The 72,089-nt window shown below is 37.1% G+C and overlaps 4 protein-coding genes across 8 annotated transcripts; all 4 read right to left on the bottom strand.

Moving 5' to 3' along the window:
• Positions 15,741–16,789, bottom strand: LOC109726329 (basic proline-rich protein-like). The gene is made up of 2 exons (XM_020255867.1): positions 16,648–16,789; positions 15,741–16,543 (listed from the first exon to the last, which is right to left on the bottom strand). Exons 1-2 carry the CDS (start codon positions 16,787–16,789, stop codon positions 15,741–15,743), a joined length of 945 nt encoding a protein of 314 aa, XP_020111456.1.
• Positions 30,056–33,455, bottom strand: LOC109726643. Its single transcript, XM_020256377.1, has 4 exons — positions 33,437–33,455; positions 32,914–32,960; positions 31,002–31,390; positions 30,056–30,913 (listed from the first exon to the last, which is right to left on the bottom strand). The coding sequence occupies exons 3-4, from the start codon at positions 31,380–31,382 to the stop codon at positions 30,386–30,388; spliced, it is 909 nt and encodes a 302-aa protein (XP_020111966.1). The 5' UTR covers positions 31,383–31,390; positions 32,914–32,960; positions 33,437–33,455; the 3' UTR covers positions 30,056–30,385.
• Positions 33,116–35,856, bottom strand: LOC109726642 (pentatricopeptide repeat-containing protein At3g04130, mitochondrial). Of its 2 annotated transcripts, none has more exons than XM_020256374.1 (2): positions 35,715–35,856; positions 33,116–35,567 (listed from the first exon to the last, which is right to left on the bottom strand). In XM_020256374.1, the coding sequence occupies exon 2, from the start codon at positions 35,129–35,131 to the stop codon at positions 33,512–33,514; it is 1,620 nt and encodes a 539-aa protein (XP_020111963.1). In that variant the 5' UTR covers positions 35,132–35,567; positions 35,715–35,856; the 3' UTR covers positions 33,116–33,511. The 2 variants fall into 2 exon arrangements, with proteins under 2 accessions (XP_020111963.1, XP_020111965.1); XM_020256376.1 differs by having other exon boundaries at positions 33,116–35,026.
• On the bottom strand, positions 51,748–63,339 carry LOC109726489 (glucose-6-phosphate 1-dehydrogenase, cytoplasmic isoform-like). 4 transcript variants are annotated; one of them, XM_020256091.1, is made up of 18 exons: positions 63,166–63,339; positions 62,828–62,959; positions 62,661–62,738; positions 61,404–61,626; positions 61,237–61,322; positions 60,441–60,507; positions 60,180–60,366; positions 59,292–59,449; positions 59,125–59,193; positions 58,654–58,712; positions 58,193–58,229; positions 57,120–57,191; positions 56,827–56,974; positions 56,401–56,496; positions 55,481–55,551; positions 54,488–54,603; positions 53,602–53,647; positions 51,748–52,125 (listed from the first exon to the last, which is right to left on the bottom strand). In XM_020256091.1, exons 4-18 carry the CDS (start codon positions 61,581–61,583, stop codon positions 51,958–51,960), a joined length of 1,560 nt encoding a protein of 519 aa, XP_020111680.1. In that variant the 5' UTR covers positions 61,584–61,626; positions 62,661–62,738; positions 62,828–62,959; positions 63,166–63,339; the 3' UTR covers positions 51,748–51,957. The 4 variants fall into 4 exon arrangements, with proteins under 4 accessions (XP_020111680.1, XP_020111681.1, XP_020111678.1 ...); XM_020256092.1 differs by lacking the exon at positions 62,661–62,738; XM_020256089.1 differs by lacking the exons at positions 62,661–62,738; positions 62,828–62,959 and having other exon boundaries at positions 63,166–63,338.

Here is a 72,089-nt window from a genome sequence, read left to right as displayed (position 1 = left end):
CAACAATATGATATATATACCGAAAGTACCGATTCAGTCGTATCTTGTAATATGGAACCAGCGAACCAACCTACATAAAAAAGCCCTAATTTGCATCATAAAATTGGAATAGGATAATAATAAGAATTGCTTCAGATAGTTGTACATAATTTGGATGAGTCAAAGATATCTACTTACAGACTCACCACTTGCATTCATAAAAGTTATTATATATATTATATAATATTAATTGTATTGAAAATTTATACTTAAATTTTTGATAATATTATTTTATACTTAATTTTATTATATAATATAAATTAATAGAATTGATATATTTTTATTTTATTAAACTCTGATCATTTATACTTTGAATATTTTAATTATATATATATTTTTTATTTGTATAAAATTATACTAATTATTAATTAAAAAATAGGATATTTTAGTATTATCACTTTACTTCATTAATATATTAAACTAATTATAGAAAAATAAACTATACATAAAATAAATTATTATATATATAAAATAAATATATATTATTTTAAATTAATTCCTTACATAACATATTATAATTATACAATTATTTATATGAAACTAATTTATAAATAATTTATATAAAATATACAATATACAATTAATTATTTTATTTTTAAAAAAATAATTTAGCACGTTGTTCTACGGGACTTTTTAATCCAAATACCTAATTAATGAGTAATACTCCTAAAATAATCCTCGAATCACCAAACATCAAATTTACAATTGTTCCTATCGTTTACAGACCGGAATATCCGCCGTTCTCGGAACGCAACAAAAGTTGTTCTCGACAAACATTTAGTTACCTTAACAACAAACGGCAGCTAACGTGTGGCAGACTGAGGATGCTGGTAAAACTTATTTCTACCATCGATAAAATTATAACATGCATGATTTTTTTAAAATTTTAATATGATCAGTTATATTTAATGATTAGTTTTTATAATATTTTCAATTCAATTTGCATTATAATGTTCCTTACGTATCGACGATATAAATTAAATAGAACGAAAAATGTGATAAAATTATTGAAAAATTCAAATAAAACTAAGAGTATCCTAAATGAGATTCATTGAAATTAGAGTGCGAGACTTTTGCTTATGTTATGTCGATGGGAAAAGAATTAAACAGCGAACCTTCCCCAAATAATTTATTTGTGAAGAAAAATTAAATGATGTTAGTAATACGCGCACAATATTTTAAAAAACCATAATCTCTGGCTCGATGGATTAATAATTTTATTCCAGAAAGAAATTTTTATTTGAATCATGCGACACTTCATGCCCAATCTATCTAAATCAACATCATTTTAAATAACACTAATTAAGATCATTAATTTAAATAGGACATCACGAAACGCGGCATTGCTAAATAGATATTGAGAAAAAAAAGACAACTGCGCTGACATAGATCCGGTTCACCCGCTGGGTGATCGTGGTGGACCGGGTTCAGGGGAACCAAACTATTCCCAGCTCATCGCTGGAGTATTCCGCATCATCGACCTGCTCCAGCGACGCCAGACCTCGCATCCCCTGCGGTGCCCGCGCGCGCGGGCGGCCGCGCAGCACACGATGGAGGCTGGGCCGCAACTGCGCTCATGCAGCCCAGCGCCGGCCCGACGCCAACCCAAGTTTCACCTCGTACACTCGCCAGCCGCAGCCCAGACTCTGAAACGTTCATCATCGAAACGCCTGCCTTGCCGTCGCGCAGCCGCACTTCCGACCGCCTCCCAGCCCAGCTCCAACTGCCTCTGCCACCTCCTCAGCCCTGGCACCGCCTCAGCATACTCCGCGTCGACTCGCTTTAACCGTCCTGCTCCCATCTCCTCCTCGAGCAACACATTTTGTGTCTCAGTCACAGTCGGAATTTTAGCAATAGTTCTCATAAACCTCGTCAAATCGAATCCGGCGAATTCCCGTAGTCAAGCAGTTGCCAGCGAAGGACCAGTCCTGGAGACCCCGCCAGCAAAATCATACCCGCGACCCGTCATGTGTTCAAGCCACCACACCCCTACCGCCAGCCCGCTAACGCGGCCGACGGGTCGCGCCTCTGCAGCGACGCAGCCGCCAGACCACGCCGCCCACCGCCCGGAATCGCGTTCCGCCGAAGAATGCCGTCTTCTCCCTCAGCGATGCCGCAATTTTCGCCCGGCCAGAGCCAGGGCGAATCGCTTATCGGACCTGCGGCGGCTTCTCCGCGCTGTTGTTCGGAGGCGCATTAGGAAACTGCCATTCTCCTTATTCGGCCGGAAAAAACAGCGGCGCCGCGTCGAACGACGGTGAAATACTCAGCGAATGAGGCAAAGAACCTTCTCGCCGCCGCAGCACGCCACCCTCTTGGCAGAAAACTGAAACAGAACGATCGGGCCCGTCTGTCGATCTTGTGCGAGATGGCAGACGCCGAAGCAATATCGCCCGCCCTGCATGCGGAAATCGGTGGCTTGACTGCAAGACATGAAACTGATCAAAGGCCTCAGATGTCACGCAAAGAGGCCATGTTCTTATATATATATATATATATATATATATATATATATATATATATATATATTTGATGTTATATTTGAATTTGTATTTTAAAAAATTAGATTTAATAGAATATATTTTGAAATATTGGAAAAAGAAATAATTGTTTCGGGTTCAAATTTTCAGGTTCGGGTTCGGATTCGGGTTTCGGATTTTTAGTCGGGTTCGGGTTTGGATATGGATTTTTAAAATTCGTCGGATTCGGGTTCGGGTTCGGGTCTCGGGTTTAGAGTGGGGTTCGAGTTCGGGTTTTTAAAAGTCTGCCCCGAATCGGACCTGTTGACATCTCTATACATCAGTGTTTTTCAACTTGGCATATGTTCTCATCAACTTCGCCGAGTGTTGCTTGGATAGAATCAGTGTAAGTTCGCAGAGGGTAGAAAATAAAAACAAGAAGAATAAAGAATGAAACAAAAAATGCACTCTCTATTACTTCAGGAGTAAGGATTACATTTTATTAAATGAAAATTTCACTATTTTATACTATATTGCAACATATAAGATATGACTTACATATAAGACAACGTTTTTCTACATAAGATATTAACAACTTTGCAAAATAATCTAAGAAAGAAATGGCATCATCTAAACTTGTTTGCAATTCCGAGCACAAGGTGACAAGGAGGTGAAGGCGACAAAGGGCGTTCTCCCTAAATGCAATCGGTTTAGCGACGGGAGACAAGTAGCAAAATTAAATAATGGCTAAATTACAGAAAACCCCCTTGTAATAACTCGCTTTTTCACTTTCCCTTCCTAACATTTAAAAACCTACACTTTGCCCGCTTGTAAAATAAAAAATGTGCACTTCACCCCCTACCGTTAGGGTTCCGTTAAAAAATATATTTTTATGCCGAAAATACCCCTCCGCCATCTCCCTATTGCTTCGCCTCCCTCCGGCTCGCCGCCTCGCCGCCGCCTCACCGCCTCGCCGCCTAGCCGCCTCGCCGTCCTCCACTGCCTCGCCCTCACCCACATCCCCTTCGCCGTCCTCCGCCGCCTCGCCTTCGCCTTCTTTGCCCTTCTCCTACTTTCACCCACCTCGGTTTTCTCCTACTGTCGCCGAAATCGAGGGCGGCGAGGGTGCAGGAGGAGAAGGGGAGCAGGTGGAGAAGGAAATGAAGAGAAATCGCGACCGATTGAGGTGGGAATCGTGACCGAACGAGAGGGCGGCTGAGGAAGATGGGGAAGAAGACGACAATGGCGAGGGACAAAATGGTCATTTTACACACTGTAACCCTCCTGTGAACATTTTTCATTTTACAGGGGGCCAAAGTGTAGGTTTTTAAATGTCAGGGGGGGAAAGTAAAAAAGCGGGTTATTATAAGGGGGTTTTCTGTAATTTAGCCTTAATTATTCTAATAATAGAAAAGTTTAGACAATGAGCCCATTTGCATGCTTTTATATATATATATATATATATATATATATATATATATATATATATATATATATATAGCAGGGTTGCTGTGCTCTCAGGAGCACGGAGGCCTCTGTGCTCCTGAGTTGTTTTCGATGATGGAGCTTCCAAATCGACGATCGGCTCCGTTAAACTTGATCTAGCGTATTTAAAGTTTCTAGAAAATAATTTTTGCGATTTTCGATATTATTTACCTAGTAATCGAAAGGATTCAAAATCGATAATTTTTAACGGCTGAAAATAAAAATCCTATAAAAAGTGGTGATATAGCACTAAAATTTTCGATCAGAAGTATTGATCTTGTTGTAGATAGTATAAAGAATTTTGTATCAAAATTTCATCTGATTTGAATACTTTTACACCTTTAAACTTGAAAACGGCAGGTATCAACCATTAAAAATTATGGATTTTGAATCCTTTTGGTTACTAGATAAATGATATCGAAAAATCGCAAAAATTATTTTCTAGAAACTTCAAATGCGCTAGATCAAGTCTAACGGAGCCGATCATCGATTCGAAAATTCCATCATAAAAAACGCTCAGGAGCACGGAGACTCCGTGCTCCTCAGAGCATAGCAGCCCTACTCTATATATAATATATAATATATATATATATATATATATAGAATTAGGCTGGCAATACTAAATAGTAAAACGCTCATTTGCTATCATGTTTTTAACCCTTGGATGAAAATTATAGGGTCAAGATGATATTAGTCGGTTAGAGTTGAGTGGTCCCCCTAGGGTTGAGTGGTCCCCACTGGGTTATAGTATTTAATCCAATGGTTAGAAATAATGAAAAGAGTTGATCCAAAGGCTAAGAAACTGGTAGCAACAATGGGATTTTGCTACTAATAGTAGCCCAGTCCAACTCTCTCTCTCTCTCTCTCTCTCTCTCTCTCTCTCTATATATATATATATATATATATATATATATAGTTGAGCTAGAATACTATCGATAGCAAACGGGCTCCGCTGCCACCCACTTGTTTTCAATGATAGAATCTCCAAATCGACGATCGGCACTGCTGAACATGATCTATACCACTTGAAGTGTTTAGAAATCAAATTTCAAATCATTTCGACATCATTTGTCTAATGATCAAAGGGTTTCAAATTTTGTAATTTTAATAGTCGATATGAGGCGTTTTCTCGTTTAACGGTGTAAAGATATTCAAATCAATTAAATTTTTGTTAGAAAATTCTTTAAACTATTTAAAACAAGATTTATACTCTTGATCTTGATTACAAGACTCCTATCATTATTTTTTAAAGAATATTCATTTTCAGCCGTTCATTTATGTGTCCACTCGATGGATAAGAGAACAATATTGAAAATGTATGAAATTTGATTTCTAAACACTTTAAGTGGTATAGATCATGTTCAACGGTGCCTATCGTCAATGGGTGGCAACGGAGCCGTTTGCTATCAATAGTATTCCAGCTCAACTTTATATATATATATATATATATATATATATATATATATATATATAGAGTTAGGCTAGGATACTATTGATAGCAAAAGGTCCTTTTTGCTATCAAGTTTTTAGTCTTTATATCAATTTTTTTCATCATTTTTAACCATTGAATTAAATATTATAACCCAGTGAGAACCGCTCAACCCTAAGGGAGCCATTCAACGCTAAGCCCCCGTTTGGTTCGGGGTTAAGAAAAAGTAGCTATTTCAGGGATAGGGTTAAGTTCAGGGTTAAAATGGTGTTAAAATTTTTTTGTGTTTGGTTGGAGGTTGGAGTTAGTCTAGGATAGTGAAAAAAAGTGTTTGGTTGGAGTAGGTGGGATAAAAAGATAATGATTGATAAAGAAGAAAAAAGTGAGAGCTCGGAATGCGTGCGGGATTAAAGTTGGGAGGGGGAGTGGGGTTAATGATTGATAAAGAAGAAAAAGGTGAGGGCTCGGGATACGTGCGGGGTTAAAGTTGGGAGGGGGAGTGGGGTTAGTAAACCCCACTAACCCGGTTTGGGGTGGGGTTTACTAACCCCACCCCAAGAGTGGGTTTGGGTATAAATTGGGGTTAAGGGGTATTCCACCTCTTAACCCCCAACCAAACGGTGGCTAAGGGACTAATATCATTCAACCCTACAATTTATCATCAAGAGCTAAAAACTGATAGTAAAAGAATCTTTTACTATTAATAGTATTCCAGCCCATGCTCTCTCTCTCTCCCTTCTCTCTCTCTTCTCTCTCTTCTCTCTCTCTCTCTCTCTCTCTCTTATATATATATATATAGAAGAGAGAGAGCTATTATACTCTTATGAGTATAGAGCGCGCGGGACTTATAAATTATTTTTAATAATGCCAGATTTCGAATTGTGATTCATACCATTAAATATGATATAAAACATTTAAAACTATAAAAAATAGCTTTTGTAATTTATCAAAATTATAATAAAACTTATATATATATATCCGATCTCAAGCGAACGCAACGAGCCAATCTCAATTCAGTTCAGCTCGTTAGATTACGAGCTAAAAATTCAGCGTGTGTTCAGCTTATTTATTAATCAGTAATATACTGAATCTCGTTTTGAGCCGAATATGAAGATAACTGCAAGCAACGAGCTGGATTGTCGGCCGGTTCTAATTGTTATCTAAATTTTTTATGCAATATGCCAAACTGCATACTATGTTAATTTATTTTTACCTAATAATAATCCCCTCTGAAACATGCGAATGATATGTTAATGATTACGAAGAAAGTAAAGATAATTATGATATTTAGCACGCGAGTTCACGCGGATGATATTTTAATGGAGTAAAGAAGATGGTTAAATGGATCCAGTGCCATCAGACTATCACAGATAATGATATCTATATAGGCTGGCAAATGAGCCAACATCACATTAGTGATGTCCCGCATAGGCTGCCAAATGAGCCAACATCACATACAATGATTCCGTCAACCTCGACTCGAAATTAAATAAGTCGAATTTAAATAGGAAAAAAAAAAACTAGAATTTTTATTTCAAGCCGAGCTTGAATATTACTGCTTCGCTCGAATTAGACTTGAAAGCTCATATATATAACCTAGGTTAAATACTATTAATAGCATTCTAAGTCATTAGTTATTAAGTTTCAGCCTTGGATGAAGCGTGTACGGTTATGATGATAGTGATCTTCTAGGGTTGAGTGGTGTTGGTTGAATATATGATATGATTTACAGATAAATAATTGTCAAAGAGATTGATATTAACGGCAGAAAACTTTGATAGCACCAAGGTTTTAAAGTGCCATCGATAGCATTATAACCGGACTCTCCATCGTCGTCCTCTCTCTCTCTCTCTCTCTCTCTCTCTCTCTATATATATATATATATATAAAACATTTATAAATATATATAATATATATTTTAATTATGTATAATAATATAGAACTAGGCTGGCTGGAGTACTATCAATAGCACCAAGCTATTGTTGCTATTAATTTTTTAGCCTTTGGATTGAGAAATATGCGGTTAGGATGATGTGGGTCCCTTAGGGTTGAGTGGATAGTTAGTTGAATAGTGTAATTTAACGGATAAAAATAACCAAAAGATTAAATCTAACGGTGAAAAATTCGATAGCACCAAACACTTGGTGCTGTCGATAGTATCCCAGCCTTACTCTAATAATATATATTGTGTACTTAAATTATATGTAAATATTGTTGGGGTTATTAGGCATATTTGCTGGTTCACAAAATTATATCAGTAAGATCCTATTCTAATTACTTTCTCTCCCTCTCTTTCATTTGCTCGTCGTGTGAGTATTAAAAATTTAAAAGCGTCATATGAGACGAGGGGATTAGAATATTAAAAGTTCCATACTCTTTAGGAATCATAAAGATTTTTAATTAATTACGCCTATTTGGATTTAGACAACTTCCGATTAAGCTGGTCAATTATAATAATTAGCAAAATAGAATGTACTTTTTTTTTTTAATATTCTTGTATATCGGTGTACAAAAATTAATACAACTAAAAAAGAAAAAAAAGCGATTGTCGCCGTCGTTGCCGTTGTTGTACAAAAATTAATACTATTCTTGTACATCGGCGTTAAGCGGATCGTCGCCGTCATTATTGTCACCACCTTTCTCCACCGCTCCTTGCTGTCGTTGTCGTCACCGCTGATGGCGAAGCGTCAAGCGGATTGTCGTCGTCGTTGTCGTTGCTTTTACCGCCGATAGCGAAATGTCAAGCGAATCGTCGTCGTTGTCGTCGCCACCTTTACCGCCGATAGTGAAGCATCAAACGGATCGTCGCTGTCGTTGTCGTCGCTGCCTTTTTCCACGGCTCGTCGCCGTCGTTGTTGTCACCGTCTTTCTCCATCGCCAATGGCGAAGCGTCAACCGGATTGTCGTCATTGTTGCCGTCGCCTTTACCGCCGACGGCAAAGCGTCAAGCGGATCGTTGTCGTTGTCGTCGCCACCTTTACCGCTGACGGCAAAGCGTCAAGCGGATCGTCGTCGTCGTTGTCGTCACTGCCTTTCTCCACAGCTCGTTGCCATCTTGTCGTCACCGCTTTCTCCACCGCCGACGATGAAGCGTCAAGCTGTTCATTGTCGTCGTTGTCGTCGCTTTTACCGCCAACGGTGAAGCATCGAGCGGATCGTCATCGTTGTCGTCGCCACCTTTACCGCCTGTTTTTCCGAAAAATGAACAACGGAAAAAACGAAAAGATTTAAATAAATAAAGAAGAGGTGTGGAAGTGGAAATTTGTTAGGGGGTGCAATTTTTTTATCCCCTTTTTTTTTATTTTGTATTTTTTTTGGACTATATATTTTTTAACAGTGAGTAAAAAATATATAGTACAATAGATAACGGTCATCAGAGATAAAAAGATTCATGCTTCCCGAGTACCCTTAGGTACCCGGTTAATTATGCCCTTTTTATTACATACGGGCCATCTCTGATTAAGCTGGTCATAAAGAAAAAATATCTTTCTTAATTTATATAATTACCTTGTTTTCTTTTTTTTTTTTATTAAATAGTGATAATAGATGCCAATTGGACGATCGTCATACACCTTTATTTAATATATATATTTATGCATATATAAATATATTACATGTGAAGGCTATAATAGATGCAGCAAGATTAAAATTTTATAATATTTAAAGTGAAAGATTTTTATTCAAGCCGTATTAAATATGATGCACAATATTTATGAGGGTTTGATAGTGTTTTTTTGATTCGAAAAAAAGATAAACAAATACGCACATAAAACAGTTCCCAATCCTCGATTAATTATGTCCATAAAAAAAAATAAGGCTTCCATGAATGATTTTGAAATCCCCACAAAATCAATTTCTTGTAAAAAAAAAAAGAAAAGAAGAAAGATCAGGAAGTAAACTCAAAATAATTATACTAATAACAATAAAAAAAAATTAACTGCAAATGAGACCCCTTTTTTTTGTTTTTGATTTAAGGGTTAATTTCATAGGTACCCTCTCACCAACCTCTAATTACATGGATACCCTTCAAAAATTATTAATATCAAAATTACCCTCCAAATTTAGTAAAATTATCAAAACTATCCATGTTATTTGAATTTCAGAAAAAATATGGCCAAAATACCAGTTTTACCCCTCTCACTCTTACAACAATTATAATACATATTTTTTTATAAGTATTTTTTAGTTTAATTTAATTTGTTTTTTATTTACAGTTTAATTTGATTATTTTTTCAAAAAAATTATGACTATGAGTTTTTTTTCATATTTGTCTTTTTATAGTTTACTTTGATTATTTTAATTATTTTTTCATTTAAAATAGAAAACTATCAAAAAAAATTTTCAAAGATAAAATAGAAAACTATCAAACTATATATAACATAATATAAAGATTTAAAAAATAATCAAAGTAAACTATAAAAAGACAAATATGAAAAAAAACTCATAGTAATATAAATTAAAGCTACAATAAAGAATTTTCAAACTACATCTAAAACAATATAAAAATCTTAAAATAAATCTAACAAAAAGTATCTAATTATTCCATTTGTAATTAAACAAATAAAATGAATATATACTAGTTAAATGAAATAAAATATAGACATATTAAACTAGTTAAAATGAAGACATATTAAATTAATTAAATTAAACTAGAAAAATACTTATAGTAAAAATATATTATCTTGGTAATAAAATATATATTATAATTGTTGTAAGAGTAAGAGGGGTAAAATGGGTATTTTAGTCATATTTTTTTTTAAATATAGGTAATAAGGATAGTTTAGATAATTTTACTAAATTTGAAAGATATTTTTGATATTAATAATTTTTGAAAGGTATCCATGTAATTAGGAGTTGGGGTGAGGGCACCTATAAAATTAACCCTTGATTCAAAGTACGAGACATAAAAAAAATTATATATATTATATTGAGTACATTATAATGCTAGTACGGCAGCGGCGTTGGGCGGTTGTGTTCCAGTGGGGGTTTGTGTTCCAGCTTCGGCTTGGGCAACGGCAGCAGGTACGGCAGCGGCGTTGGGCGATGTCGACGGCAGGCGGTGATAGCGAGTTGAGCAGCGGCGTTGGGCGACTTGGGCGGTGGGCGCGGCAGCGGACGGCGCCGGAGTTTGGCTCGGGCTTAGCGGCTTGGGTGGCGATGGCGGTGGGACGCGGCTCGGCCTGCGTCGGCGGCGGACGTGGTAGTGGCAGCTCCGATCGGCGACGGCGGGGTGATATTGGTGGCAGCGGCGACGGACAGGGAAGGGAAGAGGATAACAGTTCTTCTTCTTTTTTTTAAAAAAAAAATTTATTTATATATATATATATATATATATATATAGATTAGTGTTCTTTTTTTTTTTTTGAATCTTTTGCTTTTCGATACTTTCTTACTTACTCCTACATTCTCTTCATTCTCTATCTCTCATTGTTTTTTTCTTTTTTTCTTTTTTTGTAAGAAACTGTGGACTGTTGTGATGTAGAAACCCTCTCTTGCAGCCTTTTTCACGGCCGAGCGATCCTCGTCCGTGCAATGCCCGATCTCCTCCGCCCTGTCCTGTGCGATCCCCTTTTCCTCTGGCTACCTTGTATCTACTATTTATAGAGCTCCAAAGAGCCCAAATCTAAATAAATTTGCACAAGCTCTCTTGAGGCGGTGCAAGAATTTTTGGAAATATCGAACTGAATGATGTGGATTTGTGATCCCGGATTTTGCGGTTTGTTTGCAGGGTGCATGGTTTTGTAGAGAGAGAAGCAGGAAAGAGTAGGGTGGAAACGAGCTTCCTCGCTCAATTCGGCTTGAAATTAATTTCGAGCCTAAATTTAAACTCAAGTTTGGATTGAAATTAATTCGAGCCGAGCAGCGAGACCTAATTTCAAGTCGAGCGACTCGACCCCTAAACGAGTCGCTTGAATTCTACATTATACGACAATAGTTTAATTTGTATAGAACGTTATCTTATAATTTGATACAAAAATATGTTAATAGTTCAACAGTACAAAATATATTATATAAAATATAGTATTATAATATGAAAAAATAATTTATGAGTTAAATATCTAATTTTTAGCCTCACATGTCTTTTTTTCGCGCCTTCAATCTCTTATATTATTCATTTTCATTTATGCGCATCAAAAATAATATAAATTATATAGATAAATATTGGATTAAATTATCCAATCATATAATACTAAAATTAACTATTTTAGTAATAATATTTTTATTTTAAAAAATTTTGTATATTTTCTCAAGCATATAATTAATAGCAAGGTAACACACACGGCGGGCATATGATTTACTTGTAACTTAGAGGGCTTCCGGCTTGGCACTTAGGATGAGAGACAGAAAAAGAGAAAAGAGAAACATATTGAAAATTTAGAGCTCTGTGAAAGAAAAGAAAAAGAAAGAAAAAATATATAAATTTCATAAAATTTTGCTATTTATATTTTCTATTAGGTTTGTCTTTATGCGCAATATTGGCCCAATTTTAATTAAACTCAGATTATTCACTCAGCCTATATATAATTAAAATATATTATAATTTATATATTTTTTTAATATTAATATATTATATAATATTAATAAGAAATATATATATATATATATATATATATATATATATATATATATATATATATATATATGAGTAGTTTGGAGTTTTGGTAAAATAAGACATAGTTGGGTTGGGCCTTTTTTGAATTGTGTTATTTTAGGCAGGTCCAACACCGCCGACGGCGAAGCGTAAAGCGGATCATCGCCGTCGTTGTCGTCGTCGCCTTCTCCACCGCTCGTCGTCGCCGTTGTCGTCATCGCCTTTCTCCACCCCAAATGGTGAAGCATCAAGCGGATCGTCGTTGTTGTTGTTGTCAGCGCAATAGCAGCAGACGGATGGTCACCTCCTTAGTCGATGATGACGCCACAACAGCAAAAGGGAACATGCACCACTCCGGGATCAATGATGACGGGGCGACGATAGTTAGCAACGGTGTAGGAATGCCGAAGAGCGGTCGTCTTTTATTGGTTGATGATGGCCCGGCATAGTAGAGGTTGATGACGACATGTGTAGCCCAGTGTGCATAGAAAGCTCGATGTACGGAGTGCCTTGATGTCACGTCCCAGGGTCCCTTTGAAGTTTTAAAATCGATGCGGAAGTGCCCAATTTTATTTTATTTTTTTAAAACCTTGAGCCCAAGGGATGTCAGATCCGCCACAAATACAGAAACCCACTGTTCACACAGACAGAGTCTTCTCTATATTTGCACGGTGTCGCACAAGTACAAGATACAACCACAATGTATAACTAGACACATACAATCACCACATCACATAAACTATTTTATATTCATTCAATTACAAGTTTATCATATTTTCATTATAAATTCACATCTATTAGTTTAAAACGTTTTCCATCCGAAAACTTATTTTGAAATACTAAATCTCATGAAGAATGATAAAATCTTTTGTCACGCCCCGGGGTCTCTTTTCAGTTTAAAACAAAGCGGAAAAGCGTCTAAATTTTTTTTTTTTTTTGAAAACCTGACCCCAGAGTATGCCAGATCCGCCACAAATACAGGAAATCCACTGTTCATACGGACAGAGTCTCCCCTGTATTTGCACGGCGTCGATCAAATACACAGTACAACCAGGATACAACCACAACCAGACGAATATAAAGATAACTATACATTCATACATTCACCATTCACATCACAGTTTTACATTCAAGGTTTAAACAGAAATCCACAAAAATCTTTTGAAAACTGTTTCCTACACAGAAACCTTTATTTTTTTAAAAACGCTACCACGAGGGGTAGAAAATCTTTTATTTTACAAAATTCAGAAATCCACATTTTCAAATGTAAATAAACACTGAACCACATAAACCAACTAAACTATATAACAACAGAAATACAAGGATAATAACTAAATCGAAATAACCTGGGTCGGAAGCTCTATCGACCGCTACACACGTACCTCACGTCTCGTCCCACTACTCATCGCCCGCGATACCTGAAAAATGGTGGGGGAGGTGAGAACATGTAAACATGTCTCCCCTCCCAGTGGGTACCGCAAGCCGAAGAAGGCGAGGAGTACTCACCGGATCAGGAAGAGAGCTATACAACAACACGGAGAACTAGATAGACATAAGTGCTGGTAAGTAAAGATGCTGATAAGTAAGGAGCTGACAAGTATAGATGCAGGTAAATAAAACAGTAGCTACAATAAACAGATAAGGATGTACTGAAAATAAACACTACAGCTACTGTATGCATGCGTCAACTGACGATAAGCTCAAAAGTACCCAATCTCGCTGCCCTATTGGTCCGAAGACCTCAGGCCCATGCCACACTGCTCAACCTGTACCTGACCCTCGCAATGAAGCCCCTGGGTCAGAAGCACAGTACCTGACCCTCGCAATGAAGCCCCTGGGTCAGAAGCATATACCCTCGCAATAAAGCCCCTGGGCTCACGGGTTGGCAATCCAACCACTTTTCCGGAAAAGAACACCCTCTTGCGGTGGATCAGACCGCTGGTGTTCGTGAAATGCGTACCTGCAGTGGCGATCAATGTAGTATGCTCAAAGATCATCCATCGGCAACTAGCCGACAATCCAGCCCCTCAGGGCACACCGACCGTATAGGCCATCAGCAACTAATCGGCTACGTATGTCAAGATAGAACTGTAGCAACTCGACCGAATAGGTCATAGATATCAAAATAGGGGAACCGCCCAACCAAATCACAGATATAGTGAACAGATAAGTCAACTCTACTCCTAAGCATGATATCAACATGGAAATAACTGAGTAGAGGAATGCAGAACAGACCAACTAGGTCAACAGATACGGAATGCACAACAGACCAACTAGGTCAACAGATACGGAATGCACAGCAGACCAACTAGGTCAACAGATACAGAATGCACAGCAGACCAACTAGGTCAACAGATACAGATGCGGATAGAACTACTCTACTCCTACTCAGGATACTAAGCATGCAAACAACGAGTAGAGTATAATCAAACAACGTGGGTGTAATGTAAACAACAGAGGTGCAAAGCTCAATATATAACGTATGCATGGATAATAACAAAGGAGCAAGGGTAAGAAACCATCACCGAACGTGCACCACTGTACCGACGTCGGATCGAAGTACCCACCTGTACAACTGTCGCGCCTGTCTCCTGACTGCAAAAGAACGTCAACAGGACCTAAGGAGGGTCCACTGGGTTAGTGTCTAACCCACAACTAAGAAACACTAAATCATAATCCCTCTAACAAACCCACGGAGATCAGTTTCCCAAAACCGACTACCGTAACTCGCCGGAAGTCCCGAAAATCGCACCGGGACTCCGTCGGGACCACTGAAATGTCCCGGAACGCACCGAATCGTACCACGAGTCACCCGCTGCCCCTAAATACAAAATTTACATGAGACTTGGCAGCAGAGACCTTAACTCATTCCAAAACGATTATCGTCGGATAATCGTTCCGATCCGGGTTCCCGGAAGTGTCTATTTCGACACCGGAACCCACCGTCGCTCACCCGTCATTTCTGAACTCTCGAAATGATGTGAGTGACCAGCCAACAAGGCTTAACGACTCAACAAATGCTCACGAGGCACCGTCGGAAGAATTCCGAACTAAAACCGCGTTCCGTCGACGGATTTTGCCGACAAACGCACCGAAAATGCATTTTCGATCTTCGCAAAGGTCTGGGGCCTTGGACAATCAGTCCAGAGGTCACCCACAGCTCATCCAAGCTGCCCAGAGTAGCCACGACGAACAAAGTTGCATAAAAGGCCTTCCGAATACCCGAAATCACATTATTTTATGTGATTTCGGCGCTTTTATGGTCCGTCCACGCAAACCAGAGGTCAATCAGCCGAGCCAAGATACCCATCGACAGGTTTCGACGTGCCGGAGGCCGTGCTCACCTTTCGGAGCAATTTCGGCCACTGTGGGACGCGCACAAGCAACACGAAGTTCAACGAAACAGTGCACACTGAAACTAAAACACATGTGACTAACTGATCCGGAGCTCTCTGACCCTACGTGAGGTGAGCATTGTGATCAGAACTGACTGACGATCACCGTGCTCACCTCCGGGGGCATCGGAACAGCCCCGGGTCGCCGGAACAGTGATCTAAACAGGAGACTATGCGCAGAAAGGCTGAAATCAAGCTTACCGGCCAGGGGAGAGCTAGGGCTGCCCGGCGGCGGCCGGACGGCGGGAGCACCGGCGGTAGGAGGGTTCAGGCGATGCAGGGAGGCCGAGGGATGCGTCAGCCGGCGTCGGGAGGCGGCGGCGACGGCAGGCACTGATGCCCTAGTCACCCAAACCCGAGGAAGGCACATGCCTAGTTCGGCCGACAGGAAGCTTCGGCGGCGGGGGCGCCGGCGGTGGACGAGTGCGGCCGTCCAGGCAGAGCCGGTGCTCACGCTGGACGGCGGCGGAAGACGGCGGCGGCGATGCTGGACCAAACCGAGCCCGCACGGGTTCACCACGGGCTCCAAAGGTAGCAGCGACCATAGCGGCGGCCGGAGGAAGGTTGGGGCGTCGGCGGCACGTCGCCGGAGGTTGAGGAAGGTCGGCGCACCATGCTTCGGGTGGCGGCGACGCGCGGTGGTCGAGAGGACCAGGTCTCGGCCCGTTCAAGGTTTGGGCGGCCGCAGGGAGGGAGAGCGGCGGCCGGCGGCGTCGGGAGCGGCGGCGATGGCGCGCGGGGGCACGCCGGAGGTCACCGGAGGGCGGCGCGACCGATGGAGAACGGCGGTGGCGCGCGGAGGCAGGGATCACCCAGGCTCGACCTGGGTGACTGCTGCTGGCCACAGGGAGTTCGGGCAGCTCCGGCGTAGCACGGGGCCGGCGGAGGCCGGCGGGGACTGCGCCGGGAAAGGGGTCTCGGCCGAGGGAAAGGCTTCCTAGGGTGTCTTGGACCTTCTCTGATGTCGAAGGCCGAGGGGGTGGTGGCAAGGTGGAGAAAAGAGGTTGACCAAGCAATTCCGCGGCCGGGGAAGCTCGCCGACGGCCGGGGTGCGCACACTGCCAGAGCATGGACCTGCAGATGGCGGCTAGGGCACAGATGGGGCGCTGGGTCGAGTAGATCTGGGGTTTCGTGCATAGAAACCCTAGATGCACATTGTATACAAAGTGCAATTTTGCACAAAAGTCCACCGAAGCTTGGTATTTCTTACCCAGTCCATCATAGTGGGTAACAATCGCGTATTCGCACCTCCATATTTGATCTCGTGCGATTCGGTACATAAAATATCGGGACTTTTGCGAGATTTCCAATTAGTCACATTAGACCCCTTTTCGAACATCATGCGATATCCGGCAATCCGTTCATCAGAATTCCCAACGGATTGCGCCATCGCGTTCAGCACGACGGGGACCATAAATGTACGATTTTGGTTCACATCAATCGGTCACGGATTCGCGACAAAACTCGTCCGCTCTCCAATTTCCAAAAACCACACACATATACCAATGTGTAAACCCGCTAAATCCTAGATTCAAATTCAAATTTGAATCTCCTACCACTAGTAGGTACATGTAACATCCCTCACCTTACTCTAGGTCGCATACACAGAGCACGAGGAGTCTCATTATGCAAGAACAGCAAAGAGCGAAAACCCTCTTTTCGATAAAATCCCTTTTTCTCGAAAATCGTTCATCGAATCTAAAATCCGTCAGTGCCATTGGTTCCAGAATAGCTGATCCGATCGAAACGAGCTATTGGACCGTTATGAACGGAGTCCGATACGCGCCGAAAGCCAACTCTACTCCGTGGCTTCTCCGGAAAATCGGAGTTACTATTCACTTAAGTAAAAACTAATAATCGCGTAACTTCTCCGTTCTAACTCATTTTCTCCTGAAACTTGACGAATGCTTATGTAATTAAATTACACATATAAACATCATCAACAGAGAGTCTAATTGCACTATCAAAATCTCAGTCCTTACATCTTTTTAAAACCGTTTCCCACACGAAAATCTTTTTCTTAAAAATAAGCTACCACGAGGGGTAGAAAATCATTTCCAATATTTTACATGAAAACCATGAGTACTTTATTTAAATTCACAAACCATATGTATCCAAATAAAATAGAACCAACTGAATCATAAATATCTAAGTTACTTTACTCGTGGAAAACAGATTAGAAATTAACCGTAAGTCACTGGGCCGGAACACTCTACGACCACTAACCACGTGCCTCACGTACCGTCCCTATTCGGACCAGCAACGTCACCTGAAAGGGGGTGGGGGGTGAGAACATGTACACATGTCTCCCTTTCCAGTAGGTACCGCAAGCCGACGAGGGCGAGGGGTACTCACCAGTTAAGGAGGATAACTAAGAGTATAAACAACGGTAATACTGTAGAAATAATAAATAAGGAAACATGATATACATAAACCACTACCACTACTGTATGCATGCATCAACCGGACGATAAGTCCAAAGATACCCAATCAGAAACATGTCATGTTGATCCGCAGACCTCAAGTCTGTGTCACTGCCACTCTACCTGCATATAACCTAGATTAGGCTGCTGGGCTCACGGGCTGGTACATCTAACCACGTTTTCGGAAAAGAACACTCCCTAGCGGTGGATCAGACCGCTGGTGTTCGTGAAATGCGTACGAGTTTTGGGCGATCAATGCTGATATACTCAATAGCCAACCGTCGGCCACTAGTCGAGAATCCTACACTGAGGGGTATGTCGACCATATAGGTCATTAAGTAACTGAACAGACCGAATAGGTCATCAAGTAACCGAATAGACCGAATAGGTCATGATACCAGGATCACTGAACTGACTAAATAGGTCTTAGATCTCAAGTACAACCGAAAACCTGCTCTACCTCTAAATCATAATACTGAATATGCAAACTAACCAAGTAGAGCAATAGTGAGAAATAGTAAGGGTGCTAGGCTCATCACAAGATATGCAAAGTAGTAGAACTAGAGGGTAGAGAGAATGTCACCGAGCGTGCACCACTGTACCGACTTCGGATCGAAGTATCCATCTGTACCAGTGTAGCGCCTGTCTTCCGACTATGAGAGAACGTCAACCGGACCTATGGGAGGTCTATCGGGTTAGCATCCAACCCACAAATATGCAATACTGAACTCACAATCCCACAATTAATCCCACGGGAATTGGTTTCTTAAAACCGATTATCGCAATATCTGCCACCATGAATGATGCACCTCGCACGGTCGATGGGTTTTGCCGTGGGGTAATATTCATGATTCAGATTAGTATTCATATGTGTATGGGTATCAGGTATCGCGGATTCATGGCTTCCAATAGATGCAAGCATCTACTGTTAATTACCCCCATGGCATTGGGGCACCTTCGGTTAAGAGACCTTTATAGATGGGATTGAATGAATCGAATCTTGATTTATTGATTGAACCCTAAGTATATGTATTAGGATTCAGTTGGATCTAAAGTTGACTAGGTCCTAAGTATATGTGTTAAGACCTGGTCAATATTAAACTCTAAGTGTATGCATTAGAGTCTAATTGACTCTAAGTATATGTCTTAGAGTTTAATTATATTCACCTTGGTTGTATATTCCAAGGTGGAGATGTGACCAAATCCTAAGTATATGTATTGAGATAGGTCGGATTTGATATTATCCGAGAGTATAGAGTGGCTAATTCCTGAGTGTATGTATCAGAATTAACCAAGTTTAATATATTTTTCACTCTAGTTATATATAATAGAGTGAAGATCTGACTAAGCCCTAAGGTATTGCGTTAGGGTTTGTCGGATTTGATTTGCATGGGTTCTAAGTATATGTGTTAGAACTCGACCGGGTATGAATTTCACTCTAGGTAGATGTCCTATAGCAAAAGGCTGAATAGACCCTAAGTGTATGTGTTAGAACTAGTCGAGTTGGGTTTGATTTCCACTCTAGGTATATGTGCTAGAGCAAGAGGTAGGCTAGACCCTAAGGATATATATTAGGGTTAGTTGAATGAACTTTAAGTATATGTGTTAGAGTTCGAATGAACTTGATATCATTTGACTGAATTCTAAGTGTATAATTTAAAACTCTGTCGATCTGGAGATGGTTTTGCCTTAGTTATATGTGCTAAGATGATTGACTTAGCCCTAAGTATATATATTAGGGGTAGTCGATACTTAATTTTTACTCTAGGTATATGTGCTAGAGTTAAAAAGAGGTTCACGATGAACTTTGGGTATGATTTAGTTCATATATGGTTCATGAGATTTGGGTATTGGCATGAGATTTGGATATGGTTTGGTATATTGCTGATAGGATTTGGTGTATGGTTCATGAGGTTTGGTATATGGTTCATGAGATTTGGTTATGGGATTTGTTTCGTGGACTTGGATGTGGTTCATAGGGTTTGGGTATGTGATTTGGTTCATGAACTTGGATATGGTTCATGGTTCATTAGATTTGGTTATAGTTCATGGGTATGGTTCATTGTTCATGAGCTTGGTATATGACTCATGGGATTTGGTTAATGGGTATGGTGTATGGTTCATGAGGTTTGGTTCATGAACTTAGATATGGTTTATAGAGTTTGATGTACGGAGTTTGATTTATCGACTTGGATATGGTTCATGGATTTTGTGTATGGGATTTGGTTCATGAACTTGGTATATGGTTCATGGGGGTTTGGTGTATGGAGTTTGATTTGGTTTATGGACTTGGTTTATGGCTCATGACTTGGTTTATTTGGTTCATGAACTTGGTTTATGACTCATAGGGTTTGATGTATGGTTTATCATATTTGGTTCATAAACTTGGGTATGGTTCGTGGTGTTTGGTTCACGGACTTGGGTAAGGTTCATAAACTTCGTTCATGGTTCATTAGATATGGTTCATAGATTTGGTTTATAAACTTGGTTCATGGTTCAAGAACTTGGTTCAGTTGGTTCATGAACTTGGTTTATGGATTTCGGGGTTTGGTTTATGAAATTTAGTTCATAGTTCATGAACTTGGTTCATGAGTTTTGGGACTTGGTTCATGAACTTTGGTATGGTTCATGAGTCCAAGTCGGAAGTTGGGTTTGGGTTCTATTTGTGGTCTGATTTGGATTTGGGTTCAGGTTTCGGTTTTATTTGTGGACTTATTTGGATTTGGGTTTGGGTTTGGGTTCTATTTGTGGACTTATTTGGATTTGGGTTTGGATTTGAGTTCTATTTGTGGACTGATTTGGATTTGGATTTTATTTGTGGACTTGGTTTGAATTTGGGTTTGGATTTGGGTTTTATTTGTGGACTTGGTTTGAATTTAGGTTTGGTTTTGGGTTCTATTTGTGGACTGATTTGGATTTGGATTTGGGCAAGGATTTTTTGGGTTTTATTTGTGGACTGATTTCGTTTTGGATTTGGATTTGGGTTTTATTTGTGGATTGATTTGGTTTGAATTTGGATTTGGGTTTGGGTTTTATTTGTGGACTTAGTTTGGTTCTGGGTTTGGATTTNTGGGCAAGGATTTTTTGGGTTTTATTTGTGGACTGATTTCGTTTTGGATTTGGATTTGGGTTTTATTTGTGGATTGATTTGGTTTGAATTTGGATTTGGGTTTGGGTTTTATTTGTGGACTTAGTTTGGTTCTGGGTTTGGATTTGGGTTTTATTTGTGGATTGATTTGGTTTTGGATTTGGATTTGGGTTTTATTTGTGGACTGATTTGGTTTTGGATTTGGATTTGGGTTTTATTTGTGGAGTGATTTGGTTTTGGATTTTGGATTTGGGTTTTTACGTGGACTTGGTTTTCTTTTCAATTCTATTTCGGATCCGAGAAAATCTTCTTTGATTTTGCAATTCGATTTGGGGTTCGAAGAAATTCCCTTTTCGATTTTACAATTCGATTTGGGGTCCGAAGAAATTCCCTTTTAATTTTCGAATTCGATTTCGGGTCCGAAGAAATTCCCTTTTTGATTCTAATTTGATTTGGGGTTCGAAGAAATTTTCGTTTTGATCTTGATTTGGCGTCCGAAGAAATCCCGGTTTGATTTTAATTTGATTTGGGGTCCGAAGAAATCCCCTTTTGATTTCGCAATTGGATTTGGGGTCCGAAAAAATTTTCTTTTGATTTCGCAATTTGATTTGAGGTCCGAAGAAATCCCCTTTTTGATTTTAATTTGATTTGGGGTCCGAAAAAATTTTCGTTTTGATCTTGATTTGTGATCCGAAGAAATCCCCGTTTTGATCTTGATTTGGGGTCCGAAGAAATCCCCGTTTGAGTCTCGATTTGGGGTCCGAAGAAATTTCCGTTTTGATCTTGATTTGGGGTCCGANGATCTTGATTTGGGGTCCGAAGAAATCCCCGTTTGAGTCTCGATTTGGGGTCCGAAGAAATTTCCGTTTTGATCTTGATTTGGGGTCCGAAGAAATTCCCGCTTGATCTCTATTTGGGGTCCGAAGAAATCCCCGCTTGATCTCGATTTGGCTTGAATCTAAACTGGTTTGAAAGTTTCGTGGATTGATTCAATGTTCTCGAAAGGAATTGAAGGCCAGGTCCGAAGAAACGGAGAATCTTTGATTCCCATCCCCTCTTTTTTTTTTGAAAATATTAAACCGGCGATGCTGGAGATGACGTCGGTGAAGATGATAACGGTGGCGTGGATCTGTTCGGCCGTCGGATTTGATTTGACATTTTCGAAAGATATTGAAGGGTTCGAAGAAACGGAGAATCGAAAATTCTCCTCCCCTCTTCTTTCGAAAATATTTAACCGGCGATGTTGGAGATGACGTCGGTGAAGATGATGACGGTGGCGCGGATCTGTTCGGCCATCGGATTTGGTTCGATATTTTCAAAAGAGATTGAAGGGTCCAAAAAAAGGGGAATCTTTGATTCCTCTCCCATTTTCTTTCGAAAATACCAAACCGTCGATGCTCGAGGTGGTCGCGGCAATGTTGATCACCCATTCCATCAATTAACAGCTTCGAATGGGGTCTTGAGAGGTCCGAAGAAACGGGAAGCCATTGGCTTCCCTCCACTCTCCTATCGAAGTCGTTTAGATGGTATGGATGACTACGGTAGTAGGACCTAAAAAAAAAGAAAGAAAAAAGGGAAGGGGGAAGAAAAGAGATCTTTATTTTTTTTTTTTTTGATGTGTTTTATTATATTTTTTTTTATTTTTTTTCTTCTTTCTTTTTTTCTTTTTACCTGTTGATCAGATGACGAATTGGATGAAGTGGCTCGGCGATCTCTCCTCCTTTTTGCGGCTCGGCGATCTCTTATTCCTTGAATTTTTTTGTACGTGGGAACGCGTGTAGCAAGAGTGAAAATAATATTATTTCTCATCTTTTTATCGTAATCTCTCTCTGTATCACTATCGTTTCTCTCTATCTATTTGTTCTCTTCTCTTTTTGTATCGTCTCCATATTGATTTTGATTCTCATATTTATAATAGAAGGGGCGGCGAGAGATATTTTGAGGAGTCGGTTAGGGATTCGAAATTTGAAATAAAATTTTGAATCGGTTGTTGGATGGATATGTATTCAAAATTCGAATGGGTGTGGTTGGTTGGGAGATATTTTGGGAGTTGGTTGGGGATTCGAAATTCAAAATCGGTTGTTGTGGTTGGTTGGAAGATATTTTGGGGGTTGGTTGGGAATTCGAAATTCGAAATCAAATTTTGAATCGGTTCTTGGATGGATAGGTATTAAAAATTTGAATGGATGTGGTTGGTTGGGAGATTTTTGGGAGTTGGTTGGGAATTCGAAATTCGAAATCGAATTTTGAAACGGTTGTGATTGGTTGGAAGATATTTTGGGAGTAGGTTGGGAATTCGAAATTCGAAATTGAATTTTGAATCGGCTGTGATTTGTTGGAAGATATTTTGGGAGTTGGTTGGGAATTCGAAATTCGAAATCGAATTTTGAATCGGCTGTGATTGGTTGTAAGATATTTTGGGAGTTGGTTGGAAATTCGAAATTCGAAATCGAATTTTGAATCGGCTGTGATTTGTTGGAAGATATTTTGGGAGTTGCTTGGGAATTCAAAATTCGAAATCGAATTTTGAATCGGCTGTGATTTGTTGGAAGATATTTTGGGAGTTGGTTGGGAATTCGAAATTCGAAATTCGAAATCGAATTTTGAATTGGCTGTGATTTGTTGGAAGATATTTTGGAAGTTGTTTGGGAATTCAAAATTCGAAATCGAATTTTGATTCGGCTATGATTTGAAATCAAATTTTGAATGGGGTTGTTAGGATAACAAATATTTTCTAGGGTGTGGATATGGGCCGTCATTGATCGGGCTCACTTTAATGAAATTTGTTGGGCACAAATGATAATATTCAATGGGCTGAAATGAGGCCCAAATTATTGTATACGTTTAAAATTTTAAAGGGCTTTCATGAGACCCACTAACTTACATTTATGAATGGGCCTATTTTGGATTTAAATTATAATTATTGGCCCCAAGATTTTATTGTCAACATGAGACCTAATAGGATTGTATGAGTCCGACTTGGTTTTTTGATTATGATTAGGATTGTTTCATCCTATATATATAGGATAAGTATTATTTTACTTCAAACACGCAACTCGCCGAAAGTCCCGAAAATCACACCGGGGCTCTGCCGGGACCCACGAAGTGTCCTGGGGACCCACAAAGTGTCCCGGGATTCACCGACTTGCGCCACGAATCACCCGCCGCCACACAACACCATAATAAAGGTGTCCTGGTAGCAAACACGTAAACGCACATCAAAACGATTCGTTGGATAATCGCTCCGATCCGGGTTCCCAAAAGTGTCAATTTCGACACCGGAACCTACCGTCGCTCACCCGTCATCTCCGGGCTTTCGGAACAACATAAGTGACCAGCCAACAAGGCTTAGTGACAAAACATAACTCGCTTTAGCACTATCGGAAGAATCCGAACCAAAACCGCGTTCCGTCGGCGAATTTTACCGAAAAGCGCATCGAAAATTGATACTCGATTTCCATGAAGGCCTCAGACCTTAGACAATGAGTTCGTAGGTTACCCACCACCCGCACACACTGCCCACAGTAGCTACGAAGTCTACATTTGCATAAAAGTCCCTACAATCACATAAAATCTCATTATTTTATGTGATTTTCGAGGTTTTACGGCTCAGCAGTATAAACCGAGGATTTTTGAGGCTGGTCGAGACACACGTTGACAAGTCTCAACGTGCCGGAGGCTGTGTTCTTGATCCGGAGCATGGCTGTCCACTGTGGAGAGCGTGGGAGCGACACAAAAAATCAGCGAATGGCGCGCACTGAACCTAAACCGCGCTTAACTCGGAAACCGAGGGCTTTCTTACCCCAACGGAGATGAGCACGATGATCGGCACTGATCAAGGATCATCGTACTCACTTTCGAAAGAATCAGGGTTTCCTCGGGTCGCCGGAATAGCGACCCGAACAAGAAATAATGCAGAAAACAGCTTAATAAAGCTTATCGGCCAGGGGGGAGCTAGGGCATGGCCGGCGGCTGCCGGAAGGCGGGCACGCCGGTGGCAGGTGGGTGCGGCCTATGTGGGGAGGTCAGGGTGCGCGTCTGCCGGTGACGGGAGGCGGCGGCGGCGGGGGGCAACGATGCCCTAGCCACACGGGACGACGAAGAGATCGGTTCCAGTCCGGCCGGCAGGGGGCTCTAGCGGCGGGAGTGCTAGCAGTAGGCAGGTGCGGCCGGTCGGAGGAGGCCAGGGCTCGCGCTGGCCGACGGTGGGAGGCGGCGAAGTGAGCCGAGCCGAGCCTGCAAGGGCTCGGCTCGGGTTTAGCTAATCTCAGTGGCCACAGCGGCGGCCGGGGAACTACGAGGCGACGGCGAGGGGTCGCCGGAGGCCGGAGGACGACAGCAAGGTCAGCCCGAGCCTGCCCAGGCTGGCCGCGAGCTACCAGGGACGGCAGCGGCGGCGCGCGGGAACGGCAGTGACCAGCGGGGGAGGTCTCCGGGGGTCGGAGGAAGGCAGCCAAGGTGCTACCAAGCGGCAGAAAGGATGAAGGCCACAAAAGGCAGGGAGATGGAGAAGTTGGTGGCTTTCCGACGGCTGGAGGCGCGTGCCGGCAGCCGGGATGCGCGCAACGAGGGTATGGGAGGGTGGTAAGGCGGCTGGGGAGGTCTCAGTTGAGGGTGGCTGGCTAGGGCTAGGGTTTTCTCCATGAAAACCCTAGCTAGCACAAATATATGAGGTAGTAAATTTCCAAGTAAGTACACCAAAGATTAGTATTTTTAGCTGAGTCCCTCACAGCGCGAGTAAATCGCACGGATATACCTCCAGGTTCGATTTCACGCAAAATGGTATATAAAATATAGGGTGTTTTGCGGATTTTACGCTTTGCTAATTTCGAACCTTTTGGGAACATTTTGAATTTCTGGGCGATCCGTCTGTTGGATTTGCGAAAGGACTTCGTCAGCACGTTCAGCACGACTGGGGCATCTAACTCACAATTTTTTTTGTTCGGTTTGGTCGCCGATTCGTGGTGAAAGCCAACCTCTCTCTGATTCTCCAAAACCTTCTTGGCGATAAAAATTCCTTTTTCTCGAAAACCATGCATCAAAATCCAAATCCCTCACTGCCATTGGGTCCAAGGTAATTGAACTGTTGAAAACGAACTATTGGATCACTATGAATGAAGTCCAATACGCACCAGAAGCCATCTCCACTGATTGGCCTCTCTGGAAAACCCGAGTTACTTTTCACTTTAAGTGATTACTAAAGGTTGCGTAACTTCTCCATCCTAATTCGTTTTTTTCTGAAACTTGGCGAGTGCTAATGTAATTAAATTACACATAAAAATATTGTCAACAAAGAGTTTAGCTATACAGCCAAATTCTCAGTCCTCACACTTGACTAGGAGAGAAGAAAAAGAGAAAATAAGAGTGAGAGAATCTAAACTAGCCTTTCTAATTGGCTCCTTTTTTTTTATCAAAGTTTCTTTTCTCTTTTTTTTTTTGTGAGTACAATCCTCTCTCTTTTTTATATTCGCTTTTCTTTATATAGAGAGAGGGTGGTGGGAATGGTGGAGAAGTAGAGTGAATAGTGGAGAAGTGGATGAAATGATGGAGAAGTGAAGGGAATGGTGGAGAAGTGGATGAAATGATGGAGAAGTGGGAGAGGAGTGGGGAGATGGTGGAGTGACTGATGCATTGAGCCGTAAATTGATAGAGAGTTTGAGCATGATGATTACGAGGCAGACGCCATTACTGGAGGATATGAGGCGATTTGGACTTGAGATTGTATCCTCTGGGATTACTGCAAGAATTATGTCTATGGTTTTGCAACCCACTCTTTTGGAAAGGATAAAAGAGAAGCAGAGTTCAGATCCGTATTTGACTAGAGTTAGAGCGGAGATTAAGAGTAGGCAGATAGGGGAGTGCAGTGTTGATGCCTCTGGAATATTAAGATTTCGAGATCGCCTATGTGTGCTTGTAGATTTGGAGCTTCGAGAGGGGATCTTGAAAGAGGCTCGTAGTTCACCTTATATTGTGCATCCTGGAGGGACTAAAATGTATAAAGACTTAAAGGCACATTATTGGTGGACTGGAATGAAGAGAGACATTGGAAGATTTGTAGCTCAGTGTTTGATTTGCCAACAAGTGAAAGCTGAGCATCGTGTACCAGCTGGCAAGCTTCAGAATCTTCCTATTCCAGTTTGGAAGTGGGATATGGTCACTATGGATTTTCTAGTTGGATTACCGCGATCACAGGGCGTGCATGATGCGATATGGATTATCGTGGATAGATTGACCGAATCTGCCCACTTTATACCTGTGCAGATGACTTGGTCCTTAGATAGACTCGCTCAAGTGTATTTAGATGAGATCGTCAGACTTCATGGAGTACTCACCTCTATTATATTGGATAGAGACTCAAGGTTCACTTCCTATTTCTGGAAGAGTTTACAGACAACCTTAGGGACCCAGTTACAGTTTAGCACAGCCTTCATCCACAGACTGATGGACAATCTGAGAGAACGATCGAGATTTTGGAGGATATGTTGATAGCATGTGTCCTTGAGTTTGGTGGAGGTTGGTTTCAACACTTGCCAATAGCGGAATTTGTTTATAATAACAGTTATCAAGCAAGCATCAAGATGGCTCCATTTGAGGCATTATATGGAAGAAAGTGCCGATCACCTTTGTATTGGAATGAAGTAGGTGAAAGGAAGGCTTTGGGCCCTGATATTTTGATGGAAACGGAAGAGAATGTCAGAATTGCACAACGACATCTCGTGACTGCCCAAAGGAGACAGAAAAGCTATGCTGATACACGACAACGAGATCTTGAGTTCCGGATTGGAGATCATGTATTGTTAAAGGTCTCGCCATCTAAAGTAATAAAGAGGTTTGGAATGCATGGGAAGCTCAGTCCATGATTTATTGGGCCATTTGAAGTGTTGGAGTGAGTTGGACCAGTGGCATATAGGATTGCCTTACTGCTGTGATTGGTTGGAGTTCATGATGTATTCCATGTTTCACATTCAGGAGATATGTTTTTGACCCCTCACACGTGATCGATTTTGCTCCATTAGAGATGAGCGAAAATTTGACTTATGAGGAGCGACCGGTTCAAATTTTGGCTCGAGAGCAACGAGTATTGAGGAACCGAAGTATTCCCTATGTGAAAGTTCTATGGAGCAATCATGAGGAGCAAGAGGCGACATGGGAGCTTGAGGAGTTTATGAGACAGACTTACCCCTATTTGTTTGAGACTTTGAGAGGTATGTGTTTTGATGTTGAGTTTCGAGGACGAAACCCTTTGTAGGAGGAGAGGATGTAGTGGAGTAGACCTTGGGGGAGTTTGGCATGTTAGAGCAACAAACTTTGTCATTGGGGCAATATAAGTGCCCAAAAGGTGAAGCTGCTCTATTTAATTAAGTTTTCTTTTGGAACCGCTCAAGTGGCTCATCCTTATCTCTTTTGTTTTGTGCTACTTTAAGCAGAGAGAGGAGAGCGAGAAGAAGCTCAAGAGGAAGAGAGGGCTATGAAGAATTTTGTGAGCTACCTTGTGAAGCCGAGTTTGCGCGTGAACGGCGTGGTGACGACCACGTGCGCAAGCTTGTTAAGGCGGCAAAGTTATCTTCGGCATCTTCTTCTTCTACCCGTTTTCTGAAATTTGGAGAGCATTTTTTTGGTGGGTTAATTTTCTAGAATCCAAACAAGATGAACTCCCTACTATGTTACCTTTATTTTGTAGTGATTAAGATCTTTGGTACATGGTGATATCGAGATTCTTGGAGCTTGAATTTTGAGAGATGCTCCTGTGAAAATCCTATTAATAGGATGACTTATTACATGCTTTTCTTGATTCTATAAGGCAGATTTTGCATGTATAATGGTTACTAGGTGTATGAAATAGCCACGAGAGGTTGTTGACTCCACAGTCCACGTATGTGAATAGGAAGCATGCTAATTAATTAGCCCCTGCTACTATAGGCTGTCTACCATTATGCATATTCTATGTATATTTGCATGAAAGAGATAATTAATTACGGCATGTGGGCATGTACGTTGCATGTATTTTGAGAGGTGCTCCCACCAGTATATAACCTACTAGCTAATTAAACTTAAGTTGAAATATTTAATTGGGCATGTGTATTATATATAGAAGTTAATTTAACTTATTAACAGAACATATTGACTTAGCGAATTATATCTATTAGGATATGGTACCTAATTATGTGTTGCTTCCATCTGCATGTGGCACCTAATTAATTAGTATGGCTTGGGTAGTAGTGGTTGTATGGGTTATTTTTATGTTATTTGACTATACTACTACTATATATGCACCAACTTTTTATTTCTTCTTATATATATACTGTGACCTAGACATAGACATAGTTAGCTATAGATTTATTGGCATATACATGTTGTCAATCGGGTAGATAGTAAGAAGTGGAGGTAAGCTTATCTTTCTTTAAAATTACTCTCTTCAAGTGTTACGGTTAGAATTACAATCAATTTAAGCGTAGTTCCAATTGCTGCCGTCGAGACTGCTCATGCAATCGTAACTACAGCATCAACAGTTAGATTCAAATGCACCAAATAAATGTCAGATTTAGATCTACATACAGTTACAACTGCAGTGTAGTTGCAACTACGTATAATTTTGAAAAAACTCCTTTGTGCAATTCTACTACCTACATAGCTTGAACAACACATGAATAAGTACTTGTATTATTTGGACAAGTTAACACTCATCATGGGAAATGCAGTTTGTTTGCATTCCTAAATACGGAATACAGAAAACTTGCAAAAGAAAAGTTAGACAATACGCTGTAAAAGTATAACAGGATGTATTGAGAGCCGGCAAAAGCTATAATCATTGAAAGCCTACAGCCAAGAAAACCAGATTAAAAAAAAAAAAATCCAACACAAATAATATACCAGGAAATAACAACATACTCTCCCATGTCTGGCACAGCTTAGGCCATGATATACAACCAAGATAAACGAAATAAAAAGTTTCAACTCGGATATCGCATATATATACACGTAAACTAAAGCTCCGCTATAACTCAATTGTCCGAGAATATCATATATAAGTAAGAGCACGATGATTTACTCAAACATACAGAATTGCTGGGAAAAGAAAAAAGCAATTAGTAGAAATAAAACCCAGCAGCTTCGCAATCAGTTTGTTAGGAAACAACACACTAAGAATCAGATTTAACTCACAAATCATATAGAATCAGGCTGATAATATTCCCACACTCAGCAGGCTAACTACAATCTGAAATTAAAAAAGAGAGGGATTAAATTAGTTATTTACAAAAAGGACAACTTGGAAACAAATGAAAGTTCCAATGAAGGGAAATCTTAAAAGGTATCTACCAGTCCCTACGTAACAAAATCGCATCATAGTCGAGTGCCTACAAAACAAAACCGCATCATAGTATTTCTTTTGTCCTCTTTTGTCCCAAAGCTTCCTACATGGCATAGTTCCGCCCACAAAACATTCCAAAAAATTGCATCATGGGAGTGCCCATAGTTACAGAGATCGTTCTGCTACAAACCGCTCAAGCCACGCACGACGCATATTGCAATTCTTTGCCATAAATAATCTAGCTCTCTTCTCATCTTCGTAGAGATAGTCAAAGGCCGACTCAATAACCTTGTCGTTGTAACCTTCGATCTCTTCAATCTTCTCATATAAGTTTTGACTCCAATGAACCGTGCTTTTCTTTATGGCTTCTGCAAGTGCACCCACGATAGTAACAAGTTGACTCAAGTAATAATCATCACTAATGCGGGCTCTTTTGGCACCACCCTTTGAAGATGAAGATGAGGGACCATCATTCACTGGCAGCTCAGACCCTTCACCTTGGTTTGATTCTGCCTGATCTTTATCACCCTCCTCCATAAACACACCGCCTTGAGATTCAAAGGGAACGATTTCATTTAACCCCTCTTCGACTTGATTGTCATTTGTCTTAGGATGGTAATCACAGCATATGATGTACAGAGCATCATAATGCTTGATGGGCCTGTTTAGGAACTCTAAGGCCCTTGGATGTGCCTGCATAGTGAAAAAAAAAAAAAAAAAAACAACGGTTCATATTATTGACAACTAAATGTCATACGAGAAATAATCGTATATTAGTTACCTGTACATAACTATGGTAGGCTGGACCGTCTAAAGTAATCACTTTTTGTTCCTCATTCCAGCCTGTGCCACTTAAATCCCTACATTTCTTTATCTCGTTATATCTAGTCCTCAACGTCCTCATATGGTTTTCCACGTTACAAGGATCAAATGAAGTGTTAAAGCGTTCGTTAACAGCTTTAGCAGCTGCTACGTAAGCTTGCCTTTTGAAACCTTTATCCACTCTCAACCCTTCTTGTGCTTGCTCCACTAGGAATGGAATTAGAAAGTCATCAATAATGCTGCTCCATCGCTTATTCTGAGTTCCTCTTTTTGAGGCAGTTATCCCTTTCCTTTTTGAATTTTCATGTTGAAAAGTTGCTCGTCTCCGCAAGTCAGACATGTTGCAACCTTAGTATATGTTGAAATAGAAAAAATTAAACACTCAAAACAAATGTGTTACAGTGGCTTAAATAAAGAAGGTTGACTATATGCAACAAGCTCACAGAGTAATGCTGGAAATAAGTAAATACTAATGAAAATATCAGGAATGCTTTAAATATAATATCGAATACATTACAATAAGCTCATTTTGTTTCAATTGGATAAAGTATAGAACCTTACCCAGTATAAAACAACGGCTATTTGAATGACCAAAAAATGAAGAACCGATAAAATATTTGTTGTTATATGCTTTGAAATCATTTGTTATAGACAAAATACAAGAAACCTCTAGAAAATAAATAGAAAATAAAATTCAAACATAAATAGTTGTCCTAACTAAGAATTTCTAAGGTTCCCAACTTCCCGTTAGTCTAAAGTTTCACTAATGCCTTCCAGAACAAAGCAGAAAGTTAGAACACCGGAAATTATAGCATTAGCATCATGATTGTAATTATCCAGACAATATTAAACTTAGTTTCCAGTGTATATCCAATGCCACATAAGAGTACAAATTCTGTTATAAGCCTCTGTATATTTTAGACCGCTCTATTTCATAATACCACCATAATTGAGTAAGAACTCAAAGACAGATCGTCTAAAACCAATAATCTCCTAGCAAGACACTTGGGGAGTAAAGCTCAACTTTCGTAATCAAGTAGGACTTACAATTTTCCAATGATTATTTCTTTCAACCATATGAGTCATTATGGTACATCAATATAGCACGCATACCTTCTAGAATAAATGAAACTTAAAAAAACCTTACTCTATTACGAGCCACACTAATGTGATCAAAATCTAAACATTTGAGTACTGAAGAAGTTAAGAACCAAGAATAGACCAAGTATAAAACTCCCAAGCATCTTCCACCCAATCTTCATTTAGTATAGTCCCTTAGAAGATGTGCGATGTGAAGACAATTTCCAAAATTCTCCAATTATCATCGAAAGTAACACCTAACGGTATATGGCAAAATTTACTAAGTTGCAACACATAACGAGAAACAAAAAACGTTAGATTGATGCATGATGGATCTTTTGTACATTCCAAACAGTTTGTAAGCATTATCATCTCTAACTCTAGTCAGTGCTCAGTAATTAATCTCATCTCAACGTTTCTTTGGTTTGTAGTTTGTGAATAGCAATCATTCATATACTTTTCACAAGATTAAAGAACATGTGGAAGGGGAAAAAAAGGAACTGTGCAAAGTGCTACAATACAACTAAATTGATGTGAGTGACGAAAGATAAAACTTGTCTTTTCCCTACATACTTTTTGGTTAAGACATTACAATGACGCTTGCTTTTTGCTGTTTCCTTGTGACTTACAAAGGACACAAAATTATAAAGGATAATTATGGCAACTATTCTTTTAATTCATAATGATCAGCTCAAGCCTTTTCGCTAATAAGGACTGTAAAACAATCAAATTTTGGGAACAAAAGGAAAGGAACAAAGTAGATGATGCACCTTTCGCCACTTTGCTTTTACCTGGTAAGGAGGCTCCTATGTCAAAGCCACCCTCCCTGCCCAGCACCCTGAAAAAGACATTTGACTTGCATGATGGAGGTGCAATTAAAGTGCGGTCCAAGGGTAATGCAGGATAGACTAACAAAAACTACCACTAGTTTCCTTCTGAACCAAAAAATGGTGCTTAACGATAAAATCCCAAAAAGATATTATTTAGAATTAAGGGAATCAAAGGATCAAGAAAGTATAAGCTGAATATACTAAGAGATAGAGGGGAAACAGAAACATCACTAGATGCTAACAACAAAGCATCCTATAACCAGACACAAAGAGCACATTATGGAAAGTAGCTTTCTACTGACAGCATTAACATTGATCTGTAGTTATATGCTATTACAGGATCTTAATTATAAATTGCTTCATATTCTTTGGCAATAGATTTGCTAGGTAAACTAATTTACATTTGAACAAATAAAATAAAAGATACAAAGCAATCAACAGGTATTGTTGCTCTAAAAGGAAGAGCAAATGATATCTAGTAGACCTTGCATGAACTCCAGTACGTGATATCGCAACTCGACCTCACATGAACACAAATGTGAATCATCTCAAACCTATATTAAGGTACACTGCCGAGTTGATCCATCACTGTTTGAATCCTCTCTACATTTGCCTCCATGTTTCTCCTTCTAGCTTCATCCATAAGGAGCTTACAAGTTTCATATCTTGGCAGTATTTCTCGACCTAACATGTCATCAAACAGGAGGCAAGCCCATTCAGTGTCACCTACTCTACAAAGACCATGGATCAAAAGTGTATATGTGTCAAGATCTAGACTTAGATTATGCTTATCCATAATGTCATTCAACAACCTCTCGATGTGGTCGTATAGCTCTCTTTTACTGAGACATAGCCTGAGAAGTGGCCTATAAGTCTGAAGATCGGGCTTGCAAGATGCTTTTTCCATGTCAGTCAACACAGTAAAAGCTCTTTGCTCTTGACCATCGTGGCAAAAAATAGATATCATTGTATTGTAGGTTGACACACTACGACCAATCCCATTCATCTCCATCTCTACCTCAAAGACCTTCGAAGCTTCATGTACTTGACCTCCTCTCCCTAAGATGTTAATCAAAGAGTTATAAAATAGTGTATCAGGCTTACAACCAGAGGACTTCATTCTATCTACCATACCCAAGGCTTCATCAAAATTTCCCAACTTCGCAAGTGAGTTCATAATTGTGGTGTAGGTGACAACATTTGGAGGGCAACCTTCAGAAACCATTAGATCAAGGAGCTCATAAACCTTCTGAAAATTGGTTTGGTTACAATAAGCTTGGAGAATAGTCGAGTATGTAATTATTGAAGGTTTAAGTCTCCACAATTTCATCTCTTGAATTGTCCACATCGCCTCATCAACCCTTCGGGCGTTACACCAACCATGGACAAAAATGTTAAACGTGTAAGCATCGGGATGGATGTGAGACTTGAGCACGACAAATGCTTCACGGGCAACCTCGACTTTCTTCTCTTTGCAAAGAGTATCAAGCAAAATATTCATAGTTTCCGTGTCTCTTACAAACCCAAAAGACTCTAACTCATCAAAAACAACAATAGCATCCTTCCATTTCCCTCCACCTGCAAGTCTTCTCATCATCTTGGCAATAGTATCAAGAGTCACAGAACATCCTTCACGCATATCTTCTACTAAATCCCACATCCTTTCCCATTTTCTCATCTTCCCAAGCAAGTCCACCATCTTATTACATGCATACGTAGTATGCTTGTAACTAATCTGCAAACTAGCCCATTCAAATAAACTAAAAGCGGATTTCCAATCATCTCCGAATTTCTGAAGTAAACTATCAACAACTGGAGATGTAAGTTGAAATCCAGATAACATTTCATCGCACTGAAGAGACTGAATAACATCCTCAACTGTCCGACTATTAGCTTTCAAAATAACTCTCCTGATTCTCCGAGCATATGTTTCTTCTTCTGGCCTAAGATAAAATTGAATTTCTTGGTACTTTTTCTTCGAATGCTCGCACAAGGATGTTGCTTTGAAACGCTGTTGCACTTTCTCCAGAGAAAGAGAACGAGGTGAGAGTGTTGTGACGTATGATCCAAAGATCTGTGAAACAAAGTGAAGGGGAATTAAGTAAACGGGACAGCGCTTAATTTTACGACACCTCACAACTGTCCGAGCTAATCCCATCATTTCCCTTTTTAAGAACATAAAGACCGAAACAGTCTTGAGACAAGCTTGATGACAGGGATTGAACACACGGATTTAGGTTTCGCAAAATCCTTAGGGTATGCAGAGTAACTTTTAGTATCCTTAGGCAATCCGGCCATTTGACAATAACCAAGAAAAGGGTATTTCGTGCTTGATCTTTACATCATTATAAGCACGAATTATGAAGTACATCGCAGATTATTGCGGGACGGCGAATTTCATGATTTGCTTAGATTTTCCAGAAGAATCCATATTGCGCGGGACCAATTTTTGTCACATTTTTCACAGAATAAGGGGGATAATTTATCTCGTCCCCCCCCCCCAATCCAACCAAAGAATGCCCTAATCTTCAACCCGAAAAGTTTTTACAGATTAATAATACAAATCATCCACCAATCCTACGCACCACTTCATCAATTACTATCAAAACAATTCCCTGTAAATAGATTATAATTGATAAAACTAACAGCAATCAAGCAATAAGAAGCGTAAATCGAAAAAATAAACGAAAAATTCGCGTTTAATCAACTACGGGCGATGAGAACAAAAGGAGGCGGCGATTTAGGTGTATGAACGATCGTACCTTGCGCGAAATTCTCATGTAGAAGAGAGAGAGAGTGCGCACGCGTTGGAAGGGAAAGGTTCGATTAGGGTTTAGAAATATAAAAGCCCGAGGAATTTTTTTTTTTTTTCTAATTATTCGTTTGAGAGAGAGAGAGAGAGAGAGAGAGAAAGAGGCGCGAGAAATTAGGAAGCGACGAGGGGAAAGGGCGGGTGTTAGAGGTGAAAACGGGTCGGATAATATCCGACCCGACCCGATCCGACCCGACCCGATCCGAATTGAAAAAATTTCGGATACGTATAGGAATTTTTACCTTCAGACTCGGATTCGGATTCCTATTATCTAAATCCGAAACTGACTTTGATATATTTTCAACATACTATTCCCTCTTTAAATCTATTTTTCATATTAATTTTTTAAAATTCATCAGTTTTTTTTTTTCATACTTTTGAATATTTTTATAAAATTTAAAAATCTTACATGCATTTTGCTGATTTTTTTTGCTTTTAGCTTCATATATATATTTTTCAATATTGAATTCATATCCGTATCAAACTCGTATTCGAATCCATTTTTGTTACATAAGAAATTTAGTATCCCATCAGTATCCAAATTTGTATATAGATCTGACAAAAATATGGATATGTATGGATATGAATTGAGTATTGTCCAATCCATATTGGACCCATTTTCATTCTTACGCATGTAGGGGTTTCATGGAAATAGAAGGGTACTTTTGTAATTTGAAACAAAAATGGTAAATGGGTAATTAATGTTTTGATTAAGGAAAATGCTAGGTGTAAATCTTAAAATAAAGAGGGGTGTGTAATTTAGAACCCTCCATTATAGAGTTCACGAAGTCTTTTAAATTTTTAACTAGTGAAAAAGCCCGCGCTTCGCAGTAGGTAAAAATTATAAGTAATAATTAATAATAAGATAACATCGAATATTTTTTTGTGTTCTTCACTTGCTATAGTCACGAAAGGTTACTCACTATTGGTAGCAGGGATGGAACCGACGAAGCCTTCTTTGGCGATGATTATAATAAAAATGACGGCGATCCCTACGGCCACGGCGGAGAGGGGGAGGGCATTAGTGAGAGAGGGAGGGAGGCAACGGTGTATGGAAAAAAATGAGGGAGAGAGAATTGATGAATTAATTGGAGAAGAAAAATTTGGTGGAGGAAAAGTTTGGTACTGAAAATGCTTAGATGTATTAATTATATATATTAATTAAAAGTTTCATAAAGGGAAAGGGAAGAGTCAAAATGTGGTAAAGGACAACTTGTTTATTGAAAGTTTGGTAATAATAACGTTTAAATGTATTAATTAAATATATTAATTAAAAGTTTGATGAAGAGAATGAAAAAGATCGAATGATTGTGAGGGTGAACGACAATTTGCCACATGGCAAAATACATCGTGAATTTATATAAGTTAATAGATATTTTTTTGTGTTCTTCACTTGCTATAGTCACCGAAGGTTACTCACTATTGGTAGCAGGGATGGAACCAACGAAGCCTTCTCTGGCGATAATTATAATAAAAATGACGGCGATCCCTATGGCCGCGGCGGAGAGGGGGAGGGCATTAGTGAGAGAGGGAGCAAGGCAACGGTGTATGAAAAAAAATGAGGGAGAGAGAATTGATGAATTAATTAGAGATGAAAAATTTGGTGGACGAAAAGTTTGGTACTGAAAATGCTTAGATGTATTAATTATATATATTAATTGAAAGTTTCATAAAGGAAAATGGAAGAGTCAAAATGTGGTAAAGGATAACTTGTTTATTGAAAGTTTGGTAATGATAACGTTTAAATGTATTAATTAAATATATTAATTGAAAGTTTGATGAAAAAAATGAAAAAGATCGAATGATTGTGAGGGTGAACGACAACTTGCCACATGGCAAAATACATCGTGAATTTATATAAGTTAATAGATATTTAAAAATATATTAATAGAATAAGGGCCAAATTTTGGCCTTTGGATAAATGAGTATAAGATATATACATTTTTGGGTGTACTATCATTGCTCTTTGATTAAATTTCTAGAATAAATGCACCACAACTGGATACAAATTATATAGAATGCATCCTGTGCTTAGAAACATGGAATGGCTGCATTATGATATAGTCATAAAAAGATTAGCTAGGATTTTAAAATATATTTTCTAATTTTTGGAATATTTATGTTTGTTAATTTATATTACATGTTTCATTTAAATTTTTAAGATTTTTCATGTAGAATAATTTTCTAAATAATAGGGATATAGATTTAGAAGTTTTAGGTTAGAATAGATTTATTTGTTTTAGAAAAGTTTCTAAAATTATCAGATTTGATTAGAATTAGAATTTGATTTGTTATAAATAAGTTTGATACGTACAAAGAAATTTTTGGTTACTAAAAAATTATTTTAGATCTGTACTCTTCCTTAGTGCTTGTGTGACTTGTATATAAGTTGTGTGAATTATCTCTACTTCTTTCTTTCTTCTTTACTCTTTTCCTTTCTTCCCCTGCGTTACAATATTTGCCATCTTCTCTTATCTAGCGTGCATCATTTTAGCTCCATTAAATATTCTTTCTTAACGGGTTCAAGTTATCAAACCCATTAAGGGATCACAGGTAGGGTTGGCAATCCAGCTCGCTATTCGTGAGCTAGCTCGTGTTCGACTCAAAATGAGCTCCAGATCAAATCGTTTGTTTAATAAACGAGCCAACACGAGCTGAATTTTTTAGCTCATTTAAAAAACGAGCCGAACACGAGCTGGGGTCAGTTCGCTCGTGTTCGGCTCGATAACAGCTTGAATACATATATTTTATATTTAGAGACAATTGCTTATATACCCTTGAAAAGTTTCCGACTTTCTGATTTATCCCTCTTAGAAGGTTAATATTAAAAATACCCGTTTTACGTTCCAACTATTTCAAATATATCCCTAGAGTTAAATTCCGTTAATAAACTATTAGCAATAGCTGTTATCTGTATGAAATTACTATTTTACTCTTTCAAATATACCCTTCCACCATCACCGACTTTTCTTATTTGCTTTTAAGTTAGGGATACAAAAAGTATTTTGATTTTTTATCATTTCAAATATACTCTTATATCATCACCAATATTTCTTATTTGCCCTTAAGTTAAGGGCAAAAGAGGCATTTTGATTTTTTTTAAATCTAGTAGATATTTAACTCATGTTTATTATCCCAGTTTATCTTAACGGATGGTAACTGTAGAGGTATTTTAGAATAATGGAGGGACATATGAGGGTTATATTGGAAAGAAAAAAAAAAGTAGGGGTAAGTGAGATATTTCTAAAGTTTTCAGGGGTATATATGCAATTATCTATTTTATATATATATATATATATATATATATATATATATATATATATATATATATATATATATATATATATATATATATATATATATATATGCTTATGGAAGCACGGAGGCCTCCGTGCTTCCAAGTCGTTTTCGATGTTCGGACTTTCGAATCGACGATCGGCTTCGTTAGAGTTGATCTAGAGTATTTGAAGTACCTAGAAAATAAAATTTGCGATTTTTCGATATCATTTGCCTAGTGATCGAAGGGGCTCAAAATCAATAATTTTAACGGCCGTGGTGAGCCGGTTGCAAGTTTAACGGTGTAGAAATATCCAAATCACATGAAATTTTGATAAAAAATTTTTTATACCATATAAAACAAGATCAATAACTTTGATCTAAAATTTTAATGTCATATCATCATATTTTGTAAAATTTTTATTGTCAGCCGTCGATTTTGAGCCACTTCGATCACTAGGCAAATGATATCGAAAAATCGCAAAATTTATTTTCTAGATACTTCAAATACTCTAGATCAAGTCTAATGGAGCCGATCATCGATTTGAAAGTCCGAACATCGAAAACAAAGTGGAAGTACGGAGTCCTCCGTGCTTCCATAAGCATCCTAGCCGCACTATATATATATATATATATATACTATAAATTTTTATTATTTGGTTTTTAGCTTAACATAAATATAAAGTCCAACTCAATTATAAAAAGGTTGTTTATATATAAAGTTTCAACTATTAGATCAAAGTCAAATAGGTTAGATCTCATAATTTTTTTTTTTTTTTTCTATACGTATCCTTCATAATTCTTTTAACTTATTGTTCATTAGGCAGCTCGTGTTCAACTCATTAATAAATGAGCCGAACACGAGCTGAATTTTTCGGCTCGATATTTTAACGAGCCAGCTCGTGTTCGGCTCATTTCATTCGGCTTGTTGACACCCCTAATCACAGGATAGGATTTTGACCCGCCAAAGTAAAAAAAAGAAAAAAAAAAGAAAAAAAAAAAGAGTTTTGTACTTTTTTATTTTTTTATTGTATTTGGTTGCGTCTTGTCAAGAAAAGAGAGAAAAAAAGAGAAGAAAAGCAGAAACCAAGTCAATGGCACCACCATCGGCGGCTGCCGCCACCGTGACAACTAACACCATCATCCTTATTTTCGAAAATTATTAGAATTTGAAAATAATGTGTGTTTTGTCGAATCTCTTTATAACCTTATCTTTATACGTAAAGAGAATGTTAAGAAGTAATTAATGTACTTCAAAGAGAAAATTTATGACGATTCAGTTTATGTTTGCAATACATATAAATTTATGTGTTGAATTTTTATTGTAATTGGAGGACAACTATGGAGCTAGTCATAGCGGATTATAGAGCCACTCGTGGGCTATGTGGCCTAGGAACTCACAATCTATTGTTTTTTTCTTCTTTTTTTTTTTAGAGAGATAGGTAGCACGCTACCCGCTTCGTTTACTTTATTTAGAAATAAACTTAGCTGGAAATGTAAATCAACTAGGATTCGAACTTGGGCCTCGGGTACCAACCACCAAGCCTTTTGCCACTTGCTTTAGAGACGGTCGGTAACTCACAATCTATTGTTAGTCACTCTTTTTATCCACCATGAAAGGAGAACGTGTACGCATCACTAAATGCGTTAAATATAATATAATACGACAAGAGAACAACAATATGGCCATCATGGTAAATAGTGTGATCATGCGCGTGCTCCACATAGCTTAGTTGGTGGGCATAATATCCTTTTGCCAAAGTGAATTCAATAATCAATTAATTTCCTATAATCAAGGTATGTTTCTTTTTCAAATACTCTTTTCTTTTCCTTTTTTTTTTTTTTGAGAACAAGGTAACATGCTATCGTTTCATTTATTAAGAGAATGAACTGGGCTATAATCTAAGACAGCCAGGTCTCGAGGAAAAAAAAAAAAAACATAATGCAATAGCGGCCCCAAATATCCGTGAGCGGACGAATCTCGGTCGTCAAGTAACCTGATGTGTGTTTTATTTTATCAAAAAATTCTTTTATTCCACTCCAATTAAATAACTATCAAGTGGTGGTGATTGTTGCTTACTCCTTTCCCCTAGCGCTTCATCTTTAAGTCTGCTCACTTCTCAAAGCCTACTGGTAGAAGAATAGTTAAGAAGAAACAATTTGTTCGATAGTAGTCCCTCCAGCAAAGCTTTGGTACTTAGACAACCAGTGAAAAGATGATCCACTATTTAAGTCTCATCCAAATAGAAACACAGCTCTTCTTTCCACTCCAACCCCATTTCAAAAGGTTGTCCATTGTGACACCTTTTTTTTTCAGGACTAATCACACGAAAATCTTGACTTTTAAAAGAGATCTAATCTTCCACAGTTAAATAAAGCTCCTACCTTTTACTCTGCCATCGTGTAGAAAGTTGTGGAGTGATTTAACCGCAAACTTTTTGGACCAAGCCCATCTCCATCTGACTTCATCCTTTATATTGTATAGAGAAAACTTGGAGATCGACTCTTTCAGCTTCAAGATTAAGTCATTGTCGAACTAAGAGCTAGGGGTGAAGTTGACAAGATCTTATGCCACTTCCATCCTTTTCTTCCGCAACAATCTTTTCAATCTAAAATTTTTACTCACTACGTTGTCACAAATACAAGGGTATAAAGTTCGTAGGGTAGATCAGTTCCTCCTGATGTTAGTCAAAAAACTTTTTTTTTGCCTATCTCCAATTGAGTAGGACACTCCCGCTTTTAAAATTATCCCTGGTCACTAAAACACTCTACCACTAGTGTGTGTGGTCTGAAAGACATGCCTTCTTTAAGCGATTTCCTCCGGGAGAAATAAATTTCATTGATAAGAGAGCCACACTGATGATTCTTATATGAGAGAGACCTCCATCACCATTTTGTAATAATGCTATGTTCATATTCTCTAAGTCCTTGACCCTTAATCCTTTCTTCTTTCTACTCCTATAAACAATTTTCCATCTTACAAGGCAATGTCCCCCCACAACGGTTATCCCTTCTCTCCAGAAGAATGCCCTTTGAAAAGTTTCTATTTGTCATATTACGCAATTTCGGTGCTTTAAAAATCAAGAAGTAATACAGTGGCAGGTTCGATAGCACTAAGTTCACAAGGACTAACCTACCTCCTTGTGATAGGAGTTTAGCTTGCCACATTTCGATCTGCCTCTTAATTTTACCAACAATGAATCACCAGTCCTTATTTCATAGATGGCCATTCGTAAGGGATAGTCTGAGGTAGCCCATCGAAAAAGATTCCAATTTACACCCTAGAATCTCCACAAGACTCCCACCTAGGTGGTCACGATCACGCAGATAAAATAATTCTAACCACATTAATCTTCAAGCCAAACGCCTACTCCAAAGCTTGTCACACAAAAGAAGGTTGCTTACGTGCTTTCTCTTAGCTTCACAGAAAAAGATCGTGTCATCAGCATACTAGATGATAGCTATCTTAGACTCTTCCTTGGGTCCAATCTCTCTTAACAAACCATTACGCACAACTTTCTCCATCATTCTAGCCTGTCCTTCCGTCGCCAGCGTGAAGAGATAAGGGAAAAGTGGGTCACCTTATCACAGGCCCCTTTTAGCTTTTATTCATTTAGATGGTGCTCTGTTAACTAGTACTGCTACTTTGGCATTAGATATACATTGTTCAATCCAACCACACCACTTCTAATATACCCTGAGCCATGTCAAGACCTTTTTGAAAAAATCCCATCTCACATTGTCATACGCCTTCTCAAAAATCGACTTTGATTCCAATACTTTTCTTACTAGCTTTGAGCTCCAACTAACAATTTTGTTAGCAATTGCAAAGGAGTCCATAATGGATTGGCCTTAGAGGAAAGCTATCTGTGTTGGAGAGATGATATCTTTCATTATACCTTCTAATCTGTTTGCGAGTACCTTAGAGATCTTTTGAACACCGTCAATGAGACTTATAGATTTGAACTTGTTTGCTGATTTTGCCCCCTCTTTCTTGGGCATAAGGAATATGAATGAATAATTCACTGGTCCAGAGCTCAAAGTTCCATCAAATAGATCCCGAAATATGTTAAGAAAATCGTCTTTAACCACCTCTCAGAACCTTTGGTAGAACCTTAGCTTGAGTCAGTCTGGTCCCTGGGCTTTGTAACTACCTAATTGAAAGGTAGCCTTCTTGATCTCTTCCAAAGAGAATGGTGAGGTAAGGTGATTCGGGTTAAGAATTGGTCTACTCCTAAATATGCTGCTTCAATCACCTATTATCGTGCTAACTGTGGCACCTCAGGCAAACACTTCTTTGAATTTATTATATAAATACTTTTTTTTCTTCCTTTTTGTAAAATGTTCTGCCTTCATCTTTGACCGCATTTATGGCATTTTGGCATCTTCTTCCAGTTGCCATTGTATGAAAAAATTTTGTATTGCCGTCATCTTTCTTTGAGTAGTGTTGTCTGGCTTGGGTTTTCTATAATGTCTCTTTATCCGCCACGACACCCATAAGTCGCATGTTGAATTGTTTTCATTTCTCTAGTTGCTGAAAAGTCACATTTTAGTGTTCCTCCAAAAAATTCAACTGTTGAATCTCTTCTGAAATAGCCTTCTTAGTTTTCAAGATACTGTAAAAGCTCGTTGAACACCATTTTGTAATTCTCTTACTGCAATTGTCTTAATTTAGCTACGAAGGTGAGAACGCTTGAACCTTTATTTGGCACCTCCTTTCATCAAACCAGTATTAGGTTACAAAAATCTTCCCCTACTACCTAGACCTTTTCAAATCTGAATATATGTCTAGTCATTTTATCACTAATAGATAGCAGAATCGACAAGTGGTCGGATGTAATTCTCAATACCGCCACTACTTTGGATAAAGGAAGGACATGGTCCCATTTAGTGGAGATTAGGAAATGGTCAACCTTGGCTAGGGTAGGGCTACTTTGTATATTAGACCATATGAAATTTTGGTTACCTATTAGTAAGACAATCATCTCCAATTCATTTAAAAGATCAGTGAACATGGCCATCAGTCGTCCACTCCAGCTTCTACTTTTTCTCTCTTGCTGATTCTTAATTAGATTGAAATCCCACACATCACCCACAGATCTTCACAAACACTTTTTAGTGCAGCCAATTCACCACAAAACTCCTTTCCTTTCCACGTAGGTGGGCCGTAAACATTCATTATATAAAAAATTGAACAACCGGTGATATATTTCAGCCAAAGAGTAAGAGAGAAATTATGCACTAAAACTTTACAGCATGAAAAGACATACGAGCTCCAATAAGTGATTATACTCCTCGACATCCTCTCCGATATGATGCAATGGTATACCTCAAAGAAAGTTTCGGCAAACGGTTGGAGAAAAGAGCAAGAGATAGCTTCCACTTTGAATTCTTGAAAACATAAAACAAACATTGTAAACTTAGAGATCACAGACTTCACTAGACTCCTTTTACCCTGATCATTCAGGCTCCTAACATTCTAAGTATATATTTGAAACATAATAAGAAGGAAGACCGCCTACTCAGACACAAATACCTAAAGAACTAAACAACCTAAGGAGAGGCGCTTAGAAAATCCCTAAAACCGGGTATCTCATTGTTATTAAGGAAAATCCAACACTTAGCACTTTTTTTCTTAACCTTCATATAGGTCATGGCACAATGACCATTGTGTGTAGCCTCTCTATTCACCCCGCAACTGTTCTTACATTGTTTTGTTGGGAATTTTAAAATTGCACCCTCTCTCAATTGGGCTTTTACGCACTTGAGCCCTATCCGGCATATTATCATTAGAACGACTAGCCAGTCGAGCGCACTTTCTAGGGATAGAGCTAGTTATATTCGAGTGGACTACCCAAGGTGATTCAATACTTATCGCTTCTCCATCAGTATGGACGACATAGTGCACCAACCTGACCTATTGTGAAGAGCTATCCTTGACGAGTGTCTCATCTGCTAAAATAGCCTTCTTAGTTTTCAAGATACCGTAAAAGCTCGTTGAACACCATCTTTAATTCTCTTGTTGCAATGTCTTAGCTTAGCTACGAAGGTGAGAACATTAGAACCTTTATTCGGCACCTCCTTCGATTGACCAATATCAGGTTACAAATATCTTCTCATGCTAGCTAGACCTCTTCAAATCTAAACACAGGTCTAGTCATTTTATCACTAATGGATAGCAAGATCGGCAAGTGGTCAGACGTAATTCTTTGTACCGCCATTACTTTGGATAAAGGAAGGACATGGTCCTATCCAGTGGAAATTAGGAAACCATCAACCTTGACTAGGGTAGGGCTACATTGCATGTTAGACCACATGAAATTTTGGTTACCCATTGGCAAGTCAATCATCTTCAACTTGTTTAAAAGATCAGTGAACATGGTTATTAATCATTCACTCCAGCTTTTACCTCTTCGCTTATACTGATTCTTAGTTAGGTTGAAATCCCACACATCACCCACAGACCTCTACAAACACCATTTAGTGCAGCCAATTCACCACAAAACTCCTCTTTTTCTTTCCACACAAGTGGATCGTCAATGTTTGTTATATAAAATAGACATCTTAAACTTAGAGATCATGAATTTCACTAGACTCCTTTTACCCTAATCATTCAAGTCCATGACATTCTAACTAAATATTTGAAATATAAAAGGAAAGGAAACCACTTAATCTAACACAAATACCCAAAGCCCTAAACAACCGAAGAAGAGGCGAAAAAGTCCATAAAACTGCACATCTTATCATCATTAAGGAAAATCCAATACTAAGCACTTTTTTCTTGACCTTGTTGTAGGTCATGGCACAATGATTATTGTGCATAGCCTCTTTGTTCGTCCCATGAGTGTTCTTACACTATTTTGTTAGGAGTTCCAAAATCGCACCCTCTCTCAATTGGGCTTTACGCATTTTATCCCTATCCACCATACTATCATTAGAGCGACTAGCCAATCGAGCGCGCTTTCTGGGAATGGAGCTAGTTACATTCGAGGCTGGACAACTCAAAGCTGATTCAATACTCATAGCTTCTCTGACCTCCCATGAAACGCTACCTTTGACGAGCTTCAAGTACCAACCGATGACAAGTCCCAACTATGCTTGAAATTGATGTTTAGAAATATTTTATTTTTCACAATCTTATGAGGTTAATAATAATCCCCATCGATTGAGAGAGAGGATTACATTGGCACTCCGACCTCCTCATCACGTCAGTTTTGTCCAAATAGTTAGTATGTAACACAACCCCAAGAGAAAATGTGGATAGGATCATATTAACTACTAAAGACATCATCCTGGGGAGAGTGAGATCCGAATTACAAATCTGGAGAACAAGGCCCCACTGTTGGTTGCAATCCATAAACCCAAAGCGTTCGGGTTGACTGGTTGCACCCAAGTTGTTGCCCAATAGTCCAAAGGCCTGCCTTTTTTGTGGTCTGAATCGATTTTTATGAAAGCCCAACTTCCAGTCAAATGTGAGAAATTCCTGCACCCAAGTGCTTGTTGTCTGAAAGATTCCATTCTCCACAAAGCTCCAACAAACTTTCTCGAAATCCTAGATTGTGCCATGAGGGCTTTCTTGAGCGTCGCAACATCGAAGGCCTGAGATAGGGCTCCCAGCTCGAGGGCCGTCGACGCCTGCCTCAACTCTGATATCTAGATAATCGCCTAATTTCTCATTAATGGAAATCTCTTCCTGATCATCTTCCTATTTCTCCAGTTGGTTGTACCTGGCTTTCCTTTTTGTTCCTTTCTTATACGCCCCAATATCATAATCACATTTGAATCTTTACCTAATCGATCTTGCTTGCAACTCTTGAAGTGTCTAATGAATTGTTGGGTAAAGTCCTCCGCTTCTCAGGTATTCTTGCTCGCCAGTTTGCGATGTGTCGTTGCATCGGCCAGTGGGTAAGACGGAATCTCCCTGCTCACACTAGCCTTAGGCCATGCTGGGTCTTCGTCGGAGCACTGAAGACATTGCAACTTTCCAGAATCCCTGGTAAGCTATTATGCCATTTATCTCTAATTTTCAACGAGTTTCAAGTGTTGTTTTGACCTGTGGCGTCGTCATCTATAGATTTGTTAATTATTGTGACCCCGCCTTGGTGATTGACCCTGCTTGCCAAATACCAGCCATGGGGATCCATTTGATTGCTTCCTTCATTCAGATCACCCCCAGCAAAGTAGATGCCATGATCATCTCTTCCAAAGGGAACAAATCTTCCCAGCTAAACAATGACGGAAATAATAATATCCCTTATGGTTATTTGCGAGTTGATGGCAAGCTGGCATTGTAATCTGATGTCGTTGAGCATATCGAGGTTGTTTTTGTCACCCAGAAGGTGTCTGCCAAAACCATTTACAGTGGAAGCAACCCGGAATTTTGACCTGCATTCAAACAGTAAGTTGACTAACTTAATCCAAGCTTTGTGAGTAATCTGGAAATGACTCGCATTTCTGTAGGGATTCCATTTATAATAACAGAGCTTGCAGCGTGGGAATCTAATGCCCTTCCTATTTACAAGCTCCTCCAATGGACCTATTTGAAGTCCCTTTCGCAATAACGAGCTATATGGAAGTCCTTCGAGAACCTACCAATAGACGAAATCGTTTGCAATCATATCATAGGGGCAGTATTCGAAGTTGGCTAGCCCAATGACATTGGCTAGTAAAGCGTTCTGGCATAGCTGTTGACAGGAATGGAATTAGCAGGACAAAAACCTTCATTGAAGAGGGGTGAAACTAAAAGACCCTCTGCATTTTCGTCAAAGATGGAGCTTTACGATCACAACAAAAGCGAGTAAAGTGCAGTAACCAAAACCATGAAGAGCACTACAGGTGGTCTCTACAATCCCAAACTCAGTAGGCCCCCGCAAGGCACCTAAAGTATCCACCCTCAAAAGCGTACTGTAGTGTAAGGGCTAGGGATGGGGCTTTAGGTGTTTTTGACTTGAAGTGGGAGCTGAGCGTTTGGAGTGTGGTAGATGACTAAGGAGGGCCTTTTTATAGGATAGCTTGAGAGAAATCTCTAGCCCTGTTGAAGACACCTTCTTTCTCTACTAAGTAGTAGGGACTCCCATATACCTCACTTCTTTTGGAGAGCGCAGCATAGGGAAAAAGCTATATTGTCCTATCTTCGAAGGAGGGAGGTCGCCGTCGAATGGATAGCACGAGATTAAGAAATCTTCCTTGCGATCTACCCAAGAGATGCTAAGATTTGTCTTCTTGCGTTTGATCTATTTGTTTCTATTCTTTTCTTCGATTCTCTACATTGAGCAAAGAGATCAACTTTCACCACCTTTTGAGCCTTTTCTTTCAACAGTTGAAATCTTGACTCTAGCTCCAAGTCAAGGTCAGGGGAAAGGAAGGTGTCAATCTCTGAGGTATTCTACTCCTAAGTGCTTGTCCTCTCTAGTGCTAGGCTGCTCGGACATTCTCCCCTAAGTCTCTGGGAAAGAATCGATTGCTCGATTGCAAGGTTTACGATATGTCTAGATCGGTCCTAGTTATCCGTCCAAAAAACTTTTCTCGGAGGTACAAGGCCCTCTCTCAGGCATGTGAGTCTCGACAAGTTTCCCATTCCATTGCTTCCTCAGTATCTACCAGCTCCATATCTTTTGGCAGTGGACACTAGCCCTCATTCATTTTTGCGGTACACTCTCTCTCCCTTCCTTTCACAAAATTTTTTTTTTGCTATCTTTTGATAATGTCATGAATTTGGTTTTCCAATAGCTTATCAGAACGAGTAGAACATTGTGCTTGGTCTAACTTAAATTTTGAGTAATTGTAGCCTCCAACAAACATATTTGAGGAAGCAACGAGTATCAAAAAAATCTTTTTATTTTTTAAAATACTCTTAATAAAAGCCCCTGTTAACATGTGATTTTTTTTTCAAAATAAATGTTTTTTGTAACACATCAATGTCTCATCATCATTTAACATTTTTGTTATTTACCTACGCATGCCAAGCACCACCTATATTTGCACATATTTATACCTATACATTAATTTCCATGGCTAAATCCTACATGTACCCACCCCCTTAATTCGGGGAGGAGTGTGGTCTACTTTTTATATTATTATTTTTTCTCCTTTTTTTTAGATTTGCTAAAGCCTAAGAGTTTCACCTTTAGGGTGCGTTTTGTTCGCGCTATCTTTTTAAGATTCCTAGTAATCCAATAGAAATAAAAAAATATGACGGTGTTTGGCTAAACGCACTAAGTAATCTAGTTGGTAATACGAGATTTACTTGGGAATGAGATGCGTCTCAAAGTACTAATTAATCTCATTCCTTTGAGCGAGAGTGAGTATCCTTATATTAATAGATTAGAGTAATTATAATATGTCTAATCTCTTTTTTTCTTCCCACCGCTGGTTAGTTGGTATTATTTTTCTTTACACTCTAACCTCATATCTCTCTCTAAACTTATCTCTTTTTTTTTCTAAACTTCAACTCTTTTTCTCTCTCTAAATTAAATTGTTTCTCCCTCTCTTTTTCTAAAATCTCAACCCTCTCATTCTCTCTAACCTCGACTCTATTTCTCTTTTTATTTCTTTAATTATGCTCTCTCTTTCTAACCTATATTCTCTCTCTCTTTTTTCTAAAAAGATGTTGAAATTTTTTATAGTATTATTTAAAATTAATTAAATTAATTAATTAATTAATTGTATATTTTTTGTAATATTAAATAATATGACTAAATAATATGACCGTATGAACCAAACACCGAAATACTGCATTCTTAGTAATAGGATGAATAGGAATAACATTCTCAGATATCTTTTTATTCCTAGTAATCTTTCATAGTGCGAACCAAACGCACCCTTAGGTCTTCCTCCGTCTTCCTAAATTTGGGGCGAAGTGGGGCCTACTTTGTTTTTTATTTTTTATTTTCTTCTCCTTAGATTTACTAGGGTCTATGTAGATTTGCTACGGCCTATGAGTTTTTTTTTTTTTCATCGCTTTTTTTCACATTTTCGTCTCCCATCTTTTCCCTCTCCGTATCCTTTACTTTCTTTTCCATAACTGTCACGTCTACGAAACCCGCTGATCCCCTTCGTATCCCACCCCTACGTGTTGCCCCCTTCTCCATCTCCTTCCATCCCCCACCGCCGCACTTCTTCTCTCCGTCACCTCTACTATCGCGACCTCTCCGTGCTAATTGGATCCAATGTTCGGAATAAGGATGAGGACGAGCTTGAAATCCTACACAACAGGGTCTTCTTCCTTGACGCTACACGTAAAAGATCTCATGATGTCACAATATACCCTTGAAGTTGGGTGATGAAGAGTTTAATTTCATAGTCGAGTTTCCGAATGAGCCAAGCATGAAGATGGAAGTTGCAGCGAATGAGCCCTACACTCCTATTAAATAGTATACGAAGAAGAGGAAGCTTTGATACTATCCGTAAGAAAAAAAAAATTAATTATTAAATTTTAACAAAAGTTTTGTTGAAGTATTTAGAGAATCTTTTGTAGTCAAAAGAAATGATAGTACAAAATTTTTAAATTTCAGGCAACAAGACTTTCGAAGCCCTAGGCTCCTTTTCTATTGCTTTCAACATCACGCACTTTGAGACCTCGATGGATATCTTGAGGGATGTATGGTTTCACATCATTTCCTCCAACAATGGAAGGATCGTTTATTGTGATGATGGATCGAAATTAGCAAATTCGAAAACCTTTGTTGTGTTTCATATTCAGAGTCAATTTATTGATTAAAAGTGATATTGATACATAATATTTGTAAATTGTCTTACATATTATTGTGAATTTTTCTTTAGTCATATCAATTGCTATATGATTTGATTGGGATAATTGTCTATATAGCCCTCAAAACTTCGAAAATATCTTATTTACCCATACTTTTTTTTTCTTTCCAATATACCCCTTATATGTTTCTCCGTTATTCCAAAATACTCCTGCAGTTATCATCTGTTAAATTAACTTGGATTAAATACGAGTTAAATATCTACTAGAGATAAAAAAAAAAAAATCAAAATGCCTCTTTTGCCCTTAACTTAAGAGCAAATAAAAAATATTGGTGATGGTAGAATGGTATATTTGAAAAGATCAAAAATCAAAATACTTTTTATGCCCTAACTTAAGGGCAAATAAGAAAACTTGGTGATGGTGGAAGATATATTTGAAATGACAAAATAATAATTTCATATAGATAACAGCTATTACTAACAGTTTATTAACATGATTTAACTCTATAGAGGTATATTTGAAATAGGTTGGAACGTAAAAACGGTATTTTCAATATTAGCCTTCTAAGAGGGATAAATTATAAAGTCGAAAACTTTTCAGGGATATATAACCAATTGTCCCTATTTTATTTGATTATTGTGTTCTAGAAATAATTTTAATTATCCATTTTCATGATATGCGACTTCTCTTGAACAAAGTTGAATAGTTTTGTTGGAACGATTGATTCTTCTTCATTACAGTTTTATCTTTTAAAAAATATTTGCCAATAATATAGACTATATTTACTATTTTTGGTACTAAACTGATATTTTATTCTTCACAAATTTCCACTTTAATAGTATCTACCCGCCCTGATACTAATAGATTGCCTACACTAGTATCATTTTATACTAATAGATTGCCTCTTTCACTGCAAATGCTTCACGGAAACATCATCTTTCACTGCAGATGCTTCATGGAAGCATCAATCAAAAAGACAAACAAGAAAGGCAACTCATTCGACAGGAATTAGATTCTCGGAATAGAGTTCTTATTACTATAGATGCAAATTATAGGCATGGTACAAAACAAGGCACTTATTCTTTTCGAAGTAGAAAGGTCAAGCCACTCGGCACAACAAGTCATGCAAAGATTTGTGCCGCACACGGCAAATAAACTCTCATCTGGGTACTTACATTAGGTACCAAAAACTCATCAACGAATGCTCTTATAGCGTGGGCGGTATCCAAATATAGCCATGGGTTTGCACATACCCAGCTTTGGAGAGCAGTTCGTCCGCCTCAGCTGGGCCTCGGCTACCCGGCTTGTAAGAAAGGGGCTTCAGCTTGCCGTCATCGATGTCATGTAGCAAAGGTGTGAAGATCTCCCAAGCAGCCTGAGAACCATAGTCGGAACAAGCGTTGTTAGATAAATCCATGTGCGAAGTAAATGAAAACAGACTAGAACTAGTTTACAAGCATGAAGGCTTCGGTGGTTGCACTTCATCTTCAAAGCACATTGGAGTCAACGATTCAAACCATTAAACATAAAATTATTTTCCTATGCATCAAGCAGCCACAAAATAAATGGTGGATATGGGACAATCTATAAAAGTAGAGGATCGCGTTAGAAAACTTACGGTAAAGGATGTTGGCCTTGATCAGGGTAGTGAAAGGTATTTTCTACTAATAACTCCACTATTTGGATGCTTATATACACAATTAAACAGCAAATGCCTCATATCAGTAGTTAAATTGTCAATTTTCATATGTTTTGGTTACAAGGCAGCTGACTTAGAGAACCATGAAATTTAGTTCCGAGATATATTAGTAGATACTCTGCGGCTCCGTTTGGTAACGGAATAACTACAGAATAATCAAATTTATTCTCGTTATTCTGCCAAACGAAAAAAAAAAAAAGTACCGGAATAATTTATACCGGTCAAAGCGGGTTATTCCAATTTTCACTGGAATAACCCGTTAATTTAATTCTTTCCCAACCATGGAATAAGGTTTATTCCTGGAACCTGAGGGGCAGCATGGCCTTCTTTTTGGGTTGCCTTGAAAACCGCGCCACTTTACCCACTTATCAAAGCTCTCATCTCTTCTCTTTTTCCAATGCCAAGTATATAGAGATTTGGTTAGTCCAATGTATTAAGATTTATATTAGGATTTTTGTTTAACTATGTAAATTTATATTAGGATTTTTGTTTAACTATGTAAATTTATTGGCAGTTAAATAAATTAGTTACTATTGCATATATTATTCTTCTCTTCTTTCAAGAAAGTTACCAAACANTTTCTTAATTATAATTTTTGTATTGTAATTATATCTGAAAAAATTATATTCAAATTTATCAAGTATTGTATATGTATTATACAAAGAAAAAAATTCACTGTATATATAAGGGCAAACTTGGCATTTTAAAATATTTCAATCAACTTTACTAATTATTCTTCTCTTCTTTCAAGAAAGTTACCAAACATCATTTTGTCTATTGCAGAGAATAAGTAAAAATTTTGCCAAACAAAAAATTACTTTCATTCCTCTCTATCCTAGAATATCTCAATATTCTAGAAATAAAAAAATTTAACCCTGCAGAAATTATCCCATTACCAAACACGGCCTTCGTGTTTAATAATGTGGATCGTTGAATGATGTTCGATCATTGAATATTAAGTAGAAGTGTGACCTTCGTGCTTCTGGAAACAGTGTAATTTGCTTAAGAAAAACCCGCTTAGAACAAACAAGCACTGAATTAGTGCTTTGTCAGAAGAGGGTCATCATGGCAGATAGATTTTACTAAGTATATACAATAAATTACATCTTCTGGAGGGGTAGTAAGATCTCTCAAGGTTTGCAGGGCACTAACCTTCAGTTCATCTCGGCGAACGAAGTGCTGTTGGTCGCCTCGTATTCTGTGGAGAAAGGATATCAAACAAGTAGAAACTTAATCATAGAGATAACATCACAAGTAATTGCCTGCGAGCAAGACTCTGAGGCATATAACTATTTTGACCCAGAACTTCTATCGAGTAACGCAATTAGTCATATAGATGTTAATCCCTAACCTATGAGCGAAATGGGATTAGTTTATTTGAGAAATTGTCATACTGATGTTGCTGTCTAATGTATGGACTTAAATATGGATTACAATGACATGACGTCGATAATGACTCTCACAGACTACATTTAAGAAAAAGTTGCAAATGGCACAATCACACTCGCTTGAAATTACAAATATCAACATGTAAACTAAGAAGAGATCATGCCCTATGTTTTTGTATGTTTTCAGATTGAGTTCCCTTTTACAAGCTGGCCATACAATTAAATCTGAAGCCGTTAGATAAACAAATAGTTCAGGTGGTTTGAAGAAACTCTACAAAATATTATCAAGAAATTGGTAGATCGGAAGTTGAACAATCTTCATATAGCAGAGTTCATATAAAATGGGAAAAGTTATTTTCATGGCCAGCAGTGTAAGAGATGTATAACCGCCTCAACATTTTGGTCGCACACACTGAAAAAACAAGCTTTGCAAAGCCCTAAAACAGATGTCACCTTTCACCTAAACTTAGTGATGAATATTTTCAACTTTAATTTACAGATCTACTAGAGACGCGCAAGTTTTTCAACTAAAAAGGTCTAATTTGTTAGAAAACACTTTACGGAAATACACCGCGAGATTATAAAGCTGTATTAGAAAACAAAAAAGCGGATGACGCAACCCGAAAGGGAGATTAGTAAGAGGAACGTACGTATCCAATATCAACCGTTCATATGCTTCTGGAATTACCACATCTTGATACCGTAGCCCGTAAGATAAATCTAGCTCACTCTGTATGGTTGACATTTCCAATCCAGGTTTCTTGACCTGCAAGTTTCAAGTTAGAAAATGGTTGACATTTAGGTTGCTTTGAAATGGGATTATACACCTTTTCTTTTAGTGGGTAATGCAACATTTAAAAGAAACTAAATTAAAGGGACAGTTTAGTACCCAAGGTAGGATTGGATGGGAGACAATGAGAGAGCATTGTTGGGGAAGGGTTTAGGTATTTGGAGGCATAGTATTTGCAAGAGGGTGGAACTTCTCTAGGTCTTTGGTTATGATAACTGTAGGAAGGTGTTGAAGAACTATATTCTTCCTTAACCCAACAGACTGATTAACAAGCGGGAAAACATTACGAATTTTAGAGGAAGTGCAAGACATTGGCACTGGAATTGTAAGAGGACGCAAGTTCGAAATCAAGAATCATTGTAGGTCATTCTATAAGTGTTTTGTATTCAGTTTTCTCTCTTACACATGCAGAAAAGGTGTGATGTATCCCAAAGTGCACCTTTATATATCTCTATTCAAATTCTAAAGTAAGCAAAGTAAATTTAACTGCTCATGTACACACAATTGTACTAGCTATTGAAAGAAATTTGTATAAAAACCACTTGGATTACAGTGAAGGTAACTCATAGTAAAAAGATTTTCCTAAAGTTAGGGTATCCATGGCCTATGAGGCTTCACCCCTGCTTATACTAACAAATGTGTTGTGAGTACAGAAAATACATGAAGTGCGGTCCTCTTCTCTTTCCACAATCTTTGCTTATAGTAAGTTTAACCCTAGATGCCCTACTTTAATCAATAGGATATATGTACAAATAAACTCAACACCAGCTTCAGAGAATCAAGAGATATTTTGAGTAATCAAGAATCGAGATATCTATAATTTGCAATATAAATTAAATAATTATACACTTACTGTCAGTTTCATATACATGGCTTCTGATGGTTGCAAGCGAATAACAAATTCATTCCTCCCTTGCTTCTTGCCTTTGACAAAAAGAAACAAATAAAGCTTGTCATTATTTAGAAAATAAAGGGGCGCGGAAGAGGAATATAAACACAAAGGTGGCAAGAACTCCAAATAGCCAACCTTATTTACTGGCTGCTCATGGCATGTTTATGCCTCAACAATGAATTTTCATGAACTTGAACGGAATGCATAATGAATTATATATTACCATATCAAATTAGCATTGCAATGCCCACTAATCATGTAATTTACATGCTAACTGGACTATAACTTTTGGCCAAAGAGTTCATTGAAATGCAGCAAGGCAATGCGAACATTTACAATTTTCATAAACGCTATATAAATTTGAACATTCATATATGCAGATCAGAACATTAATGCACACCTCAGGCTGTTTAGGGACATCAAATTGCTTTAGATAACAAGTTCAGCACTCACTTCCATTTGAGTAAAGATAGATTAGATTATATCATGGATATATAACTTAAAAATTTTTAAGTCTATTTTCCCTGAATTTTGAGATAGATATAACCAACCATTCTAAGGATGTTATGTTTGAAATGCTTGTAAAAGAAAGTATTCTAGTTAACTAAAAATTGCAACAACCTACACTTCTTGCTAAGAAAGCATTTAAAGTAAAACACACAAAATGTATGATGTTGTTGTTTACTTGGTAAGTTTTTGCCTGATCTGGAAACAATTTTTTTTCTTTTTTTCCATGTAAGAACTTTAACTAGGTTTTCAAATATTACTTTAGTGTTTGCTGCTTGTTCGTCATTACTTCTTCCTATCTGGCAATCATTAACATCAATGTAAAAGAGTTGATAAAGTCAATTTTGTAATTGCAACATGCTAAGAGGGCTTACATCTAAAAATATCACCAGGAACATCTTTGAACTGAACCCGAATTTCTGCTTTCCTCGAGTTCAAAGCCTTTCCAGCCTTGAGAATAAACGGAACACCTGCAAGTAAGTATTGGTTATGTTGGTGAAGATAATAAAAGCCATGATATGAAGAAATTCAATATAATATTCTAGTCAAGGGAATAAATATGAGAATAAAAATTGCAAATTACAACCTTTACTGTTTTTATAATATTCATTACTTACTATTTTCTTTATCTTATATTGGTGAAACATTAGTGCTTCTGCTCATTTTAAGAGAGAGCAGACAAACAAGTAAAACTGGTTAATTCTCTGTCCAAAATACTGTTGTAAGAAATTGGAAATTCTTAAACCAGTTAACTTGGACTTTCTACTTATGATTACTTTAGCTTGCAGATAAACACATACCTTCCCATCTTTCATTGTGTATCCTCAAAATAACTGTTGCAAAAGTCGGAGTGTTGGAATCCTTAGATACTGTTGGATCATCCTTGTAGCCTTCATATTGTCCGAGGACTACTTCCTCATTATGTATAGGGAGCACTGATTGAAGAACCTGATATTTGACAAAAGAAGCACACATTAGGGCATAAATGGTCTTGATGCAATTTTAGGTAGTTTTGGTTCGGGCTATCAATTTCGAATGTAGAAAGTGCGATTAAGTTAATTTATCTATTATAATGGTAGATAAATAAAAGAACCTTGACTTTCTCATCTCTTATGTGCTCAGGCTTAAGAGAGACAGGCTTCTCCATTGCAACCAAACAAAGAACCTGAAATTGAATAGAATAATCTATTAGTAGAGCTTCCAATTTTTCTATGCAACCAGACATGAACATGAGGAGAGCGATATAAATCAACATTTAACTGGGTATTTATCGGACTATTTCGGTTTCTCAAGAGCATAAGTGGATTACGTGACTATGGCATAACTCTTACAACTAATCTTCTTCTTTTTTTTTTTCATGAAAAACACACTGAGAACAATTCAGTCGTACAGTAAATTACCTCCGCCTACTTCAATAAAAGTTTATGGTGTAGCCATAATAGCTGATTAGACCAACCAAAAGCCACAGCCGATCACTATAGTATGACAAACTTTACTCATAAAGGAGAAGAACTAATAAAAAAGTGGGCAAAGGACATTGTCCAAGTATTTAATATACTTTTCTAAATGGCATTGTCTTTGAAATATGAACTTAATTTTCTGATCAATTGATAGGAATATTGTACTTGTAAGAGATGTTGCGGCCTCGAATGCACTATATACACTTGTCAAACAACTCTTGCACAACATATTTCTTGTTTGACAGCTGATACACTGTTTATCAAGGGCACAACATTTCATGAAGTAAATCTAATGCACATTATCAATTCCTTTTGGAGTAGTTAAATTCTAGAGCAGAGAATGTCTATTGACTTCGACACCTTAACACTTGCAGATGTCAGCATCCGGAGCACTAAAAGTACATATAACTTGGATAAACATAACAATTTCTAGTTTCATATCCACTTAAACATTATTATCCCATTCAAATTTTCTGCAGACTCGATGATCTTTTCTCCACTGTAATTAAACATTTAAAGGAAATCTGTGATGGTAAAGAGGCAATGTAGACCTTTTCCAATGAAATGCAAATCACGAAATCAACAAAAAGTAGAAGTGCTCATCAACAGGTGGTCAAAGACAATGAAAAAAAAAGATTGAAAAGTCTGGTGTACTGTAGATTCTGTTAAAGAAGAAAAAAGGAAAAGGTGAAAGCAATTGATTTACCTGCAACAGATGATTTTGAATAATGTCGCGAATAATTCTGTGGAGACAAAGTCAGAATTAGAGGTCAACTATATAACTCAAAAGAAAGAACAAGGAACTTTCTTGGTCTCAATGTTTGAACTGTTTCATCAAGTAAACCTAATGGCTACGAGGGAACAACCATCGCATTAAGAGGAGAGGGTACATTTAGATTGTAATCAACCAGATTTAGTACAGTCAAAAGGAATGTAATTTGTTCATTTTCTGATTGATAGACATTAGAGTCAAAAATAATGAATAATTGAATATGAAGCAGCAAATGATGAAAAAATAATATTTCTAAAAATGAGCTATTTGGAAAAATGAGTTTCATGTTTCTTTGGTGTACGTACTAAGTACAAATGATGAAAAGTTTAGTAAGTTCGCTCCCAAATAATCTTGAATCAGGAAAGTTTGTTGGAAAATGGATTCATCATATTTACCCATATTCATCAAAATATCCTCCACGCCCTTCAGTACCAAAATCTTCCCTAAAGACAATCTGCAGGACAAGGCTTCAACTTAGAAGAGAAAATATTTGCAAATAACAAACAGGCATTACACTGACATATACAGAAAATGATTTGGATGCATGATTAAAAGAAAATAAGAAATATAACTAATATTTTGACACAACATGTACACCAATCAAGTCAAAGTTGTATGCTTGCAATAAATATGAGATCATCTTGAAGAGAAACAACAAATAAATAAATAAGGTATACCACATAAAACTTCTTTATAAACACCAAAGGATAACTAATCTAGAGAGAAAGATTTCATGTTTTCACCAATAAATGTACAAAAGTACAAATAACATTTTTTTTGCCACAATTTTGGACTGTGAAGTTGATTATCTGGTCCATCAAACAAAGAAAATTTTCCATTTTTCAGAAGATACGGAAAATTCGTACCTGTACATTAGCAATGTTATCACGGTTCCAAAGAGGCATAAAGAAGCGGTTAGCAAAACGGACGACCAGCTGCCAATTCAAGCAAACAAATACAGGACAGAATTAGAAACAGAGGGTAGAAGAAATATATCTTGATTTTTTCTGAGATACAGTTTTGAAATTATTACCAAGTTCTGGACCAATTCTTTTCCTAAGTAATGATCAATTCTGTAAAGTTGTTGTTCATCGAAAAGCTCCCCAAGTTGGGCACTTAGTTCTTCAGCAGAATTCAAGTCCTTCCCAAAGGGCTTCTCAACAACTATCCTCGTCCAGCCAGTAAGATCATCTGAAAGAACAATTACCATCGATGAGTTCATATTTGAAAGGATATAAGTGAAGTTCAATAGCCTATAGCTTTAACTAAAGATGGCAAAGAGAATAGCACAATTTTCCAAACCTGCAACTATCATGCAACAGTGTATAAGTGGAAGTAAAAACAAAAAAAGAGAGTCGTTCCTTCTGCCGGTTTGTAGCATTCCAGGAATGCTCTCTATTTTATATATGGAATGGCAGGATTGCCACCATGTCAGTTGGGTAGGGAGGTGCAAGAGATTTGTGTTTTCAAAGAAAATGTACAGGATTCCTAGAATATTACAAATCAGTGGAATGAACAGTCTCCTGATAGCAGGAAGGATACTCCATAAGTGGAAAAATGGATATCAAGGAACAGAATTGAAAAAATTCAGGACAAGACAATTCTAGATTCTACACCATACAGAGAATTTACAGATTCCTATCATTAGGGCAGCATCAAACTAATCAATTTTAGTCCAGTCCGACTGATTCTCCCCATTAGAATATTCTAACTGGTCATATTAGTTTGCACATTATGGAACACTTCAAAATCTTATATTGCCATTAAGAAGCTTGACCAAATTCATCACGTTATAGGCATTTATAAGGACATATAAAGTAACTACGATGTTATTACATGTTTATGGTGTTTGCTAATTTGCACTAGGAACTGCTTGGATAATTATCCATAATATGAAACTGGAAAAAAGAAAAACACTTACATTGATTCATGCAGTATTTTCTGATCATTTTGCAAACAGAAGGGTAAACTGACGGAGGCAATGCAAGATAAAACAGCCTGCGAGAGCTTCCTGGTTGGCTGTTTTTTGCTATTTCATGCTCAGAAATTTCTTTATTCAATAATAGAAACCCATCTTCACTGTCGTAAGAACCACTAACATATTTTATCTGGAAAAAAAAAAAGCATTTTATGTTCCAAACTTGGAAAATATCAGCAGTTAAAAGAGATCAACACAACTTACTAGTTGCAAAAATTTTGATAAATCCTCTGCATGTTCAGATGAACCTCCTTTTCCTAGACTTAGGTATCTGCCCAACATTTAGAAAACAATTAGTCATGCTTGATTTCACAGCATTGATGGATCTTAAAACCATTGCTTGAATTATGAATCTTATAATTACAATGTTTCATGCTATCATGACCAGCTTCCCAGGGAGTCACCCATCACTGAGCCCACAGCTTGATTAACTAGGTTCTCTAAGCCCAATAACTTGTTGGGCCCAATTCACTAGCCCAAAAATGCTATAGCCTAGTTATTAACTCTAACCTATTCAGGCTTATATACCCCAAGCCTAGCCATAGCTACCTAATGTAGGACTATTCTCAAATCTTGGGGTGTCACACGCTCTCCCCTTTAAGTCCTAACATTCTCATCAGGCTCAATTGCACAATTGTATACACAGCCCACAATTGTTAGGCTATGTGAGACTCCGTCTCACACTTCCAGCTGGCTGACCCACTCCGATACCAAACTATCACACCTACTTCCTAGGGGGGTCACCCATCACTGAGCCCGCGGCTCGATTAACTAGGTATGCTAGACCCGATAACTTGTTAGGCCCAATCTAGTAGTCCAAAATACTATAGTCCAATTATTGGGTCTAGCTTATTCAGACTTACATGCCCTATAGTCCTATACCTAGCCATAGCTAACCGATGTGGAACTATTCTCAAGCCTTGGGGTGTCACACACGCTCTTAGATTAAGTCAAATATAGAGCAAATCATTCTATGCACTTTTGAGCAAGCAAGTCTTACCCACGGATACGTTCTCTTAAGTCATCATCTGAAAGCTTTGATCTGGCATATCCAAAAATGTGTACTTCATTGGGTTGTAAAAATCCCTGTCAATACCTCAATGAGTCAGATGCATAAACAGTGGGTATTGAAATAATGATCACAGGACACCACTGAAGTAAAGATACCTGTCGAAAAAGGTTGAAAAGAGCTGGGAATGTCTTTTTCTTGGCCAAGTCTCCCGAAGCACCTAGTACAACAATGGAGAGGCACCCATATTCTGGTGGAAGCTCTAGGTCTTTCTCATCTGAAAAAGATTCACTCCTAAAACTGTTCCTTCTAGACGAAGGAGACGATCCAGTTGACATGGTTGTTGATGTCACAACTCCTTTCGAATTTTATGATTGTACACTGCATATATTGGAAAAGAAATGGTTATTTTAAAGCAATAAGGACCTTGCAGCCAAGAACATTCTAGACATATTTTCAAAAGGAAAAAAAAAAAAAAAGTGGTATAACACAGTTTCACAAAGAGTTAAGTAAAACAATGCCACTCTCTCTGCAGCAAAGTAATAATTATAGTAAGCAAATCTTTTTACTCCAGTAGTGCTGAACCATCAGCATGCTGTTGATAGAGTTTTCAATGGAAAAAGAGTAAGTAACTCGAAGTGATCATTATATATTTGTGGCAAGCATTAAGTGTAACCAACTCTCAATCGGGCCCTGCTTGCGTTAGCTCCAAATCACTGTTATCCCAAACGGCGAACTTCAAAAATCATTTGCATGCATATATGAAGAATTCAAGAGTGGACGATTGATCAACTTTGTCAGCATTGTTTAGATGGGTAAAAGCGCTATACAAAAGAATAGGATGGTTGTGAAGAACTTTTGAATACGGTGGATCTCTACTTGTTAAATGGCTAAAGGGCTGCTAATTTATCCAAGATTGCCCAATATAATCGCACAAGGCCAGAAGCCAAATTAGCTCAGCATCTCTGAAACAAAGAATCGGCGCTTACAGTACAGTGCTAAAGTTTGGCCGACGGCACTGACTGAAAATTTTGGTTAAACCAATTTTGCGTCATATTATCACAAACAGGATCAGATCCACTGAATTACAGTGAAGAAAAAAGAAAAAGAAGTGGGAGACAGCAACACAAGTTATGCCATTCTAAAGGGTTGCGACGACGCCTAGGACAACAAGATCACGACATGTTTTGATGATGCTAACTGCTAATCCAAATGCAATTAGTACTAAAATGGTACTTTTCTCTACTTGAGATCAAACTGTTACACATAAGATTCCTTGGAATCTAGTAAGATAATCCATAAAAAATATCAAGAATTCAACATGCTGGTACTAAAGTCATGAATTATCAACTTTAATCCATCCAACTACCAAGAAAATAGGAAAAATCATGCCCAAAGTATATAACTTCCAAAACCTTTGACTTGAGATTCCAAGGAATCAGCTCAGTTGATCCACAAAATTTACCAAGAATTCAACATGCTGGTACTGAAATCTGACAAATGATCAACTTAAATCCATTTTTAAATTACCCCAAATTCAAACAGATTCATAAGAAAGGGAAAAAAAAAAAAAAAATCATACCCAAAGTTTCCTCTCAAGATTCCCAGGATCCACTCATAAAATCCACAGCAGTTACCACAAATTCAATATGCTGATACTTAAATCTGATAAATAAAACAGCTCCAAACAGATTCCAAAAATAGGAAAATTTAACTGCACAATGTTGTAAACAAACGAAAAATCACGGATCTCGTACCTTTGATGCAAACTCAACTCAAATCATCAAACTTAAACACAAAAAATAGAAAAAAAAAGAAAAGAAAAGAAAACTAAATCCAAATCAACTAAAATCAATTATAAAGTAAGATGTAAAGATCATTAGAGAGAGAGAGAGAGAGAGAGAGAGAGAGGGAATGAACCTGACACGAGGCCGAGATCTTGGGAAGAGAGAGAGAGAGAAAGAGATGGGTGGGAATTGGGATTTGGGTTTTGCTTTTTGTATCCGTGAAAAAAAAGAAAAAAAAGTCAGTATTACGGATTCTTCGCTCGCCTCGCTCGCTCGCTCTCTCTCTCTCTCACCTACTTTTCTCGCTGCTACCAACTGCCGTAATAGACGCCAAAAACCAAAAAAAAAAACAACGAAAAATTTTTGGGTAAACTTCAAATACCATCCCCGTAGTTTCCAGTTTCTCACTGTAATACCTTATAATTTAAAGTGTATTAAGTTGGTGTTCCGTAATTTTTTTTTTATCTTTTTATCAGCTTTTTCGTCAATATTTCGTTAAATTATATACAAAAAACTTCAAATACCTCACTTAGGTTTATCGGATATTCACTTTAGTATTCTTTAGTTTTAAATTTGTCACTGATTTAACGAAAAAAATTAGTAGAATCAATAATAAAAAAAATAAAATCATAGGGTATTAAATTGATATATTTTAAACTATAGAATACTAATGTGAGAAAGTATGAAACCACAAGAATGGTTTCTGAAGTTTTTCCAAAATTTTATTATTTTGAGAATTTGACCCCTCTATTTTTGCGTTATATTACTCCCCACCTACCCCCTATGTAGAGCACCGGAAAGGAATCTTACGGTTTAGTGATTTCTCACATTAGTACTCCATAATTTAAAATATATAATTTAGTATTTTATTTATTTTTTTTTTTTTTTGTCAACTCCTCCGTTAGTATTATGTTAAATTATATACAAAAAACTTTAGATATCCTATCTAGGTTTATCAACTATTCACTTTAGTAACTTTTTAGTTTTAACTTTGTCGCTAATTTAATGAAAAATAATTAATAAAGGGGATAATAAAAGAAGAAAAATAAAACAAGGGGTACTAATTTAATACACTTTAAATAATATGGTGCTAAAATAAAAAATGCAAAATCACATGAATGGTATTTAAAGTTTTTCCTAAAATTTAAGTGTGAATTTATGATAAATTAAGAGAATTAGTACTGATATATCCCAAAGTAGGATGTGCATTTTCCCTCCACTCCATCGAGTTCGTTATTTTTTTACTTATTATATCAACTTTTTATTTTTACTTAAAATTATTTGAATTTTTGTGAATCTTAGGTAGGGGTGGAAACGAGCCGAGCTTGAGCGAGCTTATGTCAGCTCAAATTCGGCTTGAAATTAATTTCGAGCCTAAATCTAGGCTCAAGCTCGACTTGAAATTAATTCGAGCCGAGCTTGAGCGAGCCTAATTTCGAGTCAAGCTGAGCTCGAGCTCTAAACGAGCCGATTGAAATTCTCGACATTATATAATCAATAGATTAATTTTTATAGAACATTACCTACAATTTGATGCAACATGTCCAATAGTTCAAAATACAAAATAATTATAAGAAATGTGAGTTAGGGTGACTTCCTGACTCGATGAGGGTCCGAGAGAGAGAGAGAGAGAGAGAGAGAGAGAGAGGAAAAAAAGTAAGGATTTGAAAATTTGAATGTTATCATGTTTTAGGATTATGTGTAACAGTGAAAGTCTGAAAGAGAGAGTGTGTTATGTAAATTTAGAGTTTGGCTCAATTGTACGTTTGTACTTGTTGGGTTTATTTTATGGGCCAACAATAATGGCCCAAATTAAATTAAAGCCTATATATAATTAAAATACATTATATTTATAAATATTATATATATATATATATATATATAGAGTCCGGCTACTATACTTTTATGAGTATTGGCTCCTTTATACTCATAAGTTTTCGACCCTTAAATTTATTCTATTAATCATTTTCATCCGTTAGATCATACTATTTAACCAACTACCCACTCAACCCTAGGGGACCACTATCATTCTAAGTGGGGACTACCATCATCCTAACCACACATCCCATCAATCAACGGTTAAAAATTTATGAGTACAAGGGGGTCTATACTCATAAGAGTATAGTAGCCCCGGCCTATATATATATATATATATATATTCGAGCTTTTCGAGCTTTTCGAGCCTAATTCGAACGAGCCGAGTAATACTCAAGCTCGGCTTGAAATGAATTTCGAGCCTTTTATTTTGTTCAAGCTCGGCTCATTTAATTTCGAGTCGAGCTCGAGCGAGCCGAATATCGAGCCGAACACTAGTCGAACGCGAGCCGGCTCGCTCGTTTGCCAGCCCTAATCTTAGGATCTTGGTGTGATTTACACAGTTACACTCCCATTTTCCGTATACAAGGAGAATTTCTCATAAATTAATGATTTATATTAAATAAATGAATGTAATTTTTTTTTTCCCTTTATTCAGTTTTTTAGAAATAAAACTTATTTAAAAATATAAATAATTAGGTTTCGAATTTGAAACTTTTAAGTATCAATTATTTAAGCTCTTAGTCAACTACACTAGTTACGGTCGGTGCAATGAATATAAACATTACATTCCTCAATCCGAAGGCCAATTTTGCCTTACTAATTTTTTTATCACTATTATTTTGTTAGTATTAAAAGCTCTACAATGTTATTTCAATTTTGGATGGTGAAGTATAAGATATACACTTTAGTTTAGAGTGCATTTTACTGATTGTTCCTAGAGCAAGTGGTAAAGGGCTTGGTGGCTGGTTCTCGAGACCCAAGTTCGAATCCTAATTTATTCATATTTCTAGTTAAGTTTATTTCTCAAAAAAAAAGGTTTAGAGTGTATTTTTTTGGTAATATTTATTGTAAATTATTAAAAGTTAATTGGCTTATTTAGAAAAAACAAATCCTGTTATTCAGAAAATCTATTTTGGCACTGCTTGATTCCACCATGAAAGCACCCTTCTTAAAATTAATATTATATAATAAAAGCATAAGGAGGTTAAAATAATTTATTATTTTTTATTAAATTAAAATAAAATTCTATTGCATTCTATTTTAAATTTGGTAGCAAACAGAGTGTTAAAAAATTTAATATAAAATTTTTCGTAATATTACTTTCCAAACAATAATACTATATTCGTTCTACAAATTTATAAATATAATTTTTATTTGCATATAATCAAACAAATTATTGATGAGACAAATTTATGATAAATGGGTAGAGATATGTGGGACCCACTGATATCTTATTGGTCCTTCTTTATTTAGTTGCCCAGTATATATATATATTATTAGGTGAGAAGAGTCAATGCTGGAACCAATCAGAACCGTCCGACTCATTTCATTGGTTCATCAATTTTCGTGCGCGAATATTGTCCATATAATTAGTACACACTCATGTACGATAATTTATTATGTTTTTATAGAGACGAGTAACGGTTCATAAGTGGGTTAGGTTGGAGCGTTGGAGCGAAAAATAAATGGGGAAAATTAAATTCAACAGTAAATTTAATTCTGATCCTAATCCTAATCAATCGTACAGGAGAAATATTACTAATATCTCGATATTTTTATTTTTATTAGTATATTATTTTGTTAATTCAGGAGCGAAAAGGGTTTCCCATCTCTCATTCCGTTTTCTTCACGATTCGGAATTGATTGAATATTTATTATTTTTTTTTTGAATTATTGTTTCGCTCTGAGCAGATCGGGACAGAGGCGTTTCTTTTTTCAATTTTATTTGATTGTATATAATTGCAACTATTGCAATTACATTTCTTCTATTTACTAGTATGAAGATGTTTTTATTTTTATCTTTTTCTAAATCAAGTGTCTTTGTCAATTGTTGTGTCTGGAACTGCTATTAATTTGAGTGTAGTTTTAATTGCAGTAGCTATATCTATTTCTGTAATTACTAACTACAGAAGTTGGACTGAAAATGCATTGACGCAAATATGGTATTCAGATTTAGGGCTAATGTCTAATATACACCTTAAAACTTGTAAAATATTTTATATATCCCTACTTTTTTTGGGTTCAAATATACCCTCGTATATTTCTCCGTTATTCTAAAATAACCCCCGCTATTAGCACCAGTTAAGTAATCTCGTGCTAAATCGGGGTTAAATTTCTACTAGAGTAAAAAAGAAATCAAAATATTTTTTTTATCCCTAATTTAAAGACAAGTAAGAAAAGTTGATGATAGTAAAAAGGCATATTTATAAAGGTAAAAATTAAAGGGGCAATTGCTTATATACTTCTGGAAAGTTTCCAACTTTCTGATTTATCTCTCTTAAAAGGCTAATATTGAAACTATTATTTTTTATGTTCCAACTATTTCAAATACACCTCTAAAGTTAAATTCTGTTAATGAACTATTAGCAATAGCTGTTATCTATATGAAATTACTATTTTGCTCTTTCAAATATATTCTTCCACCATTACCGATATTTTTTATTTGCCCTTAAGTTAGGGGTACAAAAAATATTTTATTTTTTGGTGTTTTCAAATATACCCTTTCTACCATCACCAATATTTTTTATTTACCCTTAAGTTAAGGACAAAAGAGGTATTTTGATTTTTTTAACTCTAGTAGATATTTAACTCACGTTTAACCCAAATTAACTTAATGAATGATAACTACAGGGGCATTTTGGAATAACAGAGGAACATATGAGGGGTATATTAGAAAGAAAAAAGGGATAAATGAGATATTTCTGAAGTTTTGAGGGGTATATAGGCAATTATCCCTAAATTAAAATACTTTTTTGCCCCTAACTTAAGGACAAATAAAAAAAGATGATGACAAAAAAAGATATATTTAAAAGGGCAAAATAGTAATTTCACAGTAATAATATCATATATTTGAAATAACTTAATTGAAAGGTTAAAAATATTTTTAATATTAACCTTCTAAGAGTGGTGAATAACAAAATCGAGAATTTTTGAAGAATATATAACCAGTTGCCCCTTAGATTCATCTATATCTATCTTTGAATTGAGAAACCAAAGATTGTACAGCCCTCCCAGCGCTCGCCGCGTACGGCGGCCCTCCGCGCGAATCGGCGTGAGCTGTCCGCGATCGGCTCGATCGGCGCGAAGTAATTAAAGTTGGAATTTTAAAGAAACTATTTGTCTTCATATGAAAAGAGTGCATAGATGACTAGTTTGCTCATACGACAGAGACAATATTTAGAAACTGTACAAAAGAAAAAGTTCAAATTGGCGTCTCTCTATTTCTCAAATTGTGAATTCAAAGTTCCAATTGGTCCTTAATTTCAAAAGAAAAGTTCAAATTGGCATCTCTCTATTTCTCAAATCATGAATTCAAAGTTCCAATTGGTCCTTAATTTCATTCTTCGCTTCACATTATTTTGTTTGTCTCTTTTTAGAAGATAATAATATTGGTCTAAGTTTTTGAGCAATCAATTGTCCTTCTTGTACTCTAGATAATGACAATCCCAACACAAAGTTATTTAAATGCATGCATCCAATCAAAAGAATACAAAAAAAAAAAAGGGAATAATTGGCAGCCATATTTGGAGAAAGCCTACTCCTTCACATTTACTACGTATCATTAATAACCAGCCAATCATAATTTTAATTTTTTTAAAAAATATAATAAAAATATTTTTCTAATGATAATACGATGGATGGATGAATCCAAAAAAAATAGTCTGATTGGTTGAGGACGTCATATCGGGTGCATTTTAGACATTTTCGCCATCTTTGAGGTGAGGGATTGAATACTGCTGATCCACTTTAAAAAATAAAATGTTATGTCATCCAAAGAATTGTTTTAATAGAAAATAAATCTAAAAAAATATAAATATTTTCACTAATGTGCAGGGCAGATATAAGGGGCTGTTTGGTTGCACGCATTTGCAACTGCAGTGCAGTTGCAAATGCGTGCAGCCTCAATTCCTTTGTTTGGTTTAGTGTAGTTGAGTTCAACTGCTGCAGTTCCAACTACACAAGAAGGTCCAAATGCTGCAGTTGGAACTACATCCAAATTAGCCGTAGTTCCAACTACAGCAGTTGGTGAGGGATAGGATCACCCACAAATTAACAATAATAAATAAATAAATAAATAGCTAAATAAATAAATAATATATGTATATAGGTAAATAAAAATACTTGTAAATAAACTCATACTAATAAAATTTTTTAGACAATACAAGCTTTGTGCAAAAAATTAAATTTTTTAAATTTATTTTATTTAAAATATAAATATAGTTTTTTTAAAAAATTTTTATAGAATGTGATCGTGTATGTTAATTTAATAAGTTTTAATTAATTATAATTATTAAATTTGATAAAAAAAAATGAGAGAATCGTTTAAATTTTAAAGTTTGATTTACATATTAAAATTAAATAAATTAAAAATTTTAAATGTGTCGATTAATAAGTTGAAGAATATTATATATATCTACTTATTTATTTATAAATAGTAAATTTAAATGATTAATAAACTTATACAATTATTTTATGTTTAGTGAAGGTAATCTCACCACTCTATCTGAAAAGGTGACAAAATTCACAAATACAACTATCAGCTTCATATTACCAAACAGAAGAAATGTAACTATAGCAGTTGCAACTGCGTAAAACCAAACAGACTAGGTGTAGTTACAACTGCAGCATTTGCAACTGCATGTATTTCCAACTACACTGTTTCTGTAACTACATCCAACCAAACAGCCCCTAAAAGTCACGAGAAAAGGATAGATGAGGTCGAGACGGGAATTAACCGATTATATATGGCTCTCATATCATATTAACCAAAAGATCGATTTAATAGAAAATGAAACAAAAAATATTTATTATAATCAGTTCAAATTCTCAACTTTCCACCTGGTGTCTTTAACAAGTTGCCTAGTAAATCAAGTTCATACCACTATTTTCTATTGTATAATTTATATTTTATAATATTAATAGTGAATATAAATATTAAAAATATTATTTTGTGATAATTTAAATTTTGAAAAATAACATTTGTTTTATATATAATTTAATATAGTATAAGAATAAATGATATTACGTTTCGTCAAGCTCGAGATCGAGATATAGAGAGAGAGAGAGAGAGTAATTTCACCTTTTGGGCTTATAACTTCGTGAGAAAGAGTATTAAATACTTAAATTTTTGGAGAATAATTAACTACAAAATTTGATGATGCAAAAATATATATTCATACACATATTATGCAGAAAATTGCGTTCATCATTCTTGGCTCCTAATAAGAAAAATTTACGACAATAATATAAGAAACAAATTGGCCTCAAATGACTTAGCTTAATCAGTTAACAATATATATAGAAAGGGAACAAAAATTAATCCAACTGAAGTTTTAGTGCAATTTAAAAATACCCCTTAAGTTTTAAAAACTATATAAAACTACGTAAATTGAAGGGACCAGTTGAGAGGTTACCTAGCATATCTCAAACCTACGATTATAGATGAGAACGATTATAGAAAACAAGTACGAAGATAACATAGCAATAAAATGAATAAAAGAACGTAAGTACATAGAATTTACATAATCCGGCCAACGGTGAGTTGACCTACATCCACAAGCAAGACCACCTCAATGTATTCTTCGATTAATTTACGTCACAAAAGTATAAGGAGTAAAATTGGATTACAAAAAACTCTTTCTCAGGAGATCTCCATATTTTCCTCTCAACTAGGATGTTTACAATGAAACTCTCTATCTAAGAAACCTCCATCAACATGACTCTAAACTCTAAAATATAAATTATAAGAGTTAATTTATATAACTCTAAAAAATCTCAATCTCGGTAGGAAACGCTCTTCGCCCTTCATCCAAGTCTCTGATTTCCTTTTTAGCCCTTGATCTCCTTTTAAGATTCATTTTTAAAGTGTTCTGAACCATTACTAATCTTTAGGAATAAGATTACATCAAACTGGAGTCAAATTCACCATATCCAACCTGTCGCGGAAGTACCAGTACTCAGCTTGGAGTACCAATATTAGCAATTTTGGTACTCATACTGCTTATCAGCATACAAAACAAAAAAATAGTTTTTCAAGTTTCGAATTCTGAGAAACTCTTGAGATAGTTTTTAGTAGTGATGCTCAAATTTCAAGCTGCAGTACTCAATATTCAGAAAACTCAAATTCTCGACATTTCACCGTGATATCGACTCAGAATATTATGACTTCACATAATCCAATATAAATAATCACAAAATTTATCATCTGAATGGCTTTTTGTTATGTTTATAGTTCAGATGATAAAGTCAAACTATGTAAATAATTCCTTCAAAATGAGGGGCTTGTAACTATTCAATCTTTTTGACCTAGACGGAAAGTTGTGGGTCAACATGTATGTGGGAACAAATGAGATTTAGGTAAAAGTGTATGAAAAGTGGAGATCTTCTTGTAAATAAAACTTTTTAAACATATAATTTTTTTGTTTAGTTATTATACTTAGTTAAGTAAAAATATTATTAAATTTTAAGAAAAAACTTTAGTTGGGCCTGCTATGGTTTTGTGTCATTTTACCACTCTGTTTATTTTTTAAAAAAATAACTTTTTTATTCTGTAATTTAATTTTCGTTTCATCATAAAAATCTATCGTTAACTATGGTGGCAAAAAATATATATAATTTACAAACAAGAAGATAGTCAAGTAAAAATAAAAGGCTAGTAATATGCTGTAATTTATTAATCTGTGGTCTAGAAAATATAGCATTTTATTATTCTGTGGCTTATAAATTATAATAGTTAATTTGCTATCCTATTTAATGATAAAATTTTATGTAAAGCAAGAGCAAAACTGTAGGATAGCAAATTGATACTTTTCAAAATATATGGTAATAAAGTAAAAATATATTAAACCACAAAAGGTCTAACTTATTAAAGTTTATTTTTCCCTAAATGTAATAATTCTATGAATTTCTAATCTGTAGTAGGTTGAACTTTATTTGTTTGAAGTCCCTCAACTCCAAAAAAGAAAAAAAAAAGTAAAAAGTTAAGGAGTGTTTTTTTCAATGTTAAAATTAAGAGAGCGT

The sequence above is a fragment of the Ananas comosus genome, linkage group 21 (assembly GCF_001540865.1).
Source record: "Ananas comosus cultivar F153 linkage group 21, ASM154086v1, whole genome shotgun sequence".
Lineage (NCBI taxonomy): Eukaryota > Viridiplantae > Streptophyta > Magnoliopsida > Poales > Bromeliaceae > Ananas > Ananas comosus.
Note: the sequence above shows the minus strand (reverse complement) of the source record. Positions and strands in the feature narration are given on the sequence as shown.

Bases quoted from the DNA above. Each gene is read 5' to 3' on its own strand.
- LOC109726329 (XM_020255867.1), bottom strand. From the start codon at position 16,789: ATGGCGCAATCCGTTGGGAATTCTGATGAACGGATTGCCGGATATCGC. The intron at 16,544-16,647 runs GTGCGAATACGC...ATGTGCATCTAG, and splicing joins GCACGAGATCAAATATGGAG to GGTTTCTATGCACGAAACCC.
- LOC109726642 (XM_020256374.1), bottom strand. From the start codon at position 35,131: ATGTTCTTAAAAAGGGAAATGATGGGATTAGCTCGGACAGTTGTGAGG.
- LOC109726643 (XM_020256377.1), bottom strand. From the start codon at position 31,382: ATGTCTGACTTGCGGAGACGAGCAACTTTTCAACATGAAAATTCAAAA. The intron at 30,914-31,001 runs GTAACTAATATA...TTCACTATGCAG, and splicing joins CCTACCATAGTTATGTACAG to GCACATCCAAGGGCCTTAGA.
- LOC109726489 (XM_020256091.1), bottom strand. From the start codon at position 61,583: ATGTCAACTGGATCGTCTCCTTCGTCTAGAAGGAACAGTTTTAGGAGT. The intron at 56,975-57,119 runs GTTCTTTTATTT...GTCAAATATCAG, and splicing joins TAAGAGATGAGAAAGTCAAG to GTTCTTCAATCAGTGCTCCC. The intron at 54,604-55,480 runs GTAAGTGTATAA...TGAAACTTGCAG, and splicing joins CCATGTATATGAAACTGACA to GTCAAGAAACCTGGATTGGA.